Source organism: Mytilus edulis, chromosome 10, assembly GCF_963676685.1.
Source record: "Mytilus edulis chromosome 10, xbMytEdul2.2, whole genome shotgun sequence".
Classification (NCBI taxonomy): domain Eukaryota; kingdom Metazoa; phylum Mollusca; class Bivalvia; order Mytilida; family Mytilidae; genus Mytilus; species Mytilus edulis.
In genome coordinates, this window is record NC_092353.1 from 46,968,801 (window position 1) to 47,033,915 (window position 65,115).

The 65,115-nt window shown below is 31.5% G+C and overlaps 2 protein-coding genes across 2 annotated transcripts; both read right to left on the reverse strand.

Moving 5' to 3' along the window:
- Positions 1-2,972: 2,972 nt before the first annotated feature.
- On the reverse strand, positions 2,973-6,235 carry LOC139491326 (uncharacterized). The gene is made up of 4 exons (XM_071278949.1): positions 6,138-6,235; positions 5,079-5,198; positions 4,203-4,304; positions 2,973-3,125 (listed from the first exon to the last, which is right to left on the reverse strand). The coding sequence occupies exons 1-4, from the start codon at positions 6,174-6,176 to the stop codon at positions 2,991-2,993; spliced, it is 396 nt and encodes a 131-aa protein (XP_071135050.1). The 5' UTR covers positions 6,177-6,235; the 3' UTR covers positions 2,973-2,990.
- An 8,352-nt stretch (positions 6,236-14,587) lies between these two features.
- Positions 14,588-58,848, reverse strand: LOC139491327 (guanine nucleotide exchange protein SMCR8-like). The gene is made up of 27 exons (XM_071278950.1): positions 58,684-58,848; positions 56,803-57,013; positions 52,876-52,967; positions 51,535-51,601; positions 50,802-50,884; positions 50,397-50,442; positions 49,013-49,097; positions 47,965-48,104; positions 46,992-47,124; positions 46,490-46,554; positions 46,108-46,224; positions 45,322-45,379; positions 41,482-41,551; positions 40,767-40,857; positions 39,991-40,106; positions 35,331-36,643; positions 34,934-34,979; positions 34,513-34,589; positions 33,370-33,532; positions 32,955-33,084; positions 32,514-32,570; positions 31,707-31,783; positions 19,645-19,722; positions 18,888-18,990; positions 18,475-18,538; positions 16,265-17,384; positions 14,588-15,429 (listed from the first exon to the last, which is right to left on the reverse strand). Exons 2-26 carry the CDS (start codon positions 56,995-56,997, stop codon positions 17,326-17,328), a joined length of 3,525 nt encoding a protein of 1,174 aa, XP_071135051.1. The 5' UTR covers positions 56,998-57,013; positions 58,684-58,848; the 3' UTR covers positions 14,588-15,429; positions 16,265-17,325.
- Between the last annotated feature and the right edge of the window lie 6,267 nt (positions 58,849-65,115).

Consider the following 65,115-nt stretch of genomic DNA (forward strand, 5'->3'; position numbering starts at 1 on the left):
AGATTTACACTCAGTATATGGGATAAAAGGTTCAACAGTACTGACCTGGTAGATGAAATTCCTTAATATGAACTTTATGAAAAATGTAAATCAAAAAAATACTGAACTCCGAGGAAAATTCAAAAAGGAAAGTTCCTAATCAAATGTCAAAATTAAGAGCTCACGCACATCTAACGAATGGATAACAACTGTCATGTACTTGACTTGGTGCGGGCATTTTCTTATGTAATAAAGGGTGGATCAAACCTAGTTTTAAAGCTAGTTAAACCTCTCACTTGTGTGACACATGTGACAGTCGCATCAAATTCCATTATATTGACAAGGATGTGTCAACAAAACAAACAGACATTATACTTTAAAATGTCAAAAATAGGGATACAACAGTCAACATAGTGTTATGACCTTAATCACCACAGAAATAAAGAAACATGCAACAAAGAAGCACAAAATGGCATATAGACCAAGTTAGTGTCATTGCGTTCGTTTATTTGTACTTCAGATTTGTAACATTTAATGTTTTCACTTTTTAGATCGTTCATAAGTATGTTTACTTAGGGGTTCCACAAAACTATGTATAATTTCATTGTTTATCTTCACGCTAGGAAATATCTATATATCTATATTCATGCATGATACATGATATGTATAATAAAAGTTCTGCTCCTTTGCCAAAAGAAAAAGAATTAACAGTAAACATAAGTCGACTTATAACTCTTAGCAGTTCGGGGCCTATAAACGTTTAAAATATGCCGCACAGCCCTGTATTTGACCATTGAAAAAAATAGTATGCACTTTTCATTCTAGGATGTGAATTTTTTTTTTAAACTTCATAGTAAAAGTGGTACAGTTTTAGCCGTAAAGGGAGTTCCTATGGGAAATGCAATGTCAATATTTAAAGAAATGCAACCTATAGGACGCTCCGTTTTTAATTTTCCATGAAGCTCGGTAATTTTGTTGATTTACTTTTAACTGAAATGGAAAGTAGACAATCACCTTTTAATATTATATTTGCTTATTCCCAAATATATTACTAGTATGTTATTACACATTTTTAACACAATTTGTTTTTTTACTTTCTGACCTTTGACCCCGAAATAACGGAAATTCACTCTACGACTGTTGGAAGAGTAGACCAACGTGCATACTAGATATTATACAATATATATTAAATAGTTTTATGTTAGGAAGGTTCACCAATTCAAAGTCGTTCACGAAGTAGATATAGGAAGATGTGGTATGAGTGCCAACGAGACAAGTCTCCAAGTCACAATTAATAAAAGTAAACCATTATAGGTCAAGGTACGGATTTCAACATGGAGCCGTGGCTCACACCGAACAGCAAGCTATAAAGGGTCCAAAAAACATTTCTATTGTAAAATCAATCAACATGTTTAAATGGGAAAACCAACGGTCTTATCTATATCAAAAAACAGAAACACTTATTAACCACATCAACAAACGACAATTACTGAACATCAGATTCTTTTTGAAAAAAGCCATTTGCCTATAAGCTTATCAAAATATTTGTCGTCATATATGAATTAGATATTCGAAACCGTCAAAATATTCGTGATGGCGTCTTTAAAATTTCCGATGGGGTTTGATTTCAACTTCATATATTCAAATTCTAGATCTATTAATTTTCTTGTGAGCAGCAACCTTATATCAAAAAATGCAAGCAATGTTCAAAGACGTTTCTCGTTTCTCGTTTTGTTTGCATTATTTTACACTATTCATTTTGGGACCTTTTATAGCTTGCTGTTCGAAGTGAGCCAAGGCTATGTGTTGAAGGCCGAACATATAATTGTTTACGTTTTATACAATGTGACTAATATGGAGATTGGACTCATACCACATCTTCTATTTTTAAATCAAATATCGCATCAACTGCGAGATATGTTCTCATTGTGTAAAGCGCTGCTGAAATGTTGCTTCACATAAATGGAAAATGGACGCTAAAATTATATCTTTTGTCGTAAAGTTATGGTCCATACCGACCTTCATGGTCAATTTATGGATGTAAGCCAAGATATGAGACTGACTTAACTATATTTTTTGTATCAAAATAAAGGAATAAATCAGAACGTTTATGAGATTACCTCAGTTTTTAATTGTTATACACTCGAGTTGTTTTCATGGTAAATAAAACTATGTTGGTTAGATCTACAAATGACACACTTCTTCGTAGACAGGAGGTACTTTGTTTTGTAATATATGTTTTAACAAACTATAAATACCCATGTTTGATCGCCAACTATGACCAAACAAGGACAATGGCTCGCTATACTTTACAGAGTTCAAATAAAAACACAGACACATTTACAAATGATGTAGAGTTAAATTTAATTAAGTTTGTATGTGGTCCACAATGCTAATTTGGCTTACTTATTTTTTTAAAGCTTACATCGTTATCAACATATGTATAAAGTTGCAAATTTGATCTACCAGAACTCATGCTATAATAATTTTGTACATATTATATCATATACAATATTTTTGTACATGTTATAACATATACAAAACCGCAACATATACACGACATGTATACTAATAAATCAATCATCGTTCTTCCTTATTTAGAAAATAGAATTATTGAATCGAGCGATATCCTTGTATTAAACATACTAATTTTAAACAAAAAAGTTTTTAGTTACTGTTTTACAAAACTATATACCGAATGCTCAGATTAATTCAAAAAGGTGAAGTCAATAAAAAATTATAGTTTTCCAACCACTCGCTCAACATTGGAATGGAAGTGACGACGCCCCTAATGACGTTCACTAAAACCAGAGTTTTTGACGGAAATACATCGAACTCGAAAGTTGTCTATTGTAACACAGTGTCTGGGTTTTGCAATATAAGTGCAAAGAAACTATAGAACAGCCATGTTTAATCTATAACTATATAGTATAACCAAACAAGGTAATAGAATAGCACGTTGAACTTTAAATAAAAATACAGACATATTTACAAATGATGTAGAGTTAAATTTAATTAAGTTTGTATGTGGTCCATCCAGCCTTGTTACATGTATGGGATAACAATTTACTGATAGCGGTGAGTTCATCGTGTGTCATGGTACTGTAGGTCATAGTTGTGTCGTCTACCATTGTAATAAGTTTTGTCTGAAATAAATACATAAATGGTGTATTAATGATGTTTGCTCTTCTGTTTTAAAATAACAAGCTTTAGGTAACCTGATGTCATTTTGGTCTTTTGTGGTCTTTTGTGGATAGTTGTCTCATTGGCAATCATACCACATCTTCTTTTTTATATGATACAAATTGATAGTATATAACTAATGATTATTATGGTAAGTAGAAAAATGACAGACCAGTGTCCTTGCTGTTTAGGTTTAAAAATGAAATTTGTTGATAAATGATTCTCTTTAGATTTTTAAGACCTTTTTTCTTTAAAAACTATTAAAAACGATATGGATTTTATAAGAGTTTAAGAAATGGCTTTTAGAACTATATATATGTAATGAAATAATAAAAAAAAGAGAATCGTTATGCATGAGAAAATCGTTGAACTACATTGATAAGTTGAGAAGATTTCAAATATCTGACAAAAAGTCAAAAACAAGAAAAAAGAAAATCCTTAAATGTTTAAAGGGATACATCGACTATCACCTTCGAAAAAAAATAGCGGGAGGGACATATTTTGAATCATTTACTTCATCAAAAAGTTTAATCAGAGAAAAGTATGTATTGCTTCACTTAGCCAATGTTCAATTTAATCACATTAACTACCGATTAATAACTTCAAAATCACTCTTACTGAAAGGGGGCCCTTTTCAGGATTAAATAGATTTACAAAAATATGAAACGATTGTGTTTCGTATGCTGTTAGGCATATATAAAGATCCTCAATTTTGATGGGGAAAAATAGTGTGGCAAATAGATGACAAAACCAATATTCCTAATCCAGAGTATCCCCATACATTAATTCTATAAAGTCAAATTTAAAAAAAAAATAGTTGATTGATAGTGTCAAAAAACGGTAGAAAACAACTAAGGGAAGTTATCTATTCAAAAGGGCCAAAGTCATCTGGTGTAAATCATATAAATAAAATACCTATATTCTTGCCATTTCATCTGGAACGTTATTAAATACTGGGTGTATAAGTACTTTGATACTTGAGGAGTTAAAACTAGTAACAAATTGATAATTTGAAAATGAATTATTGCAAATAATCATACCTCAAGTAAATGAAGACCGTGAGTTGTATGTACATCAGCTGACTCTGTGCCAGCCATGGTGTAAAGATAACATTTATGATGGGTCATGGCAGCCATCATATGCTGAAAATATATAAATAATAACATATATAACGGTATCGTTGTCTCATTTTTGTTGTTGTACATTTTTGGGAATTTTCATGATTGCGATAAATGTAATTGTCATACGATAGATTATGTATTTAACAGTCATTTAGTTTTCAATTTGAATCCAGACAACTATGCATCTGTTTTAAACGCTTGTTTGGTATTTTATATTGTATTATATGAGTTCCCTTAGATCGGTGAGGTGTATCTTTTTTTTGGAAATTTTCATTGTAAACTTTGTGTTGATCCGGTAAGCGGATTTTATGCAACTTTTTAATATGTTATTTCCCGTTTCGTATTAATTACAAATAATAAAATTGGTATTTCCGGACAATGTAATAATATTGTGTTATCCTACAATTTAGCCTCGACTCTTCTACGTTATCAGTCGGTGTGTATCAATTGTATGGTTAAACTAATCGATATTGCTTCAACCTCGAATGAGGATCACACAATGTATTGTGTTGTAAACCATTCTAGTTAAGATATAAATCTCTAAATTTGTTATACGAAAGTTATGATATAAAATATTAAATGGTTGTTAACGGAATAGTTTTTTTTAAATTAAACAGTTTTCTAAAAAGAGAGACACGAGACCAGTGGAATCGTTTTGTATACCATGAAAAGAAAAGAAAAGGTTGTATTGCTATGCCTGATGTTTATATAATTATAGTTGGTTGATTGTAGGATAAGAAACAAATATATCCTACCGTTTGTCAGCACATTCTTTAAAATATAAGATTTACTTACAGAATGAGGATCATATTTGAAACCGAAAAGATCTCCCACTGCAGATTCGTGTGTTGGACGTGTTCCATGATGATAATGATGCTTAGTACTATGTGGTGCCATTGTTGTAGCGGCAAGAGACTGAAATTAGATATACAACGAAACTTTTTATGATCATTTTGACCATTAACGTATCGTAAATGGATGTATCGCTAGCTATAATCTATCAGTAGTAAATTGAATCCATGTTCAGACTGGAAATGATCATAACCAAGAATGCTGCTTTGTAGCAGACCGTCACGCTGAGCCGGATTTTTATCATGGTAGTTCACAAGGTAAAAATCGGCTTTAAGAAATGTCACCTATCCGGAATTATTATTGACTCGACCAGTCTTTGCTGTTACTCCTTAATACCGGGTGAACAGCGGAAAATGTGCAGATTTCAATGTTAACACCTTTGGTTTGATCTGGCCGGGGTTAGACCTTCTAAAAGTGATGACATTAGAAAAGGAATACAGTATTTTAAAATGTATTCAAGAATTAGTAAAATACTTTTAAGGATAAAACAAGAAGATGTAACCATAAAATATCATTCCCATCTCAAACTTTTATATTATGTTTTATTACTAATATTAATACATATTAATGTATATTGTTTATGTTAAGCAAACATCAAAATCTAGGTCACAATGCTAATTTGGCTTACTTATTTTTTTTAAGCTTACATCGTTATCAACATATGTATAAAGTTGCAAATTTGATCAACCAGAACTCATGCTATAAAATGTATCAATATACCATATTTTTGTACATGTTATAACATGTACAAAACCGCAACATGTACACGACTTGTATACTAATAAATCAATCATTGTTCTTCCTTATTTAGAAAATAGAATTATTGAAAGTGAGCAATATCCTTGTATTAAACAGACTAATTTTACACAAAGAATGTTTTTAGAAACTGTTATACAAAATCATATACCGAATGCTCAGATTAATTCAAAAAGGTGAAGTCAACAAAAAATTACTAAAACAAAACAAAACTTCCTTGCGAAATTGCCAAACAATTAATCTTACCTGTCCGACAAAGAAACAAATCAACAGTACAAGCATCATTGTGTTATATTTGCAAAACTCAATTACTACATGAAATGATTTGTAAGGACAAGACTTTATATATAGGTTGTTCTAAACTCATATCTTGATCGTGAACAAGATAAATTTAAATACCTTTTCTCACTTGAAAGTTCTATTGACCCCTTTATGTTCAGCCGAATTGCAACGAACTTTGGTACATAACATTCATCCCGTTCGCTGGTATTCAAGTTCATATTTGAAAAAAATAGTTAACTTGAAAAAACCCATTTGATATTGATAACCATGATAATGAAACATAAAAATGGGGGGGGGGGAAATATTAACGCTTTTTTTTCTCTCTCTCATGTCGTTGATATTGTTTAGTGTTAAAAGTCCCAGATATGACAATATGTAAAACGATTCAAATAAGTAAGCAATATTCATGATTAAGCCGTTATCGAAGAAAAAAGTTAGCAGGCAGCAAACCATGGCAACCACATTGTACTGATTTGCAGTTTCTTGACAGAAGTGTTTTTTTATTCAACAATATATTGCACGCCATACATCGAGGGAAAACAAATCCGAGTTCCAAACTAAAATTGAGGGACGCACCTCAACTATAAAACGAAATCAACGAAACAACATAAACACTGAAATGCAACAAAAAAACAAACGACAACGCAACATATACATAAACGAACTATTAGATAACTATTGCGATATTCCTGACTTGATACAGGACATTTTAAGGGGGAAATGTGATTAGCCAAACCTCGCGCGTTATTGCAATGTTAAATTTACCTATAAAATGACAAAATTACATAACAGGAATAGAGTACAAATAAATGCAAGAAAACTCATTACAGAGAAATACAAGATTGAATAAATAATATAATAGTAAAATTTGACATGTAAACCGCAGAATAACAACGAATACCTTAATATAATGTAGGATAGTACACAAAAACAGCACAACAGAATAGTATAATGGGTGAGAAATGGATAAAAAGCATACGATACCGTTTTGGTTCAGTGGTGTTATAAACCAAAATACGAGGCGTTCTGCAAATAAACAGCATGAATCAACACTGTATGTTCTCAAAATGTAATTTAATTGTCCACACAACGGTATACACAGATAAACAGTTCTTACGATGTGTTTAATGTTGTAAATGTTTCACATTGTGTCATGCCGTAAATAAGTGAAGCAGACTATATGTTCATTGTTATTGGCATAATGAACTATGATTGCTTACATTCACCTAATTTGGATTCTGATGGATTATATGTTGTCTAATGCAAGTTTCCGCAAGCAAAATCAATAATGAAATATAACAAAATAAAAATAAAAGAATTTTGAACAATAACACATGTTATAAATAATGTTCACCAATTTAACTTCTTGTTCAAATAACAAAGTGATTTTAATCAAATTGCTTCAATTGTTTACGCTTTTATTAGTTCCCCTTTTTTGTTTGGACTATTTTTCTATTTTTGTATTCTTCATTGAGCATTTGGCTAGGCAAAAAAAATACTATTGGTATGTGAATCTTTTATTCTTTCGGATAGGTTGAATGTGACAGTTTAATTAATGTGAAGGTACACTCTAATCCGCCAGCAAAAAAAACGATAAAATATAACAAAACATAAATATGAAAGAAATTGACTCAAATATGAAGTTTTATAAAATATTTCATGAAGATTGATAGAATCCTTGGTTATATAAGATATGATGATCCAGCATAAATTCACAGTTTACAAGTATGTATAGCTTACTTAAAGTCCTGAATATAAAATTAATTCATAATATTTTAATTTTCACTTATCTTGTCCCGATTACATTTTTATTCGAATGGTTAAAAGACTAAACTAGTGTGATTTTTCTTATAAAATTACAATAATATTGCAAAATAAAAACCACCATTTATGGCAAAGTCGTATGTGAATCGTTTATACTTTTGGACGAATTGATTGTGAAAGTTTAATGAATGTGAAGGTACGCCCTTATTCAGCTTTGATGTTTGTGTCTTCTGTGGCAGATGTACTTAGAGACACATGATTTGGTGACTTCATGTACAAAATATAGATTTAGATATAGAACTAGATTTGGAGATCATAGTTCGTTTAACTGAGAGCATAAGGTGACTTTGTAGTACGTAAATAATCACTTCAGTTCGAGTGACTATAAGGATCTTCAAAAAAGGAAGAAATTAAAACCCCGATTTTTTTTATGCAAGGTTTATAGGTTGCACTTTGTAAATACAGCTGTTTCTCAAACCACGCCTCTTTTGGGGAGATCTAGAGTATTCATAGAAAATTAATTTTGTTTACATACTGGTTCCCAGTTATGCTCTCTGTGTTCCATCTCATAGAGACATAACTTGGGAATGTTACCAGTAAATATACATGTGCATATTGTTTACATTGAAATCTGTGGTAACCCTTCATTCGAGGTAGGGGTAGTTAAGAAAATTAGTGTTAGTTTATCCTCTGAAAAGTTCAGGGCATATACACGTTAGAAATATGCCGCACAGCCCTATAGTTTTACCTTTGAAAAAAATTGTTGTGCATATGAACTTTCAATTCTAGGATAAGATTTTTTTTAAACTTCATAGTAAAAGTGGTACAGTTTTAGCCGTAAAAGTAGTTCCTATGGAAAATTGCATTGTCAATATTTACAGAAATGCAAACTGTAAGACCGAAAACTAGTAAATGTTCGCCCTTAAACTTGTTATATATTGCACTCGAATAGATTTTGAAATATTTTAGGAACGTGTGAAAAAGCATATCGTTATTGACTTAGTAAACAAGCTCTAGTCATCTTCAAAAATATGCATTGCAGGTATATATTGAAGGACAAAGCATGCATATTTATCCGTTTATTTGTTTTGTGTTGCTCTCAAAAGATATTGAAATATGTTAATTAATAAGCTAAAGTCATCTCAAAAACTGTATATTTAATGCATGTATCAAAAGTCAAGTAAACTCACCATAGATGCTGAAAATAATGAACATGTACATTATGGCAATTATGAAATTCTACTAAATCATTGATCAGTCTTTCATCAGATTTGTTATCTGGTCCTAGAGAATGATTTCTATACACTTAGCAATTTCCACGATGATGAAATAAATAATTTGGACATCACTCTCTCTAATGTTTTATTAAGGTTAAATATAAATAATAACTGGATCATATTGGTCTATAAATTTCAGTTTATAATTTTGCTTATCTTATTTTATTTCTTTATTTTATTTTGTCTCAAATTTTCGTTAAAAAACAAAACAAAAGAGGCATATTTTACATTGATCGAGAACATTCAAGAATACAAAACTGTTATATTTAGCTGTTTTATATAGTAGTCCTAATATGTTAAGAACTGTAGAATTAATTGTTTTGTGTATTTTTAAAAGTTTTGGTGTTTACCTGAGAAAATATAAATCATGTATAGAGTGATCTCTTTATACGATTCTTTTTTTTTGTATTTAATTCTTGTGAAAACTTTATACGTTTATTTTATCACTACAGTCATGTGTTCAGGAATTTATAAATCGGTAAGACCCGTACTTCTGCTAATAATAGTTCTATGAACTAAATACCAAAATAGAAAGAAAGAGATGAAATACGAAACAGTCAGAGAGTTCAATGCATCGCTTTCAAGTAGATTGGTACTTTTGGACACACTATGAATTCAAATCTTAAAAGTTTGGCACTCGTCCAAAGATAAGGACAACTTTGACGTATTTGTCTTAAATCACGGACCTTCTTAGCCTCTGGTATGAACTCATACGTTCTCAGTTGTTTTTAATGGTTGATTTGCCCATTATGATATGAATAAACAAAAATACGAGATTCTGCAAATAAACAGCATAAATCAACACTGTGTGTTCTAAAAATATAATTTAATTGTCCATGTTGTCCATACAACGGTAAACACAGATAAACAGCTCTTTCAATGTTTTTAAATGTTGTAATTGTTTCACATTGTGTCATGCCTTTAATTAATGAAGCAGACTATGTGTTCATTGGATATGTTAATTGTTATTGGACTATAATGATCTATGTTTGCTTACATTCGCTTGATTTGGATTATGTTGGATTACAAGTTGTCTAATGCAAGTTCCGCCAGCAAAATCCATAATGAAATAACAAAATATAAAAAAAAAAATTTAATCAATAACACGTTTAAAATTTAACTTCTTGTTCAAATGACAATGTGATTATAATCAAATTGCTTCAATTTTATACGTTATTATTGTTAACCCTTTTTCGTTTGGACTATTCTTCTAATTTTTTTATTCTTCATTGAGCATATAACTATATTTCGTCTTTGTCTAGGCGAAAAAGGACTATTGGTATGTGAATCGTTTATACTTGTGGATAGGTTAAATGTGACAGTTGAATTAATGTGAAGGAACACTCTTGTCCGCCAGCAAAAAAAAACGATGAAATATTACAAAACATAAATTAAAGTGTTTCTAAACTAGTGTGATTTTACTTTAAAAATTGCAATAATATTTCAAAATAAAACCCACCATTTTGGGCAAAGTGGTATGTGAATCTTTTATACTTTTGGACAGGTTGATTGTGAAAGTTTAATGAATGTGAAGGTACGCTCTTATTCTGCTTTGAAGTTTGTTTGTTTCTTCTGTGGCAGATGTACTTAGTGACAAATGATTCGGTGACTTCAAGTACAACATAGATTTATAGTACTAGATTTAGAGATCATAGTTTGTTTATCTAAGAGCATAAGGTGATTTTGTAGTACGTAAATTACATTCTTTTTCAAAAGGTTATCTGTCTAAACAAGTGTGATTTTACTTAAATAAATTCATTAATGTTTTACTTTTTCGGTTCGGACTATAGTTCAAGCTTTTTTATTTTACATTCTGCATATTACTTTAATTTGCCCTTCGTCTTTGGCAGGGACTTTCTATACTAACGGGACTGGTCACTTATAACGATGTCTACACAAATTATCAGACGAGTTCCGTTAGTATAGAAAGTGTCCCTGTCTTTAGGAAATAAAAACCAACATTTTTGGAAGTGATATTGGTATGTGAATCGTATATACTTTAGACAGGTTGAGTGTGGCTGTTTAATGAATGTGAAGGTACACACTTATCTAGCTTTGACGTGGGTTGCTTCTATGTGATACATATTTAGTGTTAAGTGATTTGTTGACTTCAAGTACAAAATATAGATATATAGAACTAGATTACGTGATCAAAGTTTGTTTATCTAAGAGCATTAGGTGAATTCCTAGTACGTAAATAACTGCTTTCGTTCGATTGACTATCAGGATCTTTAAAAAAGGATGAATATTTTTATGCAAGGTTTTAGGCCGAAAACTAGTAAATGTTTGTCCTTAATCATGTTATATATTTCAAAATGTGTAAAAAAGTAAATGTCATGGGTGTACATTGAAGGTATATATCAGACGTCAAAGCATGCTTTTTTTTTTTCTCTCGTTGTACATAATGGCATACAGAAGTCTACCAAATCATTAATCTGTTCGTCATCAGATTTTTGTTTTCTGATCCTAGAGATGTAATTACCATAACATTTGCCAATTTGCATCATGATGACATATATATATACAACTCGTCTAAACATCAACCCAACAATGTTAGATCTGTAAATTTGTAAATATATATATATATATATGTAGGACTCGGAGGTGCGATGGGGACGCTGAAGTGAGATGGTCACGCTGAAGTGCGATGGTCTACGCCGAAGTGCGATTGTCCTTGCGCTGAAGTGCGATGGTTTAGCACGACTTTTAGTTGTTTTGACGTTTTCTAAACAACACGGATTCGCAGGCAGGTGGATAAGATTATTTAGAATTAAAAAAAAAAAAAAACACAAGGTAACGAACAATTCAAGTCCAGAACAGTTTTGAGCATTAGAGGTTGAGGTTACAAAATAATTTATAACTAAGTCATGCTACAAATCATATGGAACAAATCGGCTAAAAGATGATCTTGGTCTGCAGATTGGTTATCTAGCGTTCGGTGTTATGCCGCAAACATTTTGTACGACCAATAAAATGTCTGGGTCTTTGCTTCAAGTATGTTTCACTAATAATTATATGTGATTTTTTTTTAAATAAAATAAAATTTATTAAAAGCAATCTTATTGATCGAGTCGATATAATTTTGCTTTATTATTGAGATGAATTCTGCTTTGTAAGAAAACTCGCACTACATATAAGTCTAATTTTTTATTCTTACAGTATAAATCTTCTGCAACAGGTTAGTCTGAGGAATAGCGGAAAATCAGCTTATTCTAAAGTTTTCATAGAACTCGCGTCACGTTTCGCTATAAGTCAAGCATATATACATGTACTTGATGGCTTTTATTTGTTAAAAACTGTTACGATATTATATAAATGGATGAATGAAGTTCTTATGAGCAATTTCTCGGCTATGATATGACGAGAACAAGTTATATTTGATAAAATGAGATGGACCCTGTGTAGCACTATATAGACCGACACGCTGAACCCTTTTTTTTTGGCGCACTTGACATTTCCTCCAACTCGAATCGCGTATACTAAATTAATGCCATCTAGCCCATTTGTTTTTACTCCATACTTCTCCGTGCTAAGCGGATGATTAGCAAATTAGAATTGTATGTATTTTTTATTAGACCTGACTAAAAATTAAAACCAATCTCCCAAATGCGAAGCTAGAACGCTAACCACTACACCACACCTCATTCAATAGAGTTCTTACTTCAGACCATCGCATTTAGCTGGAATAAACCATCACACAGTTTCATTAAAGTCAACTTTATAGTTAGACCATCTCTGACAGAGCCACCATCGTAATTCAGCGTAACCACCATCGCACTTCAGCGTAGATATAAACAAGTTAACGTCACAATGATACCATCGCACTTCAGCGTGTTAACCATCGCACTTCAGCGTACACCATCGCACTTCAGCGTGATCATCGCGGTTCGGAGTACCATCGCGGTTCCGAGTCCTACATATATATATATATATATATAACATAGTCATCAAATTGTAAGTTCAGGTCACTGAGACATCAATCGTACAAAGCAATGCCATGTATTTTATCATTTTTATTCAGAATATATGATAATAATAATTTGATCATGTTGGTTTGTGAATTTTAGCTCCAAATATGATTACCTTATCAAGGGTAGTTTTAAACTACAAGTAGATTCCTTTATTTCACTATGTAGCAACATTCTAGCAGCCCCTGCATATAGAGTATACATATCCCAGCTGATACGATATTCTAGGGCTTGTATTCCCTGTCATGATTTCCTTTATAGATGGTTGCTGATGCAAGGAAGCTATTAAACCAAGAGGTCCCTGTGGTGATGTTTAAATCATACCTTCGTAAAAAAAAATTGGGACGCCATTATGAGTGGATTGACCGTTATGTAAAATTTGTTAAAAGATGATGACAAATATGTTTTAATTGTCGAAACTTCGAAACCATCTTTTTTTCGACGTATGTGATCAACCAAATTAGATTTATCACCATTTTGTACTTCCATGAGCAACTCGTCAGGGACCATATGTGGAGGAAGATTTGCTGACCCTTCTGCAGTACCTGAGATCACCCCCAGTATTTGTATGGATTAATGTTGCTCAGTCTTTAGTTGTTTATGTTGTGTTATGTGTACTGTTGCTTGTCTTTTGAATTTTTTGTTTGTTTGTTTTCTTTCTTTTCCCTGTATAATTTTATTTTTGCTTATTTTTTTTTTTTTTAATCTGTTTGTTGTCCTTTATTTTCTTTAAAAAAAAAACCCCAGTAACCTTAAAATCAACGAAAAATGGTATTCAATTCAAAGAAGAAAATTTAATATATAGTAGTTACTTTGATTTGAATCCAATTTCAATCGTGCATCTTTCTTCATTGTTCTTTTTGTGTTTGCCTCCATTTGCTATCATGTTGCTTTGGGTGTTCAAAGTCAGGGATTTGAGAGTTTGTTTAGGTTAGGGTTAGATTTATAAGGTTTGCATACGAAAAATGGGTCGAAAAAAAATATTCCCTTGAATGTGACATTTGTATGAAATTAATCCTACATTTCATTGCAGTAAAAAAAAATCGGAATCATAAACATATACCTTGGTGTTTCAAAGCACCATTCTTTTTTTATTTGGGGTTTATATAGAATATTTTGGAAACGTGAGGTTACATGGTTACTAAAGCTTGTACACAGGAAAAAAGGGTTGACAATTTGATTAGTTACCTTACAGTGATGGTATTTATTTTATATGCAATGAAATGTTATGTGCAATTTTGTATGTAGTACTGGACAGGATAGCACTTAACTCATGCTAAGTATCTCTTTATTTGAAACAAAGACAGTTTCTGCACAATTTGTTGAAAACTGTAAATCTGACATAGACTAATAGGGGAAAATTTATACATAGTGAAATTTATTGTAGTAAAGTATGTTGAACATGTGGTTCTGTTAACAGTGTGAATATTTTTTCTGTCACACTGTCTTAAACCGGATATAAGTATACCAGTATTTTAGAGTTCATATGAAGTAGATGTACACAATCATAGTCAACCATATGGCATTGGTGTTAGGTGAAATGGTTGATAACAAACACTGAGGGCATCATAAAAATAAACAGGTTTGCTTGAAAGCTATTGATTGATAACATACAGAGGCTAATAACCACCTTCATTTAACAAGTAAACTGCCAATCTGAGATATTAGTTGTGTATTAACTACCTCAACTTCAGTGTCTTAGAACTACTGCAAGCAAACACTAAATCCCCAAAAGGCATCTGGTATACTTCAGTTCTAAATATTTGTTTCTCATTTACAACTTCAGATATTATAAGGCTTAAAAAAAGCCTCTAGGAAAATAAAAAAATATTCTTTCATTTAATATTATCAACAATTAAAATTGCACATAATTTGATTATAACAATTAATAACAAAATGCTAACAGCATTTTATAAAATAATAATAAATCATATATGCACTTTAAAATTACATTTCAACATAATCAGTAAACATATTGCTGAATATTATGATCATGCAGGCAAATGCATCAATTTGAAAAAATCATATAAAATAATGATCTGATTTTTAAAAAGAATAAAAGAACAGAGTTCCAATGTCCCCCTCATTGCATCTATTCTATACTGCAACTAGTTGTGTTTATTTACTAAAATAGTAACATAGCTATATTTTGTATAATGTCAATTTCATCATGGAACACTTTCTCCGCAATCAGGCGTTCATTAAGGGATCAAAATAAATTTGACAATTGTGTTATGATTAAATAACCTATCAATAAAATTGAGAATGGAAATGGGGAATGTGTCAAAGAGACAACAACCCGACCAAATAAAAAACAACAGCAGAGGGTCACCAACAGGTCTTCAATGTAGCGAGAAATTCCCACACCCGAAGGCGTCCTTCAGCTGGCCCCTAAACAAATACATACTAGTCCAGTGATAATGAACGTCATACTAATTTCCAAATTGTACACAAAAAACTAAAATTAAAATAATACAAGACTAACAAAGGCCAGAGGCTCCTGACTTGGGACAGGCGCAAAAATGCGGCGGGGTTAAACATGTTTGTGAGATCTCAACCCTCTCCCTATACCTCTAACCAATGTAGAAAAGTAAACGCATAACAATACGCACATTAAAATTCAGTTCAAGAGAAGTCCGAGTCTGATGTCAGAAGATGTAACCAAAGAAAATAAACAAAATGACAATAATACATAAATAACAACAGACTACTAGCAGTTAACTGACATGCCAGCTCCAGACTTCAATTAAACTTAAAGATTATGATTTCATCATATGAACATCAGGCACAATCCTTCCCGTTAGGGGTTTAGTATCATACCATCATAACATATATGAGAAGAATATAACCCGTGTCATGCCAACAACTGTTTTTAGAAAAAGTGTGTTTAGTTCCGATGCAAAGACCTTATCAGTGACTCAATATTAACGCCAAAATATGCAATCTTTAATGACTTGACAACCGTATCGTAATTATATCCCTTCTTAATAAGTCTATTCAAAGGTTTTGTAAGTTTCTGAGGTGAATACTGACACCTTTTATTTCCCTCATGGAGAATTGAAAAAAAAGAGTTGTAACATACCAAGAGGAAATCAAATGTATTAGTTTAAGTTGCAGTATAAAAACAATATTAGGTCAAGGTCATAAAAATATAAACTTTTTTTGTACTTGGCGCAACCTTGCCCTTCCCCAGTTTCTCAGCCTCATTCAAAAAAGTTTATATTTTTCTTTCCTTGACCTTATATTGTATATTTATCTATCTAAGGTACAAAGGCAATGACTAAATAAAAAAAATGTAATTTTTTTCTTTAAAACTGTTTATAAATATCTTTTAAAAAAAAGGCTTCAGAGCAAATACAATGTGATTACCATTTAATTAATATTTCCAAGGGGCATAACTTGTTAAAAATATTTGATCCGCACTTATTTTCAAAAGTGTCATAGACATTGATGATAGAAACCTATGAAATAAGTTTCATAAAATTCTGATATGAATTGTAACATGAGTGCTAACAATGCACTTTTCCATATAACCAATATTTCCAAGGGGCATAACTTTTGTAAAAATATTTAATCAGCACTGATTTTCAAATTTGGCCCAGACATTGATCATATAAATCTCATAAAAATCTGGCAAGAATTGTACATATGAAAGCACTAACAATGCAATTTTCCTTCTTATCAAAGTTCCCAAGGAGCTTACATTTTATTTTAATAATTGTTCAGCACTTATTTTTGAACAATGCAATTTTCCATATAATCAATTGCAAATGAGAAAACTATCCACTTCAAATAAATTAGATGTAAGCAATTAAAGACAACTGTATAGAATTCAACAATGAGCAAAAATTTGTAAGACAATTGAAGAGGAGCATTTAGTCCTCTTGTGCTTAAAATCCTTCATAGAGAATTGAAAAAAAAGAGTTGTAACATACCAAGAGGAAATCAAATTAAATCTCTGACACTGGCACAGCTACTTAATCAACACAAAGACTCACTAAATCAACACATATACTAAAAGTTTATCACAGTCAGGAGGTCACTTTGGCACTTATAACTGTATTTTTCTCACTTATCAAAGTTTATAGTCAGTCATGGCATTGATGCCATGCTTCATCTTCTACAATCAGCAGAAATTCATAATTATAATCTGTGTAGCTGGCATGGATGAATGTTTCTGGTAAAAGGTCTTGGTGGAATCCCTGAAATATATAGATGCATAATAAAACTAATTGTCACAGATATAGTCTTTAGAATCATGTCTGTATTTTTCTGTTTACATGTATGTTTCAACTGCATGTACTTTATTTTTATTCAGCGTCAATGATAAGTCTTTTTTGCAGGAAATTTGCATCTGGCTAACAAATTTATAAGTATATATGATAATTTAATTTTTATATATTTTAATAAGGAGATGTGGTATGATTGCCAATGAGACAATTTTACGCGAGAGACCAAATGACACAGAAATTAACCATTATAGGTCACCTTACAGACTTCATCAATGAGCAAAACCCATACTGCAAAGTAAGCTAAAAAAGTTCCTGAAATGACAAATGTGAAACAATTTGAACAAGAAAACATCCTGACTTATATACCACACATGATTTTTATGTAGTTAACAATAGTTTTGGCTAAAATAAATTCACCAAGTAAGGAACATGTACTAAACACTAAAAGTTTAAAAAGAAATTAAATAATTATAACCTTAAAAAAAATTAAAGTGAGATTTATCAATTTTGTCTGCACCATCACAACATGTACATGAAAAACAAATTTTGCTTTATTGATACTACAGATTCATTTCTATACATTTGTTACTCTGGGTTTATTATTACTCACAGGATACTAATTTTTAGTTATTTTTTCTGAGTATAGTTTGCCACAATTTTAAGTACACTGTTAGTTCAGAAGTTATAGTGAGCATTCATTATTTCGATGTTATAAAAAAGACCAACAAGGGATATATAATTCCTTTTTCCCTCAAACCTGCATACAGTTAAATTTATTGGATATTACAATTAAGAGTTTTTTAGTATTGGTCTACTTATGACCCAGTCACATTAATAAAAATCTGCTTTATTTCTAAATTTATTGTAAAACAAAGTACACAACTTCATACAACTTTGTAAGCAAACCCAGTAAATCCAGTATCCATGAAAATACAATCTTTCCTCAATCCATGAAAATTGGAACCCAAAAAAGTAAATGAATCTACATTTTTTTTTTAAATGGAACTGCAATATTAAATCAGATGCTTATTCACAACTCTAATCTAAACTATAAGTATACCAGTTGTGTTTAAACTCTTGTAGTGATCCTCTATGTGCTGATACTTCACCAGTTCTGTAAGATACTGAAAAAAAAATATAGTCATAGTTTATAAGAGAATGCTGAAGATAAGACTATGAACTTAGCTACAAAAATATCTTTTTAAGTTTAAGACCATACGTCTATTTAATATTATCAGATTAACTGAAAATCTGCTTAGACTTAAGACTGTGAAATATGATACTACCCTTTGTCATCTCTCCACACCCTCCAAAAAAAAAATGTAAACAGCATAACCTTTTCGCCATTGGTCTTTTAGATATCATAAGCAAACCAATTAGCTGTATCTTTTATTGTTACAGCCATCTGTCCTAGGACTATACTACATGTACTATTATATATGACCTTGATAAATTGTCTAGCCTTATTATTACCTCCATTATGTCAATATCACAGTCATGTATTCCAAGTTTACTGAGGAAAGCCGTTGCAGTCTTCTTCACAGAATCACTTTCACTTATAATACTTCCTCTATTGCTAAAATTCATATAAAATAAATAATTTTTCCATTAACTGCCACTTTATCAAAAATCATTTTACATCTAATATACACTGCATATGAAAATACCACTGAAAAATTAATATCTGTGGTGTAAACATTAAGACACAAAACCAATTAACACAAATTATATAAAAGAACAGAGTTCACATGTACCCTGCATTGCAAATATTTTATTTGGCCATAAGAAAATAATATGCAATTTCATATACAATACATATTTCCAGGGGCTACTATTTAAGATAATTGATCTGCACTGGCTTTTAGAGGATTGTGCAAAGAAACCAGAGGGACATCCAAACTCATAGATCAAAAACAAACTGACAACGCCATGGCTACAAACGAATAAGACAAACAGACAAACAATAGTACACAAAACACAAAATTGAAAAATAAAGACAAGGCAACACAAACCCCCATCAAAAACTGGAGGTGTTCTCAGGTGCTCTGGAAGGGTAAACAGATCCTGCTCCACATGTCGGACCCGTGGTGTACTTAAACTCCACCAAAGGGGAGAATACAAGTTTTTTAATTGAGTTGATATCCAATATTGGTTTCTGCTAGGTATGGACACCAGTAGTGAGGGTATTTAATAACTCAATATTTGTAAACTAGTTCATACTTGGACCTACCTCGTTAGTGTTCCAACTGTACCAAGACAAAATGAATGGAAAAATATAAATGCTTTTGATGAAAATTCACAAAGTGATCTGAAAAATAGATTTCAGTTATTAGTAATGGCAAGAAATGAAATCACTATAATCAGAGACATATATACACAGAGATTGGCAACTGTAACAGTGGTCAGCGAAATCTAATCCAAACATCGCATCACGCGAGACTTTAACGAGATCGCCATTTTTATTCTATCACGACAAGTACACCACCTCGCTTCGATTTTTATTTTACATCAAGCATTTCAAAACAGCATAATGTAAGTACATATTTCAATTTCGTATATGAATTACCTTGTTTTATTCAGTTTGTAGTAGTTATTAGTTAAAATATTGCGACGATTAACGTTTAATTGCAGTATATAATAAAGGAAGCTTGGCCGACATGCACGTTATGAAATTTTTTAACCCCCTGTCTGTTTACACTTTATAAACTTTTCCGTCTTCAGAGAAATATTGTACCCAGCACATGCATTACTTTCCTATGACATACTGGATTGGTATATAGAGGTTGTTTTTTTCATATTTTCAACCACTTTGATGCAATTTACAATTAAAAATCAGTATTATAGCGGCCATGTTTTTTTTTTGCTTCAATATCAAGACAGGCCCCTGTCTGTTTACACTTTATAAACTTTTCCGTCTTCAGAGAATTATTGTACCCAGCACATGCATTACTTTCCTATGACATACTGGATTGGTATATAGAGGTTGTTTTTTCATATTTTCAACCACTTTGATGCAATTTACAATTAAAAATCAGTATTATAGTGGCCATGTTTTTTTTTTGCTTCAATATCAAGACAGACCCCTGTCTGTTTACACTTTATAAACTTTTTCGTCTTCAGAGAATTATTGTACCCAGCACATGCATTACTTTCCTATGACATACTGGATTGGTATATAGAGGTTGTTTTTTTTCATATTTTCAATCACTTTGATGCAATTTACAGTTAAAAATCAGTATTAAAGCTGTAGGCCATGGTGTTTTGCTTCAATATCAAGACAGACCCCTGTCTGTTTACACTTTATAAACTTTTCCATCTTCAGAGAATTATTGTACCCAGTACTTGCATTACTTTCCTATGACATACTGGATTTGTGTATATAGGTTGTTTTTTCAGATTTTCAACCACTTTGATGCAATTTACAATTAAAAATCAGTACTCAAGCTGTCGGTCATGTTAATTTTCTTCAATATAAAGACAGACCCCTGTCCATGGCTACAGGTTATAAACTTGTCCATCTTTAGAGAAAAATTGTAACCATCACATGATTTAATTTCACAAGACATACTAATACTGGATTTGGGTATAAAAATTGTTTTTTTCATTATTTCCACCACTTTGATGACATTTACAATTTTATATATATATTTACATTCAGTATCTGACAGCTTTTTATACGACCGCAAAATTTGAAAAATTTTTCTTCGTATATTGCTATCACGTTGGCGTTGTCGTCTGCGTCGTCGTCGTCGTCCGAATACTTTTAGTTTTCGCACTCTAACTTTAGTAAAAGTGAATGGAAATCTATGAAATTTTAACACAAGGTTTATGACCACAAAAGGAAGGTTGGTATTGATTTTGGGAGTTTTGGTCCCAACATTTTAGGAATTAGGGGCCAAAAAGGGCCCAAATAAGCATTTTCTTGGTTTTCGCACTATAACTTTAGTTTAAGTTAATAGAAATCTATGAAATTTTGACACAAGGTTTATGACCACAAAAGAACGGTTGGGATTGATTTTGGGAGTTTTGGTTTCAACAGTTTAGGAATTAGGGGCCAAAAAAGGGCCCAAATAAGCATTATTCTTGGTTTTCGCACAATAACTTTAGTTTAAGTAAATAGAAATCAATGAAATTTAAACACAATGTTAATGACTACAAAAGGAAGGTCGGTATTGATTTTGGGAGTTTTGGTCCCAACAGAATAAGGGGCCCAAAGGGTCCAAAATTAAAACTTTGTTTGATTTCATCAAAATTGAATAATTGGGGTTCTTTGATATGCCGAATCTAACTGTCATGACTGTGTATGTAGATTCTTAACTTTTGGTCCCGTTTTCAAATTGGTCTACATTAAGGTCCAAAGGGTCCAAAATTAAACTTAGTTTGATTTTGACAAAAAATGAATCAGTTAGGTTCTTTGATATGCTGAATCTAAAAATGTACTTAGATTCTTGATTATTGGCCCAGTTTTCAAGTTGGTCCAAATCGGGGTCCAAAATTAAACTTTGTTTGATTTCATCAAAAATTGAATAAATGGGGTTCTTTGATATACCAAATCTAACTGTGTATGTAGATTCTTCATTTTTGGTCCTGTTTTCAAATTGGTCTACACTAAAGTCCAAAGGGTCCAAAATTAAACTTAGTCTGATTTTAACAAAAATTGAAATCTTGGGGTTCTTTGATATGCTGAATCCAAAAATGTACTTAGATTTTTTATTATGGGCTCAGTTTTCAAGTTGGTCCAAATCAGGATCTAAAATTATTATATTAAGTATTGTGCAATAGCAAGTCTTTTCAATTGCACAGTATTGCGCAATGGCAAGAAATATCTAATTGCACAATATTGTGAAATAGCAAATTTTTTTTTAATTAGAGTTATCTTTCTTTGTCCAGAATAGTAAGCAAGAAATATCTAATTGCAAAATATTGTGCAATAGCAAGATTTTTTTTTAATTGGAGTTATCTTTCTTTGTCCAGAATCAACTTAAATCTTTGTTATATACAATATACAATGTATATTCACTTTTTACTACCAACTGATAAATTAAAATAATCTTTACCATTCAGTGATAACAAGCAGTTTTTTTACATCTTAATATTTTATGATGTATTTAAATGAGTAGTTATTGTTGCAAACTCCATTAGAAATTTTAATTGAGATTAGTTTTGGAATAAGGGAAAGGGGGATGTGATTAAAAAAATTGGGTTCAATTTTTCTCATTTGAAATTTCATAAATAAAAAAGAAAATTTCTTCAAACATTTTTTTGAGAGGATTAATATTCAACAGCATAGTGAATTGCTCTAAGAGAAAACAAAAATTTTAAGTTCATTAGAACACATTCATTCTGTGTCAGAAACCTATGCTGTGTCAACTATTTAATCACAATCCAAATTTAGAGCTGAATCCAGCTTGAATGTTGTGTCCATACTTACCCCAATCGTTCAGGGTTCAACCTCTGCGGTCGTATAAAGCTACGCCCTGCGGAGCATCTGGTTTTTTTTTAACAGGATCCTGCACGTTATAAAAGAACAAAGATGTTGATCAAATTTACCTAACAGTGCAGCATACAAGAGATAAAATATACATGTGCTGAATGTAGGACTCCCAAGTCTTTCTGATTGAAATTAAGAATCCCTGGCAAACAGGAACAACTATTAGTGATGACTTTATCCAAATGTGACGGCACTGTCATGTAGTGGACTGATTACTACTATCAATGTGATACTTAACAATGGTTTTGTAAGAGAGAAAATTACATGTGCTTATCCTGACTGTAAAAACACCATACTATTGTAGTTCATATGCCAAACTTGATGTACATGTGTATGCGATTTTTGTGCAATTGATGGCGAGACCATATTGAACTAAAAACAAATACAAGCTATTGAATTTGAAGCAGAAGTGATACAGTGGCAGTTGTGCAGATGGATAAAAAAGCAAATAAATATCTTGTGTTCAACTTCATTTGTCTTCTTTATGTTTACAAAGTTTACATGTACATGTATAACAATATGATGATGTAGTATGATTGCTAATGAGACAATGATTTACATGTATGACTATCATTGGAAGGCCACTCTATAATATCTTTGTACATCATGAGAATGGAAAATGCTACCCTTGTAGCATAAAGGTAGCATAATGTAAAAAAAGAGAAACTGTTCATTTATCTTACAACACCCCTGTGATATATCTTGACAGTACTAAATAGCAAAATATTTCGTTTTACAAATTCCTTCCTCTCCATGGAAAGTAACATATTTAATTGTTTACATGAAATGACAAAATGTGTAGAAAAAGAAGCAAGAAATGTCCACTCTACTACTGTACACTAGTCGCTCACATTGGTCACCATCTATGTTTGTTTCAGTCCTTTAACAAATTGTCAATGGTGCTTATTTATATTTATCTGTTTCAGTTTTCTTCTTTATAATATAACATGTTCTCATTCTGTGATCACTATTTCACCTCTCCTGTTTTGAAAAAAATGTTTATGCTAATATTTTCTGCAATAAATTGAAAAGGCACAGATGCTATGACTAAACAGAAATGTGAGGTATATGTCAATGAGACAACAACCCAACGACAACAATATTCTTTGCACATCTATGAATGTTTAAGAATTCGTGTGAAGGTCAAAAGCACATAACACGTACTTATATATCCATAACCTGGTACATGTATGTACCTATTTCTGCATTCCGTCCTAAACATAAGTTGTGTGAAGAGACCAAGCAGTTTATATGCTTATAAAAAAGCTGATATTAAAATGAATAACTGTATAACAAATTCCGGGAATGAGACTATTTTATTTAAAACAGATGACATATGTTTTAAATAAAATATATTGGTGGAAAAGGTTTAAACAGAAGCAGGAGATGTCAAGGGGTAATACAAAAAGTACAAGGTCGTGTAACACAGAGGAAAAAAAATAACAAATGAAAAGAAAATAACTGCACCGAAAATTACCTTGAACAACATAAACTCACAAAAGATCGTGCACAATTTTAAATCTTTCTAATTTCAAACTCAAGTTTCACTACCCGATAGGAAAGAGTAAAGATAAGAATGTTGTAGTACTCCGCTGATCTATGAAACAAAACATTAAAATTCTACAGTTCAGCAGGGCATTTTTATGTACTTATGATACAAATTGTTTTTAATCAGAGTCTGTGATATCAAGTCTTAAAAAAACTACAAATAATGACAGATTCATATTCAATATTTCATGGCAGCAAAAATAGTGATTTCGACAACACTATAATGTACGTGCCTTTAGGAAAATCAAATTCATGCAAAGGTTCCATAAATAATTTTATTCTAGGTCAAATTGACAATTAAAAATTAAAATTAAATTAAAACAGATATAAAATCAGTTTCTCACGATACAAAATTCTACTGGCTACATATTTTTTATATATGAAAAAGTTGCTTCATTTCTTTTTTTGACATGTTAAAAGACTTTTTGTTTTCCTGATTGAATACTAAAGTATTGGCCAGTGCTTCTGTTAAAATAAAGTTCTGGTCATGGTTAAAATAATATGTCAGAATTTGTTAAGTTTTAAAAACAATTACCAAGTAATAATCCATATAGAACTTCACCTCCGGCAAAATTCAGGTGATCGCAGGGCAATAAATTGCGTAATCGCACACCTGTGAATCAACAGTCACAACTCTAAGGGACTAATTACCGAAAAATCGGACACACATAATTTCACTGTGTAATTAAGGAGCAAACTATTGCAAAGATATGCGGTAAAGAAAAGTTTCTTGTAATAACAATTGATCATTACCAGATTTGAATTTTTAAATTATATGAAATGCAGAAAAAAATATTTTTCTCAATAAATACATAAAAATGAATATAACGATTTCAAGTATTTAAAAAAAAAAAGAAATTATAAGATGATCTGAAATAATTTTCCCTTTGCTTTTCTTGATTATCTATCGAGGTTTTTCATCCCTGACTTGATTACATGTTCTAATATTTATCGACGAGAATCTCATCCCGGGCCGCGATCTTTCACGGGATTTCACGGAGTTGCCAATCTCTGTGTATATATGTCTCTGCTATAATTGAGTTGTTCAATTTTTTATTCATCATTCAATTTTCAATTGTTTTGTTTCATGTTATTAGAGTACTTTTCAATGTAAACTAAGAATTATTCATAACATTTCTGTCTCCATGTGGTTTTTGGCAAATTGATGTTGTGTCGAATACTGATTTCATTCCAACTTGCAAATAATGTCTGTACATTGTATTATTTAGTTACACTGCTTTAAAATTATCTTTATTGTACATTAACCAAGAAACCCTTATTTTTCATGCTTTTTGCCCCTAATTCCTAAACGGTTTGAACCATAACCCCCCAAAGCCAATCCTAACCATCCCTTTGTGGTATGGAAACTTGCAATATAATTTCAGAGAGATCTACACACTTAAGGTCAAGTAACAGTAAATGAACGCCGTCTAGCGGATTCCGCGAAATATTGCGACGTTTTGTACGAATTACGTCCCTTTGACCAGATTTTGCAATGTTAAAAATTGCACCCGGCGACTTTTCGATGAGACAACGTCAACGGTAAATTTGACGGAAAGTATGTTACTTCTAGGAGAATGAACTTGTTTTTCTAAAATTAAAAATTGAAAATGAATATGAAAACAGTCTTGAAGACGATCTTCAAAACGAAAATCAGGACGTAGGGTGGTAGAGTTTGTATATCTGCCGACCAGTTAAAGCAAGTCTGAAAACTGTTGCTCACTACTATTTCTACATAATTGTGATGAGAAAAAACAGTGTGGTCTCGGAAGTATTCTATATGTAGTATGTCAAAACTGTCCTTTCAAAAACCCTATATTCACCGGGAAAAGACATCACCTAGCAGAAAATTCGCAGAAGGGGTGCAAGTTTGGGACATTAATTAATACTAAAGTTAAAACTTATAGTATTGTACGGTAAGTGGGTCTCATTGGGGTCTAAGCGTGACGGGATTGCCGATTTTTTGTAAGCGGGTCACGTGAAAGTCAAATTATTGTGGCGTGAACATGGGAAATGAGGTCTAGCGGGACCCGAGAAATGACAAAAAAATGAGAATTGCTTACGTATATAGTGTAAGCGGGATACGGGAATCTGAAAAAACAGTAAGCGGGATCCGGGATCGGAACCCCCCAATGAGACACCCCGGTAAGACTATAACATCTCCCATATTTTGAACATTATCACACCAGTCGGAACAAGTAAAAATATTTTTAAATTAGAGAAAAGGAAATGAACCACATAAACTAATACTGCCATTACTGGTCATAAATTCGTCGCTGCTGTCAGTCAGTCATAGATGGCACTAAACTATAATACACTAGTCCAAATAATTATGACGTCTGGCAAGGCTATTTTAAATTTTTTTCTGGGACGCCTTCCTCGCATAAAAAAAATAAAATAGCCTTGCCAGACGTCATAATTACTTGGACTAATAATACACTTAAATTAATTAACCTTGTTCACGGTTGGAACAACAAGTTTTAAGATTCATACAGTTTTTAGACTATAACAAATTAAAAATAAACAGCTGCGCCATGAGCGCATGATACGCCCGACGTCTTGTGTGGAAGTTTTATGCAATAACCATTTATTGTTTTTGAGACACAGCGGGACATGTGAACCCCCCCCTCCCCACCCTGTTATTTTTTTACAAATATCACTAAAATAAAATTTTGAATGAAACCAAAAAGTATACAGATCTTTAAATTAGTATAACAAAGAAGTGTGTACAGTTTGAAGCAATAATCATAAATTGTTTTTGAGATACGGCGCGACATGTAAAAAAAAAAACCTCCCCTTATTTACAAAATACTCAATAACTCAAAAATAAAATTTTGAGTCATCACCAAAAAGTATACAGATCTTTAGATTAATATAACAAAGAAGTGTGTAAAGTTTTAAGCAATAATCATAAATCGTTTTAGAGATACAGCACGACATGTAAAAAAGACCTCCCCCTTTTTTTACAAAATACTCAATAACTCAAAAATGAAATTTTGAATCATCACCAAAAAGTATACAGATCTTTAGATTAATATAACAAAGAAGTGTGTAAAGTTTTAAGCAATAATCAAAAATCGTTTTTGAGATACGGCGCGACATGTAAAAAAAACCTCCCCCTTTTTTATAAAATACTCATAAACTCAAAAATGAAATTTTGAATCATCACCAAAAAGTATACAGATATTAAGATTAATATAACTAAGAAGTGTGTAAAGTTTTAAGCAATAATCAAGAAACGTTTTTGAGATACGGTGCGACATGTGAAAAAAAACACACCCCTGTTTTAGTTACAAAGTGCCGTAACTCAAAAAGTTTAAATCTTATTTTCACCAAAAAGTATACAGATCATTTGACCATCATAAGAAACAACTTTATTAAGTTTCATGAAATTTGGATAAGTCGTTCTCAAGTTACGGTGCGACATGTTTACGCCGGACAGACGGACAGACGGACGGACGGACGGACGGACAGACGGACGGACGGACACCGGACATTTGTATACCATAATACGTCCCGTCAAAATTTTGACGGGCGTATAATAAGCAAAAATGATGGTTCACGATCATAAATGGATCCATCGCTACATTTTGTAATCTAACGTTGTTTTTTTGTTTTTGTAATGGTGCTTTCTTTCACGTCCGCAATTTCGATGTTAAAAATAGAACACTAATCTTTAAATAGATACATGTATAAATAGTATATGGTTTGAAGATTTATACAAGGCTTAGTATCCTAATAGTATTGATTTGTATGGTTGTCTCCTCAAAGGAAATTGTTATATATATATGGGTAAAAATTAACCGAATAAAAAAAATTGTACCCTAGCTGAGAGTAGCATCTCAAATATACAATAGAACTGTTCTCAATATTCTATTTCCCTCATAAAACTTGAAGGTTGAGAACGAGATTATATCGATCACCTCTACATCATAGTACTACTATATATACCGACTGAAAAATATGCAGTGTCACAGACTTTCAGTACCTAAAGTTAAATGTAAATCCCGTAAGTAGCAGGGGTCCTGATCCCGAAATCCCGGACTTAAAAACATGAAATCCCGAGGTCCCAAATTTATAGAAATTTCAATCCTGCCATACCGAAATTCGAAAAAAGAATAGCCGGATCCATAAAGGATCAATCCCGAAATCCCGTTTAAGGTCCCCCTCATTTGTCTAGATGGACTAAATAACAAAACACAATATAACCAGTCATGTCTCAGCCTGTATGCGATTGTTTTTTCTTGTTTTTTTTCGGTTTGGGGGGGGGGGGATATTTTTGTAGGCATATCAAACATAAATATGTACATCTGTTTTTATGTCATATCTCAACCTCCGTTAATTTGGTTTCCTCGGAAATGTTTTTACACTATGTAATTTCTGGAAAATACACTGTACTACAAATACTACAAATGTCTTGAGAGAAAGCGAAATTCAGAGAGAGAAGCACAATAATTTATTGTCACATATAATTAGATCTCAAAGGGAGTTCCAGAATACGGATACTGACGAATGTCAAAATTGAACAAAAAGGTTTGCAAAATTATAAAGAATAACAACGGAAAATAAAATAATTATTTAATATAATAGTGTAGACCATGTACAGAATTAAGAAATCATGTAATGATAGAAGAATTTTACAAAAACGTTAATTGAAGATTTTACAGAATAAGCGTTATATCTAAAGATAAAGACCATTTAGGTCCACACTTCATATGGACCCTTAAAAATCGTTGGATTATCTCGGTGTTGCTGGTCAGTAATGAATACAAAATCACTGGTCAATTTAAAGGTTGTTGTAAGTGATGCAATATATTATTATTTTCCTGTTCCCCTTATGTAACTTCCAGTTTTATTAAAGTTTACATTCATCAAAGCCTTAATTTAATCTAGTTTCCTGTCATTACTACCCCCCCTTTATATTTCGCATGTTGTGTATCATGTACTGATTCTATATATACTTCGAGCATACATATGTACACTTATGGAACAATAACCATTTAGTAAACTTTTTATAGACTTGTATACAATAAATTTTATACAGAACAAAAAAGATATTAACAAAGATGTCAGTTTGTCTGCGTGTTTTACTTGTTAACTTGAAGATGTATAAATAACCACACGACACTCTTTAAGAATTTGTAGAATCATTGATATAATGTTTGTTTATATATGCGATGTTAAGCAGCAGTATATGGACAGAACACGTCGTGATATAGTACCAAAACACAAGCTTTTACATGTTCCGCTGCTAAAAAAAAAACTTTTTTTCAAAAGTGGCCAAATCATATATCGGAACGGAGAAAAGTGTAAACAGATGACTTATAAGATAGTCTAAGAGATTTATGAATTGGTTACCCAAAAATGACAAAGTTCAACTATCTCTCATTAGAGCAAATATTAATAAAGATCAAAACCCTGACCACATGCAAACAGACAGCAAAGTACGTTCTAGGATTCAAACTGTAGATGTTTTGTGGAATAACTATAAACTATAAAGGGGGACGGACGGACGGAAGGACGGTCGGCCAGACGGAATGACGGATGGACAGACGTACAGGGGTAGTTGAGGGGGATAAAAAAATATAGCTTCAATTACATCTTTTATTGAGTCAACTTGTAGACAGTAACCCTGATGATTTCTATTTTTAAGATTTTACCATTTTTGCGTTCATGTACTTACAACGTATTTTTGTCTGAATTAGTAATTGTTTTAGATATGTATATTGATAAGGAACATACATGTATCACATTTTTTACAACGTATAATTTCTTTTTAAAATGTTCCATAAAAGAGGGTCTGATTGGGGTTTACGGAATACAGAATAATGGGCAAAAATTGCAGAATAAAATGTAAAAAAGAAAAAAAAAGAAAAAGTGTATAATGAGGTGCTAAAATATAAAGAATAAAGAATATTTGTAATACTAAATAAAAATTTATGATAATTATCCAGACTCTTATGATAAAAAGAATCTATTGATACGAAACACATAATCATCGTGCATAATCAACACGAAGAACGTTGGAAATTATTAGCATGATAAATTGACGTTATGTAATAAAAATTACGACGTCACGAATTTTGATGTTTTTTTTTGTCAAAATGTTGGGTTTGCGTCGCTTCTACAGGGAAAACGAAGTCGGTGACCATAATTTTTTTTAAATATCATCTAATTCGTAAGACAAAGAGGAAAAAAATATTACTTTAAAAAAAAATTCTATGGAGCGGTTCTCGTGATTTATACCAGAAACCGAAAATTGTAGAAGAAAGATATAGATTTACCCTATATATTCAATGTAATTGAGTACCCTCTCGGACCATTTTAAAAATGGATTTTTCTTGAAAACGAAGTCGGTGACATATACTTTTTTTTTCATTTTCTGATGTATATTTTCAATATCTAATTGAGTTTTAAGTTTTAAAAAAATCTATGGACTAGTTTATTTACTGATCCTTGACCTTAAACACAAGTTATTGTCTGGTAACTACAAATATGCCTTTTTGGGCCTCTTTATGGCCCATAATTCCTAAACTGTTGGGACCATAATCCCCAAAATCAATCCCAACCTTGCTTTAGTGGTTATAAACCTTGTGTTAAAATTTTATTGATTTCTATTCACTTGTACTAAAGTTATTATCCGAAAACCATCTGTCTTTGGATTTCGCTGACGACGACGACGACGCCGACAATGTGATACCAATATACGACCAAAAATTTTTTTGCAGTCGTATAAAAAATGATTAAAAATGATTTTTTATGAAATATTTCGCATAGACTATATAGGGAAATGTTGACTATAATGCAGCATAACCAAAAAGGTCCACAAAATATGTTTGGCACCTGTTAAAACATTTAAACCTGCTGCATTTGTTTGCACCTGTCCTAAGTCAGAACCCGGTGGTCAGTGGTCGTCCTTTGTTGTTGTGGTTCTTAAGTGTTTCTTGTTTCCTCATTTTATATAGATTAGGCAGTTGGTTTTCCTCTTTGAATGGTTTAACACTAGTAGTCATTTTGGGACCCTTTATAGCTTGCTGTTCAGTGTGAGCCAAGGCTCCTTGTTAGACCTTAATGGTTCACATTTACAAATTGTGACTTAAGTGGAGAGTTGTCTCATCGGCAGTCATACCACATCTTCTTATATTTATAAAAGGAGGAGTTGAACTTTATCAAAATAAACTAAAATATAACCGAACTTGGTCTTACTTTTCAATAAAATATACAAATATATTCTGTATAGTTTGGATACTTACACTTTTATAAACTGGATATAACCTTCTTCTGTCTTAAATGACTTTTTTCTTGATAAAATTGTTGTGATTAAACTTCCCTGAAATAAAAAAAAAAAATGAAACTTCAAATTCTCTCAGACAAAAATGACAGTTCAGTTTCTCCTATTTTAAACAGCAGCTAAGGAAAGTTTATCTCTTGACTGGAATTTTTGCAAATAATCCTCTAGAATTATAGATTATCGTTGATCATCTCAACGAGATTGGTTTTCTCGCTTAAGCCGGTATGGCGAAAGCGAGAAAAGCAATCGAGTTAAGGTGACCAATGATAACCTATTTATCGCTATTTTTCTTAGGACGATGTGTCAATTTCAATTTCATAAGCAACCCCACGTCGTGACTCCTTTGTTTCTAGCAATAATTTTCCATCTAAAGCAAGTAGCATGTTATGAAAAATTATCACAAAATAAGATCAAAGGAAAATTGCACAAAATAGTGCTAACATGATATATTTAGAGATAGTTAAGTTAAAGACTGTCAATTTAATTTCTCTATTATTTACTTAAGAGATGTTAGAAAAAAACTGCTGAACTATTCAAAATATTTTTTTAATATAACCATGATGATCTTTGGATTAAAAGTGTTGAAATTTATTGAAATAGCTTTGCTTAATTGATAAATAATATTACTTTTCAACTTTATCAGCCGCTCGACACAATGTGAAACTTTTTAGCTCGTTCACTGCGCTCACTCGCCAAAAAGGTTCACATTGTGGCTCATAGCTGATATTTTCATTAACAATGTGTAGAAAACCCGATCATCTATACCTACCTGATAAACAGGTGAAATTATTACTCTTCTTTCTACATCCAATAGAGTAATGTATTTCTGAAAAAATAAAAGTAGTTACAAAAGTAATAAAGATGCATCATGTGGTTACAGTAATGAAATACACATTTGTGCTTTTCTTAATGCTTGTTTGTTCATATTTTTTTTATAGTAAAAAAACAGGTTTGCCTTTACAAGTCCTTAGGCTTAGGTGTGCAAAATTCTACTAAAATTGCAGTCTTATCAATACTTTATTTCTTTTTATTATTTATCTCCAATAAAAATTATTTATTAAACTAGACAGTTAAAAGAAAACTGGTAACTGTTCCTGGGAGACCCTCCTGGGTAGATTATGTCACTAAACACACCCTAGAAGTAGAAAACTGGTTAGCAATTGAATGGTTTCTGAGTTACTGAACTGCTTAACAGTCTATTTCGTTTTACCTGAACTGCTTTAGGAACCATTCTGTCTACCGATTTCTTTTCGTGTCTACAAATACCAATCAGTTTTATTTCTATCAGGTCTGTAACTGCTATTGCTTTCGAAGACCACTGGATACAACTAGTCTGACATCTATAAACAAATGGACAATATATAGCATTCTTTAAATGGGCAACAAAAGTATAAAAATGAAAAAGTTGTTTTTATTGCTTCTTGGTTTCATGTTTTTTATAAAAGCTATACACAATCCTATTACAAATATATACTTGGTTGAACAATTAAATTTGAGGTACACCATGCATACAATTGAAGTCTGTGAAAATTTGTATTCAATGAAAAATAAATGAAATAACAGTTCTAACAAATCACTTATTTTATTAACTTGTATGTATATCACAATGAGTCAGAAATATTTACCTGTGACAACCAGGTAGAAATAATTTCAGTGCGGTCACCAGATTTTTGACTTCTTCTTCGTAGTGTGATGAACCAATTATTACCACAGTCCTCCCCGTTAACATACTGTATATCACGTTCTGGATATGGTTATAGCTCTGAAGTACTTTAGTGATTCCAAACCCTACAAGAAATAAGAGATTTTTTAACTTAACTTAAGGTGGTAGATAACACTACAGGGAGATAACTCTGTACAAATCATCTGAATGTTTTATTGATCACATTCTATTGTTAAGGAAAAGTTAAGTTTCTCAATGACCAAATTTAGTGTTTGTCAAACTGCTATATATCTAATAAAGTTTTTCAGATGTGGTGCACATGTACATGAGTGATTCAAGTTTTCTGAAATTCTAATATTTGTGTCAATGGGTTGGAGTAAGTATTTTGTTAAAATTTTATGAAATTAAATGTTTCTATTATTTTCAAATTTGACAAGAAAATGTTTCACAATAATAAAGACTGGCATTTTAAAATTATGTAGCATTATATTTATGCAGCATTTCCTCTAGGCTTAGCAAAATTTCGTCCTTTTATAACATAAAACTCATATACATTTTTTAATTGTGGAATTAGGTTGTGTGGGATGTAAAATTACAGGCACATTCAGCCAAAACAGTGACTTTAAATTTGAAATCTGATGTAGGGAGATTTATGTTTAAGCTCGGGGAGGGGGGGGGGGGGTAACAGTAGGCCTCATGCAAGCTTCAAACAAAATATCTGCCTTAAATGTTAAGTAGCAATACAGTTTAATGTCAAAATTTGGGAACCATTTATTTAAGAATTAAAGATATGAACCAAGTGCACATAAAATTTGGCTGCTAGATTTAATCTTAAATTAAGTAAAGCTTAATAACAGAAATAATAGCTACCAAAATATTATGTATACTACAAATAAGAGGTGAGAAATTTTCTGCAATTCTTGCACTTCTTAATTATTTAAACATTAATATTGTATACAAAGAATTTGCAATAGTTTATGAATTGTTTATACATGCTATATATACATGATATATGTATATATGGCTTTTGTGTGACTTAAAAAAGTTATCAAGCATTCATATATAGATTATCGATAATAAATCAAAAAATTAAAAATAAACATACCTGAAGCTAATGTTTCAATTTGAGTGCTAAATCTAAAAAGATCTGTTTTGCAGCACTGCTCCATTTCTGTCTTGGATCTAAATGTAACATCATGAAAAAAATTACATTGAAAAAAGCTTTTCTTGAAACAGGATAATTTTTCATAAAAGTAAAAAAAAAACTCTAATTATTAGTCAAAATCCACATGCATCAAATGTACCATATAATTGCATGGGTTCTTTTTTTATTTATTCAAAAAATAAATCAGGTTAAATAACTTCTTTTAGTCTTTTCAGCATTAGCCAATTTTGTAATAGTACTTTTTTTCTTCAACACAAGATTTTTTATGGTCCTCTTCTATGTTACAAATTTTAAGATATTTTTGCACATATTTAAAAATCATATATCTTAATTTCATTTAAATGACCAGTGTGCAACCTACCCTCTTCTGTTAATATTCTCCTGTTGCTGTATACTAATTTCATCTTCTGAAACAATTAAACAATCTAAATAAAGTGCTTATGGGATACTTTCATATTTAAATTACCTGCTTAATTCACATCCCCTACCATATCTTTAAACATTTGTTAAATGCCATTTGTAAAAACATTTGAGAAATAAAAGATCAGACACATGAAATTAATAACATGTTGTTTTCTTTTATTGCATAAGGGGGTAAAAACATGAACATGATGAATGGTATATTAATAATTAGAATAATAATTTTTAAAATTTATGCTAGTTTAATCATTTTGTCAATAGCTAAACAAAACCTGAGTTTGGCAATTTTGACAATTATCTAAAAACATAGTACTTTGATAATAATAAAGCCAGCATACCTGACTGTAAAGATTGCGATACTTTTGGCGGACATCCACTACAAGATGACACCCCAGAACTACTATCCACATCACCATGGGGACAATTATCACAGTCTAAGTGACCTTTTGTTATCATTTGACCTAAATTTTCAATAGCATTTGTATCAGAAAATTTTTTGCCAACAACTTTCTTCTCATCTTTATTTCCAACAATTGCAAATTGAGCATTTGCAATTTCTGCTGATTCAGCTAATTCATTTCTTGTTGATTTATCAATTCTATTATTAGTCAATTCCCCATTTCTATTTTTTGTTGATTCATCCATTCCATTATTTACAGATTCAATATATAAATTTTTCATAGATTCAGTATCAATATTATTTACTGATTCATTTTTTCTCATATTTTCTGATAAATTATTTAAATCACTTGCGGTTTCATTTTCTTCATTAATAAAAGTTATATCTCTATCTATCTTCTTGTCTTTTTCCGAATCTTTTGACAAAACAACATCCACATTAGTTAATGTTTTTAACTGATCTCTTGGCACAGACATGCTATAATCACATGAGCAACTACTTTCTCCACTTTGTTGAATTTCATCCGAAGTATCATTATCGTGAGCAGCTTCATTTACAATTGTTGTTGACCTTTCCCTGTGTTCAAAATCATTATCAACAACATTTATAGACGCTTTGTGATTATCAAGCTCTTGCAAAGAATCAGTTAACGTTGTTAGCCTTTCCTGGTCTTCAAAATCAACCTCAACAACATTTATAGAATCTCTGTGATTATCAATTTCATTCAAAGAATCAGTGGTCAAGTTTTTCAAACTTCCATTTCTATCAATGTTTCCAGTATTCTTTATAGAATCTTCTTTATTTTGACAAAGTGTTTCTTCAAGGTCTCCTTTACCCATATCACTTAATGTTTCCTGTGTTGTAGTTTTATTTTCTGTTCCTTGAAATTCATTGGATAATATCTTTTCTAATCCTTGAATTTCATTGGATAAAGTTATTTCTGATCCTTGAATTTCATTAGATAAAGTCTTTTCTAATTCTTGAATTTCATTGGGTAAAGTCTTTTCTAATCCTTGAATTTCATTGGATGAAGTATTTTCTAATTCTTGAATTTCATTGGACAAAGTCTTATCTGATCCTTGAATTTCATTGGATAAAGTCTTTTCTAAAGGATCCTGTGAAGCAGGATGTTCATCCTGTAATGAGGATCTATTACTATCTGGAAGGAAGCCATCCTTTGGAGGCGTCATGGAGTTTCTGAAACTATCAAAGGACCCTACTAACTGGAATGATCCTAAACTGTTGGTCCTCCTAAAACAAATTGAGCATTGCTATTAATTTATTTCTAAACAATTTCACTCTTTATTTTGATGGAATTTCTGTAAATTAAGAAGTGTTTCCCTAATCTGGTTATATAACACTGATTTCGTGATTAAAATAGCTGAAGTACATAATACACTATACAATATAATTACATTTATTTACATGATAACCAATTTTTCGTTGATTGACGGAAAATAGTATTTTCGCTGATATTTGATTGTGGTTTTGCAAAATAAAATTGAGAAAGGAAATGGGGAATATGTCAAAGCGACAACCACCCGACCATAGAGCAAACAACAGCCGAAGGCAACCAATGGGTCTTCAATGCAGCGAGAATTCCCGCACCCGCAGGTGTCCTTCAGCTGGCCCCTAAAATATGCATAATAGTACAGTGATAATGGACGTCATACTAAACTCCGAATTATACACAAGAAACTAAAATTTAAAATCATACAAGACTAACAAAGGCCAGAGGCTCCTGACTTGGGACAGGCGCAAAATTGCGGCGGGGTTAAACATGTTTATGAGATCTCAACCCTCCCCCTATACCTCTAGCCAATGTAGAAAAGTAAAAGAATAACAATACGCACATTAAAATTCAGTTCAAGAGAAGTCCGAGTCTGATGTCAAAAGATGTAACAAAAGAAAATAAATAAAATGACAATAATACATAAATAACAACAGACTACTAGCAGTTAACTGACATGCCAGCTCCAGACCTCAATTAAACTGATTGAAAGATTATGTCTTCATCATATGAATATCAGGTACAATCCCTCCCGTTAGGGGTTTAGTATCATACTATCATAAAATATATGAGAAGAACATAACCCGTGTCATGCCAACAACTGTTTTTTTAGAAATAAATGTGTTTAGTTCCGATGCAAAGACCCTATCAGTGAATCAATGTTAAAGCCAAAATATGCAATCTTTAATGACCTGACAACAGTATCGTAACTATATCCCCTTTTAATAAGTCTATTTAAAGGTTTTGTTAGTTTCTGAGGAGAATACTGACATTTTTGTGCTTTATAAAGAATATTTCCATAAAATTTTGGATGTGAAATACCTGAACGTATAAGATGTCTGCATGTTGAGTTATATTTACGTATTATTTCCTTATACCGGTGATAAAATTTAGTAAATGTTTTGACCAGTTTGTGATATCGAAAACCCTGGTGTAATAATTTTTCAGTAATACATAAATTTCTCTCGCTAAAATCTAATACATTGTTACATACACGAGCGAATCGTACAAGTTGAGATATATAAACACCATAAGATGGTGACAAGGGAACGTCACCATCTAAAAATGGATAATTAACAATAGGAAATGAAAAATCATCTCTTTTATCATAAATTTTTGTATTAAGCTTCCCGTTTATGATATAGATATCAAGATCAAGGAAAGGGCAGTGGTCATTGTTATCATTAGCTTTATTTAAAGTAAGTTCTACAGGATAAATTTCTTTAGTATACATACTGAAGTCGTCATTATTTAGAGCCAATATATCATCCAAATATCTAAAAGTATTGTTAAATTTTTGTATCAAATGTTGTTTTGATGGGTCTTTGCTAATTTTAGTCATAAATTGTAACTCATAACAATACAAAAACAGGTCCGCAATAAGTGGTGCACAGTTAGTCCCCATTGGAATTCCAATAACTTGACGATATACGGAATCTCCAAAGCGAACAAAAATGTTATCAAGTAAAAATTCAAGTGCATAAATAGTATCAAAGCATGTCCAATTGACATAGTTCTTTTGTTTATTGCTACTAAAAAATGATCTAAAAGAGTTTGAACATATGTACTCGCATTCCGACTTTTTAAATGCCCAGTTAATTAGGGATGTGAATTTTTTCTTAATAAGAATATGAGGCAAAGTGGTATATAGGGTAGAAAAATCAAAACTTTGAACAGATTCAAAATCACCAATATATGCATGCAATTTATCAAGTACTTCCAACGAGTTTTTGACACTCCAAAAGTAATTAATTCCACTATTTTCAAAGGCCTTATTTGAACAATTTATTATCAGGTTTTTTATTGTACCAAGTGTACTAGTAAGTAAAACAGACAATTTAGTAGTTGAACAATGGCTGGAAGATGAAATAAATCTATATTTGTAAGGTTTTTTGTGCAGCTTCGGAAGCCAGTACATAGTTGGGACTTTCATTGTGTTTGGTTCTGCTTGTAAAGAAGTAGCTAAAAGTTTATGTTTGTTACAGATGTCGTTTTCTGAAAATGAAGTCATTTGGAATGTTGGTGAATTCGTGATTTCCTTTTGCAGAACCTCTATATAAAATTTACGTCAAACAATAATGATATTATTCGCAGCTTTATCAGCCGGGACAAAAACAAATTCCTTGGCTAGTTCTGTTAGTCTGCATACATGTACATGATGTATACATGCCAATAGATAATTTGTTTTGGTTGAACATTTTTAACTTTGTGGTCAACACACATCAACAAAATCCAAGATGATGATGGACAGCAGCTTAACCTCTTAACCCTGCTTGAACTAAATGCATATACAGTACAAGAACATGCTTATGATATATATATATCTAATATTTTCTAATAACTCCGAATAATTCACAAATAGAATGCAGAATTTTAAATAAATCTCCAAACAAAAGTTTGGAATTCCGAATATATGCGGAGACCAGCTTGGATTTTTTTTTAAAAACCTCTCATTTTGCATGAAAATATTTTTTTGGAGCTCAGAAAAGTCTGAATACTCCGAATATAAATTTCCGAACTAACATTTGGAATTTCCTGCTAGAGGTAATGTAATATGATTTGTACTAAATGGACAGGCTAAGCTGGATTTTTAATATGTTAGTTCACAAGGTGACAGCTTGCAGGAAGACCTACCCAGACCCATTATTCAAACCCTGAGCAATCTAATCTTTGTGCTTACTACTTTATGTTGTGTGCTTAGTGGAGAAGCAGCAAATATCAAATTTTAATAATTGATTTGACCCTTCTAGTGTTTGAACCCATGACCTCCTGCACACAAGGAAAACACTCTACAACAAGACCACAGCGGCAGTGGTATCCTATGAATAACAATAACCCACAATAATATTACACATGTTACAGAGATCTTGAAAAGATCACACATACAGTATAGTTGAAATCAGTTCTTTAATCTATTGTTCTTTTCATGAGTTGTTTGATCATTTCTTTTTTTAAATGAATTCTACATCTCATTTTAATCATAACATACTTTACTGAGTCTGTACAGTTTAGAGATCACTAAAGATTGATTGACAGGTGTTTGATGTTCAGCGGGAAATAGATCATGGATGATAAAGAGATCACTTACTGCAAGTAAAATCCTAGATCACTTGTAGCTGATAACATAGAGTCGGAGTCTGAATCGTCATTAACTACTGATTGGAAAGAACTTGGTACTGACTTGAAACTGGACAGAGTGTCTGTCTGTAAATTGAGAAAGAAACTTTCACATGCAAATAAAGAAACAAAAAGTCTGTAAAACTATTCTTTTATTTTTTTCTACATATTTTTGAATCTCATTCAATACATATTGATGTAAAAGTAAGCTGCAAATAATATACCATGTATACAGTTCTAAAAATTTTAAGTTAATTATCAGAATTTAAACTTAGGCTGTGTAGTTGTGCATCTTGACCACTAGGTCTAACAAGATGTACTGTAACCTATTTCCATACCCTAGGCACAATAAAAAAAAATTGAACAAAATTGCACTACGTGGATTCATTATTAGTTGTAGGTTACCAATTGCAAATTAAGCAGATCATCTTGGGTATAAGTAAACAATGATTTTAAATGGGTTCTCTTTTAAATTGTTTCATGTTTTTCTTGTCTAGGTCTTTTATACCTGGCTGTATACAGCATAAGTTTTTCTCATTGTTGAAGGCTGTAAAGTAATATGTAACTGCTTATATCCAATCTAAGTCATTTAAATTCTTGTGGATAGCTGTTTCTTTGACAATTGTACCACATCTCTTAATTCTTATATACTGTAAATTCATATATTAATGTATCATTGATTAAAGTTAACCCTTAACCTCTAGCAAAATGGTACTGGTTGTCTTCACATTACTAAAATATACCTACTGATGACCAGCTGTGCCCCAACATGTTCCATGTTTCCACATTAGTTCTGGTCCCAGGTACTCTCATAAAACAACATGTACTGATACAGATTCTGTAACAAAAAGTGTAGTGATTTAAGTTTTGGTAATTAAATTTTTAAATGAGTAACAAGTCTTTATATTCCATAACATATAAACAACTAAAATTTAAAAAAAAACAACATACAAGACTAACAGGCCAGAGGCTCCCGACTTGGGACAGATGCAAAAATGTGTTTGGGTTAAATATATTTTTTGAGATCTCAACCCTCCCTCAATACCTTTAGCCAATGTAGAATAAAGAAACACATAGCAATATGCACAGTGAAACTGATTGTTTATTTCATTGATTATAAATGTCTGGAAATGTTCATGGATGGGCATTATAATAAATGCATTATATTTTGTGTATCTCAAAAGTAGTGATAAAACTTGGAAGAATTATATATTAAGTCAGTACAATAGGGTTTCGATAGCATTTCATGCATTTCTTACCCAATAAGCATGAAGAATGTATTTGTTGGAAAAATGGAATTACAGGCAAAGTGAATGCAATATAGTCAAAAGCTTTGGAACAATATGCAATTGTCCTTTAGTCATGCTAGTCTTTTGTAAATATATAGTTGTTTATTTGCCAATCATACCACATGACCTTATTTCTATTTATAGTAATATATACATATATAAATGCAACTTACTTATCAATATTTGTCATGAAATTAGAACCTATGAACTTGTTCCCAAAGGTCACCAAACCAGCTGGTGGATCTGGAAAATTGATGTGTAAAACTTAATACTCATAATACAAATTTCAAGAATAATGATAAGAATTTACTGGACAGGTTATTAATATTCCTTAACTTTTTACAGAAACAGATTTTGAAATTGATGCAAAATAAAATGTGCAAATAGCTCAATATGTATTACTGTAAATTCAGAAATCATTCAGCTTTTATTATTGAAATTTTGAATGAAAGAACAAAAATGTGTAATTAATTATTGTGAGTTTAGTCAAATTTGCCTACAAATATATGTACATTACCATTCAAGAGGACCACCTCTCCCACACCCTACACCAAGGAAAATGTCGGTGTCACTCTGAAAAACTCTTGATATTCTTTCCAAAATGTTGGGAGGAATTTAGGAGTAATCTCTCCCAAAATCGTGTAAATGTTTATTGTGATAGCGAGCTCACTCTCTACACCGAGGAATTAATTGCCCTTATCCTACTTTGATCTATACCGGCACACGACTGATAGGGTTATTGGATTACCTGACAGGTAAAGGTTGATGTAATAAAGAATTATATTTCTGGTCTACTGTACCAGTTTAAGTGTCAAACAATTTTAAACGTCTTTTTATACTGATTAAGTTTAATTTTTGTGGTAATTATAAGTTTAAATATTTTCGTATTTCTTGCTTGCCAATCTAAAAATATCTTTACCTAAATGTACTTGCTTTTAAAAAAAAAAAGGATTATAAAATATAGTGGAAAATGTGAAAAAAACACAATATTCTACTTCAAAGTTAAAGTCTTAATTTGAAATTTTGTGTCTCAAAGTTTTGTATATGCAAGTAAAACGGAATTTATTCACCATTTGTTAGGCATAATAAGTATGTAAGTCTACGGCATTTTCTTTTTATGATTATCTAATTGCTTGAATGAATAAAAGATTTAAAAGCAAAATGTTGTTGTTAATTCTTTCAATTGCATTAAAGTTTTATAAAAAATAAAAACTGTACTTAATTTTGACCTCCATGTTTTCACCAGTAAATTAATATTTTATTTACGAAATAGACATACTTGTGTAAAAATAACCGGAAACTTCCGCTAAATTAATGAAAGCAGTTTAAAGAAAATCATAAAAATTACATGTCACTAAGTTTTGTATATGCAAGTAAAAAAGAAAATGTTATTCACCATTCGTTATTCTTAATGTTTACGGCATTTTCATTTTACGATTTGTTGGCATTACTTTAGGATAATAATACATTTCAGTTACAACAGGAATACTTCCACAGCTGCATTAATTCATCTTTGAATTATATTTATTTTCGCACAATAGATGTAAATTTGTGTATTTTGAACAGTGATCGTAAAAGATTCAAAAACAATTATTTGCCGTGCGAGGACAATTCCACAATACACATGTCACTTATCAGACAAGATTTTTAAAGGGCAGGAAATAATATCACGTACCAGTAAACTCAGGTGACCTTTCTAGACGACAATGGGAAAGTTCATTCGGGTTTTAAAGTTGCAGAACGACATTTTAGTGTGTTCGTATTGAGGCTCTACAAGGTCCTTTTACAATTGATTTACCAGAATCTAAAATATAATTCTTTTCCGAATAAACTAGATATCATTGAGATGGGAGCCATCTCTGTGGGCCCCGCTGTGAATAATGTGCATTAAAAAATTGTATCTTTACCATAGGACATGGGTTTGTCAACTGAAATCAAAGTTTTTGACCTTGACCTTTGACCTAGGAAGTTGTAAATAAATTATGATTCACCCTTTGGTGTTGGTTTATAAACATGTCAAGTATAAACTTTGAAATGATAACGGTTCTCAAGATATAGAGCGGACACGATCTTTACCATAGGACATGGGGTTGTCAACTGAAACCAAAGTTTTTGACCTTGAACTTTGCCCTAGGCAGTCGTTCATAAATTATGACACACCCTCTTGTGTTGGTTCATATACATGTCAAGTATAAACTTTGAAATCATAACGGTTCTCAAGATATAGAGCGGACACGATCTTCACCACAGGACACAGGGTTGTCAACTGAAACCAAAGTTTTTTTACCTTGACCTTTGACCTAGGAAGTTGTACATACATCATGACACGCCCTCTGGTGGTGGTTAATAAACATGTAAAGTATAAAGTATGAAATCATAATGGTTCTCTAGATATGGAGCGGACACAAAGTGTTAAGGACGGACGGACGGACGGACGGACAGACTGATCACTATAGGGCGACCCGCCTGTGGCGGGGCCCTAATGAGAACAAATATTCTCTAGCTATTTCATTTTTTATGTTTTATCAGTCAAAACAGAACGTAAACCTGAACATTAGTTATACCTCCGTGGTCAATAATATAAATTTATGGTTGATGAAATATCGAAATTATGATGGAAATTGTCCGGGGGAACAATTGTGTTCAAATGAAAAAATACGTTAAAGGACTGCCAATTATGGGCGGTTGAGAAATGTTGTAAATGAAATGCTGACTGATTTAACTGGAATAGAATATTGTGATGGGCAATTGAGGTTTAATAATAATAAAAGGATTAGTGACCTATCGGATGGCAATAAGCAGATTACTTATCATCACAACTTTTAACATCTTTTGTAAACGTTAAATGGCTGAGCATCATAAACTTGTCAAAAACATGAAGACAGGTAAAATTATAGCAATTTAATGTGAAAATATTTTTACACTTTCCAAATTTAAATGACGAAATTGATATAAAGTCAATTTGAAAACCGTTTTGTAAAATATGAAATGACATTTTTTTTATTAGCCAGTTGATTTTTAAATAATGAACAATTAATGCACAGATATTGCTTATTGAGTCATAAAAGATTCTAATGGTGGCAAAATCGTCTTTGATGAAAGAACACAATGTATGACCTGACTGGACTGTAATAGAAACACAAAATAACAAATTTGTTCTTCATATTTTTTGTGTTTGTAAAATTATTTCAAAGATAATGGCATGGGACAAAAACATATAAGATAATAGTTATTTTTATTCTAAATGATAATTTCATTATCTGTCAAAGAAAGGAAAACATTTGCTAAAATTTTAATACCGTGATTTTAAAGCACACCTGTGCAATCAAGATCGATTAAATGTACATACTAGGTAAATTATCTGGCTAATCCGATTATGTTGTCACGCGTTGTTAATTTTTAGTACATCCGATGGACAATAAACCAATTAACAGCCAAGCGGTGTTGGGAGAGAATCTTTGGAGGAATTTGGGAGTGAAATCCGCGGTACTCGGTGTGGCTCCGAAAAACACAGAAATTGGAAAAAAACGATATTGAATCAATCCGTTTGAATGGTACTGTATAGGATATATTGTGATACTCACTGAGTCACATTATTTGCATTAAAAAAAAAACTCTCCATGATTTCTAAATTTACATTAACTTGTTATAAGTACTAGTGTAATGAGAATGTTTTATCTGTTCTGGAATAGCAATATCTTACAATACAAACTCTGGTTTTGCATTGATAAATAGTAGTCTATCTGGGGTTAGTGGAACACATGTACAGTATTTGCTTTGTAAATTTGTTATTTAAAATCATTTTTCTTTTTTTTTTTTTTAATTCTGTGGTATTTATTGAGCAGCCCCAAATTTTTGATAATTATTGCTTCTCTTATATTTCATGAAAAACACAATTTGTTTAGTCGGACATTTTTCAGAGAACTTAAATTGTGATTAGAAAAAGGTCACTTTCAAGGACATGTTTTAGAAATTATACAGAAATTACTCTTGAACAGCAATAAAACTCTTACCTAACAAAGACAGGTCTCTTTTTTCCATTTGAAGAGTGGCAATGTCCTGTTTGAAATACTGGAAAAAAGTAGTAAAATTCAAAAAAATAACTGTAATATTTCAAAAACCTTTGTTGGCTGATACAAATAGGTTAATAAGACCCAGACAGACTTGCCCAGTTTTCTTTGTAGTTCTACTACTGTATCACTAGCCTGTCAACACTTAGGTTGTGTGTTCAGAATTTACATGATTCTAGGTGAGTTTCTACTCAAATATTAATTAAATTGGATTGTCAGTTTATCAGCCTAAAGTTGATGGTTCTCCCCAGGGACACTGGCTCCCTCCATATGTCACCAAACAATGTGATTGGCATACACATCATGGACAGTTGGACAACAAACTCTGAGTTTTAAAATGTAAACTTTTTTTCCTAAAAGTTGCGTTTGTTGCAAAATTGTATTAAAAAATAGGTATTTTTAAAAATAGGCATTTTTGCGCCTGTCCCAACTCAGGAGCCTCTGGCCTTTGTTAGTCTTGTATTATTTTTAATTTTAGTTTCTTGTGTACAATTTGTAGTCTAGTATGGCGTTCATTATCACTGAACTAGTATATATATTTGTTTAGGGGCCAGCTGAAGGACGCCTCCGGGTACGGGAATTTCTCGCTGCATTGAAGACCTGTTGAAGACCTTCTGCTGTTGTCTGTTCTATGGTTGGGTTGTTGTCTCTTTGACACATTCCCCATTTCCATTCTCAATTTTATGATACATTTTTGTCCCCAATGCAAATAAAAGTTGTTAAACAAACCTGGTATATGTGTCTAAGCTTCTGAAGTCCTTCTTTGGCTCCCCAAGAACATAATTCGTGTAGTCCTCGTAAATGTAAATCAAATTTCCTTCCTTTTGAGATTTCAACCAATTTAGGCTACAAAAAATAAATTTTCTCAACATAGAATTGTAGGTAAGATACAGAAAAGATATCATTTCTTTAAATTTTAATCCATAAATTGTTTTTATACTGCAGCTAAAAAATGCTACAATCATAGTTATCAAAATGTGAACACAAAAACGAAACGTATTTTCCATCTCAAAACTATGAAAAAAAGTCATGTGACATGAAATTGACCTAAGTCTTTACACTATTTAGAAGATTGACATGAAATGTTTTAGCTACAACAAAATTAATTCACCTTGTAATGATTGGTTTCAAAGAACAACAAGTTATCTGTCTCTGCTACACTACCAAGGGAGAGAACTGAAAAATAATAATTGAAGTGAATGAAAAGTCATAAACATTGAACAAAGTGAATATTTCAACAATCAGGATAGTTAAATGTGTTAGCTAGTTTCCATATAACCTCTCAAATTATTTGTTGGTCTAACTTTTTAGCATGTTTAGAGCAAAACTACATAATTTGTCAAATTTGAGTGTCTGAATTGAAAAGCTAAGATATGTTTATAGATGGGTTTTTTATGAAAGTTTTAATATTTCTAAAAAATTTGTTTAAATATATATTAATATATTGATTCTTGTTTTGATCACATCCAGGGGCAAATATTACAGAGTTATAAATAGAGATTAATACATGGCCTTTCCAATGTCGGCCCAGGTATCAGCCCTCGACCCATATCAGCACCTCGACGAATAACTATTCTACATAATCTTCTTATTAAAGGTATTTATAGTCTTACACTGTATTTGATTTTCTGGCGTTTCAATACTTTCCCAGTCACAGAGACTTAAGTTATCATGCTTTGGTTTTCCTTTATTAGCTTGAGCTCTTTCTTCGATTTTTGAAAATCTCTGTTCCAATCTTTTATCATTCTGCAAAAAAGAATCTCATATATGCATTATGAAGTGCTCCTTTGAAGGAGGGATTTCCTAATACAGATACAGATACATATGGCTGTTATGAAATAATTAATTTTTAATTGTTCTGTTTTTTTCAATTAATTGTATACTAAAAGACATTGATTTGTCTTATCATTTCATTATATTGTTGAGTTATACTTATTCTTTAATTTTCATGTAGGCATGGCTTTAATAAATTTCAAAATATCCTTCTAATCTAAATCATAAATTTTCACAACTATTGCAGATCACTTCAACTAACCTAAAAAATTATATGTATATAAAAAGACCACTAATAATGTTATCAATGAATAAAAGTTTAACAGAAAGAATACAAAAGCATGAAGATAAGTGTAAATTATTCAGTGGATCTCGTTTCTTGATGTGGTTCATAAGTGTTTCTTGTTTTTAAATAGATTAGACTCATGGTTTTCCTGTTTGAATTGTTTTAACACAGGTCATTTTGGGGGCCCTTTAAAGCTTGCTATTTGGTATGAACCAACACTCCCTGTTAAAGGCCATACTTTGATTTTTAATTGTTTACTTTTAACAAATGTAACTTGGATGGCAAGTTGTCTCATTGGCACTCATACCATATCTTCTTATACAGTGAAACCTGGCTAAACCGAATCCTGCTTAAAATGAAAACCTAGTATAAAGTAAACATGTTCTAAAGCACTGTCATATCAAATTGTATGCGTTGTAAACCTGATAAAACAGAACATCGGCAAAAACCAAACAAAATCTTAAGTCCCAAAGAGGTTCGGTTTAAACAGGTTTCACTGTATCTACACACTGCCACAGTACACATACCAAAGTAGGATTAAGTTGACTCAGGACTCCCTGTACTTCTGAGATCTGTGATTCCAGTATTTTAAGAGATTGTAATAGCTTGTTATCCTGGTCAGTCTGTCCTGGTTGTATTGTAGTTCTGTATCTGTTGACCATCTGGTCTGTAAAACATTTAATAATAAAATAATGTAAATTCAGAAATTATTGCATGCATTTATTATTGCCATTTTGTCATTTTAAATTAAAATGCATTTATCTTTTGGCATCTTGATAAAAATTCTGTTTAGTTCAAATTAAAAATTTCTAACCTGAGTTTAAATATTTGTGATTATAACCCTGTTGCATTTTTCACTATAATAAAAACATTGCAATACTTCCTGAATTTACAGCCATGTCAGGGCCTTTTTATAGCTAACTAATATAAACAGAATGCTTTGCTTATTTTGGAAGGCTGTATCATGACCTACTGTTGGAGAGCTGCCTAATTGTCAATGGAACCACATTTTCTTATTTTTCTTGAGAATATGCATAAATCATGTATATGGAAATCTGTTATGGATGTTTACTTATCTTGTTTTTACTTTTTGTCAGATATTCGGAATCATTCAAGTTTTATCTACAAATATAGTGCCAATAAATATTTTACCAGCTTATCTTACTTTACTTTTTTTATTTTTTTACAAAGTTAAAAAAAAAAAAAAGATTTTGAAAGAAAAAAAATGGTGCCAATGTTAAATGTATGAAAAATCTAGAGAGAATAATTTCCTGCCAAATTTGAATTGAATTATATCTCAAAAACAAGAGCACTGACTGTTATTTTTTTCTACTTTTTAAGTTTAGTTAATTATGTACTATCAATTTGTAAGAGTCTTGTTAAAAGCTTGTAATTTTGAAAGAGAGGAGCGAACATTCTTTTAAAGTAACATATGCTTTTTTCAAAGAGAGCACATGATCTAGTGTATTTTTGTGGAAAAATTTTATCACAACATATACATATTTTGTGGGATTTTTTTTCCAGATTCAAACAATTTTTAAATTGAACTGGTTGTATACCAGTTGTAAAGCTTACCTTTAGTGTACTGTAAATCCATCATAAATTTATCTAGGTCATTCTTAAAAACCAATTTGTTACCATACTTCAAATATCTAGCAATCTACAGGTAAAGAACATATCAAATACATATACATCCACAAACAAATTTATAAAACTTTGAATTGTTCAAATACTATGGCCTTTATAACCTAGAAATATATTATCACTGATATATCTGACAGAACCTTCTAAATTTTGGGTCATGTGATTGGGTCATGTGACTGCTCTTTTACTTCTCAATTAATGTTTTATTAAACTTTTTTTATTCAAGTGTCACTGATGAGTTTTTTTGTAGAGGAAATGCAGGTCCAGCATACCAAAATGACAAGCTGGCATTGTTGATGAGTTTTCACTGTTACAAAATGTGTTAAAAAATTGAAAACAACACGTTTAATAATTCTATGCCCTTTTCTGGATTTACCTTCATCAGGAACGCTCAAAGCTAAATATTTGAAATCTGAAGATGTGTAAGTACCGAAACCGTCGAAGAGCTATATGACTAAAATACCTAAAATAAATAGCCAAATTCATCTAAAGTCAACTTTGCCTGAGGGAGTTCAAACCTTAGTTTCTTAATAATTTAAATAATTATAAACGGACAACATATACTTGTCTTTTTCTGTCCAGTTGATAGTTTTCTCAAACAACATGTATTTATTGTCATAAAACCTAATTATTTTTGTTGATATTTTTTTGCCATTTTCAATTTGTCTATTAAGCTTGAGGAGATTAATTTTCACAAATCATTTCTTTGTTGGTGTTTTTATATGTAGTTAGTCAAAATTGTATCATTACATTTACATTTGACTTATTGTTATTTCCCTTCTATAGCAACAGATGTGGATCCAGGAATTTGGGAATGGCGCCTAAAATTAAACATTGTTTGTTTCCCCAATCCCGACCAACCCTGCAAAATTGTGGCAACTGATAAAATTTTATTGTCAAAACTAAGTCAAATATTATTTTATTCATTTTTGATTTTCAGGCTTGCCGGATCCTCCAATAATGTTCAAGCTTTTTGGAAAAGTAAAATTATTTCCCTACCTACCTACCCACACCTGGCTTGGCAGGGTTGGGATTGAGGAAACAAACAATATATTAGTTTAGGTCTAAGGGACAGAATTGCCTACAAGTCAATTAATGTTAGGATTGAGACTTGTATTCCACCTTCAAGGAAATATCTGGGAAAAAAGTCACAAAACGTAGATGGTTTAGAGTATTGTTTCTTACTAAAGATTGAAATGATGAGAGGCAAGATGGTTTATTGAAATAGAAGGAGGGACATACTATATTAATAGACAAACAGTACTATGACAGTGCAACTATATAGATAAAAACTTAAATGTACATATACAAATACCTTTTTAAAATTGCAGCTTAATTCCTCATAAAAGTTCAATAATTTCCTGAAACGAAAATTGATAATTATGTGCCAAGCCCCAAATAGAAAATTCAATTGTCGGTCATTACATAAAATTGCTTTTCAACTTACAAGAGTCTAAATGCTTTATGAAAATATTTAACAGAAGCAATAAAAACTATAATCTTCACTAAATGTACAGGTTTTCTATGCCTTTCTTGTAATGATCAAGTTCAATGAAGATTAACATTTATCAAATATGTGTTTTATATTTATCATATCTCTGTTGGAATAAAATATTATTTGGGGTACACTCCTATGATACAGCTATACCTTACATAATTCAAAAAACACAATGTAAAATATTTAGATCTCTTATATATATAACATTATACAGGTATGTACCTTTGATCTGGAGTGACATAACTGATAGCAAATGGTCTGGAATAACCCCTAGCTTGTTTGTCTAACAGGAAAAAATGATGTACCTGGAGGAAAACAGCTGAGATGTAAACCCATTCATTACTTCCAATTTTGTCAATTCTACATAATTACATTATTCTGATTGGCTAGCTGCACATCATGTGTTATTCCTTTAGTAATTGCATTACTCAATAAAACTTATCATTCATGATAACACGTGGTCCCACAATAAAGTGCACAGGCAATGACAGGTGAATTAAATAAAAAAAATATGTTTTCATGATCAAAGCTAAAAAAATGTAATTATAAGTATTGAATGCTTCTTTTTGTAACTTCATATAGGGATGTAAAAGCATTGACCATGTGCACATTTTTAGAATGAAACACTTCCCCACTTCATACCAAATGTACTTTGGTCAACGCTTTTACACCCCAATGAAGTTACAAAAAGAAGCATTCAATTCTTAATTAAATCCATATGGATTTATATGTGTATATATGTATATGCTCGGACAGGGCCCTTGAATAATTGGATTCAATAAAAGATTATTATTCTTATTTTTATGCAATCTGAAACTTTACAGCAATTTTTGTATGGAATTTTCTTAGTGTGTTGAAGACCCATTGGTGGCCTTGTGTTGTTTTCTGCTCTTTGGTTGGGTAGTTATCTGTTTGACACATTTCCCATTTTCATTCTCGATTTTATGTTACTTACAAATGCATAAACATTCTCTTTTGTATCTGACATCATGACCTGTGAATCCTCTGGCATGTTAAAACCCCTAAAATTATAAACAAGTGAGATGATTTCAATATGTCAAGTAAACTGTGGCTCCTTTATTATTTGTTGGATACCAATTTTTGTGGATCTCTTAGTTACCCTGGAACCATGAATTCCGATGTATAACGAATTACAAATTTTCTACAAGAATGTATCCAAACTTTGTCAAAATCATGAAATCAATTGACAATTATTCTCAAAAAAGCAAGTTTTCCTGAATCCACATAAATAAATGAATCCACAGTATTCTTATTTGTCTAAGCTGAGTGTGCTACCATGAGGCTACCAAGACATTTCAAATTACAAAGTTGTCAAGAATGTTTTCTTCTTTTGTGACTATCTTTTTTCCTCTTAACTTAAATTTCAATTTCCAAAGCTTTTCACAATTTCAGCATATTTTTTGTGTTATGATTCATATCTTCTTAATTTGAATTAACATATGATTTTAAAACCTAACATTATAATCATAATATAGATCAGGTGTACTAAGCTATAGGTTGGTGTGACTAAAACTTTATTCAATATAGATCAACCAAATTAGAGGTAACAGTAAATTACTGTTGTTTAAATTGCGTAAATCAATTATTCAGATACTATCATACATGTCATACCAATCAAATAATCAAAGTGCTTGTAAGCACTGAACGGTAAAGATTGCTTCAATTTATCAGTGGGAAGTAAAATTAAATATTGCATTGGTTGTATTTGATTTAACAGCAATTCTAGACAAAGGAAGATAACTCCAATTTTTAAATTGAGATGACTTTAACAATGACATGTTTTATAATTAAAGAGCAGATATTAGATTCCTGCCCCTTGCAAAATTTATGTAATGTTCTTGACAAGTGTACCATCATGTTGTGCCTTGAATATCTGAACATATATAACATCGATAAATTTCTTGAAATGTTCTTGGAAAGGATGTCTAGAATGTTATCATCAATGCACTATATTTTGTGTATCAAAAAGGTAGTGATAAGTCTTGGAAGATTTAGATATCAAGTCAGTCCCATAAGGTTTTGAATGCATTTCATGCAATCTTTACCTAAAAAAACAAGAACTGTCAGAGGGATTCACATCAACTCCACAAGGAGATTGACTGAAGCATAAAATTAACATAGAGACTAGAGATTAAATGTCTCTTGATTTGCTTAAACAAAAATTCAAACCTGATACAAGATAGATGAATGGTCAGAGGTGCAGACCTTAAAACAAAATGCCCCCTGGCTATTGGTGGCAGGGATTTAAAAATGAAAGTCAAAACATAATACATACTGTTGTCCAGATGACCCAAGATCTACTGACATAATCCTCACTGTAAAATCATTAATGTCAAAATGTATCTCTCTGTCATTTGGAATGGTTATCTGAAATAGAATCGTTAATATATGGTAATGAACTTGACTGAGAGCATTCTATTTATAGGGCTGTTCTATTAAAGCATTTTTGTACCAATGGAAGACATCTTGAAAACATTGTTACTCCCTAAAGAAGTTATTTGGAAACCTGCATACAAATTTAGAATTATATTTCAATTCAAGTAACCTTCCATGTATATTTTTTACCTTGAACGGTCCACAATGAAAGGCTTGTTTTTTTTTACTGCTTCAAAACTGTTTAAAAACTTAACTTTTCCATTTGCATCAAGACTAGCTTAATTACAAACTGTATGAAATTAAAAGGGAGATAACTTTAACAAAAAATCTAGATGACACAAATCAACCAGATGCTCGGCAGGGTGTAGCTTTATACAACCGCAGAGGTCGAATCCTGAACGGTTGGGGCAAGTATACCCACAACATTCAAGCTAGATACAGCTCTGAATTTGGATTGTGATTAAATAGTTGACACAGCATAGGTTTCTGACACAGAATGAATGTGGTCTAATGAACTTAACATTTTTTTTGCATTTGAGCAATTCACTTTCAAAAAAAAAATATTAATTTCTGAAATCTGAAATGAGAAAAATTGAACCCCCCCACCCCAATTTTTTTTTCACATCCCCCTTTCCCTTATTCCAAAACTGATCTCAATTCAAATTTCTAATGAAGTTTGCAACAATAACTACACATCTAAATACATCATAAAATATTAAAATGTAAAAAAAGTGCTTGTCATCACTGAATGGTAAAGATTGTTTTAATTTATCAGTTCGTAGTATATTGTGTATATTGTATAAAACAATGATTTAAATTGATTCAACTACTATTCTGGACAAAGAAAGATAACTCCAATTGAAAATTTCTTGCTATTGCGCAATATTGTGCAATTAGATATTTCTTGCTATTGCGCAATATTGTGCAATTAGATATTTCTTGCTATTGCGCAATATTGTGCAATTAGATATTTCTTTCTATATATATATTGTGCAATACTGTGCAATTGAAAATCCTTGCTATTGCACAATACTGTGCAATTGAAGATTTCTTGCTATTGTGCAATACTGTGCAATTGAAAATTTCTTGCTATTGCACAATACTGTGCAATTGAAGATTTCTTGCTATTGCTGAATACTGTGCAATTGAAAATTTCTTGCTATTGCAAAACACTAAATATAATAATTTTGGATCCTGCTTTGGACCAACTTGAAAACTGGGCCCATTATCAAAAATTTAAGTACATGTTTAGATTCAGCATATCAAAGAAGCCCAAGAATTCAATTTTTGTCAAAATCAAACTTAGTTTAATTTTGGACCCTTTGGACTTTAATGTAGACCAATTTGAAAACGGGACCAAAAATTAAGAATCTACATGCACAGTTAGATTTGGCATATATCAAAGAACCACAATTATTTAATTTTTGATGAAATCAAACAAAGTTTAATTTTGGACCCTGATTTGGACTAACTTGAAAACTGGGCCAATAATCAAAAATCTAAGTACATTTTTAGATTCAACATATCAAAGAACCCAAAGGATTCAATTTTTGTTAAAATCAAACTAAGTTTAATTTTGGACCCTTTGGACCTTAATGTAGACCAATTTGAAAACGGGACCAAAAAATATAGAATCTACATACACAGTTAGATTTGGCATATCAAAGAACCCCAAGTATTCAATTTTTGATGAAATCAACAAAGTTTAATTTTGGACCCTTTGGGCCCTTTATTCCTAAACTGTTGGGACCAAAACTCCCAAAATCAATCCCAACCTTCCTTTTATGGTCTTAAACCTTGTGTTTAAATTTTATAGATTTCTATTTACTTATACTAAAGTTATGGTGCGAAAACCAAGAAAAATGCTTATTTGGGCCAATTTTTGGCCCCTAATTCCTAAAATGTTGGGATCTCAACTCCAAAAATCAATCCCAACCTTCCTTTTGTGTTCATAAACCTTGTGTTTAAATTTCATTGATTTATATTTACTTATACTTAAATTATTGTGCGAAAACCAAGAATAATGCTTATTGGGCCCTTTTTTGACCCCTAATTCCTAAACAGCTGGAACCAAAACTCCCAAAATCAATCCCAAACTTCCTTTTGCGGTCATAAACCTTGTTTTTAAATTTCATAGATTTCTCTTTACTTAAACTAAAGTTATAGTGCGAAAACCAAAAGTCTTCAGACGACGACGATGCCAACGTGATACCAATATACAACCAAAAAATTTTCAATTTTTGCGGTCGTATAGAAATTAATGGGGAATGTGTCAAAAGGGACACAGATGATGCCCCCACTAGCATAAAACGTTATAAAGGGACATAACTCAAGAACTGTAAAAGTGCAGCTGCCAAAAATTGAACTTAAACTGAGTTTAGAGGTAATAAGCATTATATACACATTTCATTAAATTTAGTTTCAGGCAAACTTAAGTTAAGAGAACAGAAACGAAAAAAACTTCAATTTTTTCCACTTGTAAAGGGGCATAACCCTAGAATGGTAATCAAAGTGCTTGTAATCATTGAATGGTAAAGATTGCTTTCATTTATCAGTTGGTAGTAAAAGTGAATATTGCATTATATATTGTATATAGCATTGATTTAAGTTGATTCAAATATTATTCTTGACAAAGAAAGGTTACTCCCATTTTCAAAGAATATTTTATAAAGCATTGGTTTTAGGTGATTCAACAACCATTCTGGACAAAGAAAGATAACTCCAATTTAATGTCTTGAAACTACAAAAATGCTTATTTTGGGCCCCTTTGGACCGCTTATTCCTAAACCTTAGGGACCATAACCCCCAAAATCAATCAATTCCTTTTGTGGTTATAAACATTGTGTTAAAATTTTATTGATTTCTATTTACTTATACTAAAGTTATTATCCAGCAACCATTAGTCTTCGGGCGACGAAGATGCAGACTATGACGTGATACCAATATACAATACAATAGCAAAACCTTTTTGCGGTCGTATAAAAACATTTAATTTTGATAAGCAGAAGAGTTATCTCCCATTAATTATTAAAACCTCTCTTTTGTTATAAAGTAAGTTATCAAAGGTAAATATTCTAAATATGCATAGGACCCTTGCCAAATCTATGCTTCATGCATATTTAAATAAGGCTAGGTGTGGAAACATCCTTGTACCATATTTTCATTGTTTGTTTCTATTGTAATAGTAATGTTGTTTCAGTTTGCTGTATCAATTTATAAAACTATACTTTTAATGACTGGAAAATATTTTTGTAAAAGTTCTATTTTTGCAAGAGATTAAAATTTAAATTCTTCTACTGGTTCTTCAAATGTCAAACCTTTTCAAAAGGTTTTTTTTCCATGTTTGTTTTTGTTTGTCTTTATTTTTATGTTTGTCTTATCTCTATTTCTGAACTGGAAAAAAGATTAAATTTATGTACAGGGTACTGTATTTTAACAAGTTTTCTTATTAAATGAAGAAACTCGCATTGATACTCCCCTTAATAAAAAAATCTCCTGTTTTCAGTATATGCACGATATATTTATGAGGGTCTGGATGAGATTTACAGAATTCAGAGTATGGGACAAAAAGTGAGGAATAAAGGGCAAATAAAAAAAAGTCAAAATCAGATAAAAGAAATATTGACAAAAAAAGTTAAATATAGAAAATAAGGGAGTGTTAAACTATAAAAGATGGAGAATAATGAGCATAATGAATAAAGAATACAGAATAATGGAAATAATGGATAAAGAATATAGAAAATTGGTCTAAAGAATTAAAAAAAAAAGAGATATGAAGGACCCCTCTTCCAGACCATAATAAATGCTTTAAAATAATTTCGTTTACCACTGGTTTTGGTCCCTCTAATTCTGAGAATTCAGCTATGACAACGATATCAGTATCTAGCTGTGTTATATCAGGTTGCTTGTGCCATGGGTTAGGTAATCTGAATGCAGGATAGAGATATTCAGGTAAGTAGGAGTCTGTGAAAGACTCATCTTCCATACAACCCTCCATGTAGGCAATGTCTGCCCCAAACATGGCTGTAGATGGTGATCTGAAAATAGTTTATTTGTTAAACAGTATCATATGTCAAACAGCCCTTATATAGATATTTTTCCATTGTACACTGATCTAGATCTGAAAACAGAGTTTACAGGTATTCATTTTACAGCATCATATGTTATACAGTTCTTATATCATTATATAAATATGTTTTCATTGTACACTTGCACTGAAGAAAGAAAGTGATTCAGTTTATTTTTACAGTGAATTTGTGATTAAAGGGAGAATAATCAATAATTACATGCATATGTATATATTAAGTACAAGTAAAAAAATCTGAATGTCTAAGAGACATAATTAATTAGCAAAAAAAATATTTACCTATACCAGTCAGAGATATAACTCTATCTGTCTATACGGTTATTACAGAACAGTCAGAGATATAACTCTATAGGGTTATTACAGAAAATAACTTGCATGTGTCATTACAGATACTTTCATGAGTTGTCTACTCTAAGTCTTTATTCCTTGTATTTTCTAAATCTGTAATAACATGTGTTTGTTATTTGTAAAATTATTTAATTTATAGTGGGCTCTAGGGATTTCTTGAGACTTTGTGCAGAAACTAAATGCATAGCCTTGATAACTAATGTTTTAATAAGATTAATACAATTTTGATTAAACATGGTAAATCAATGAGACAAGGCTATTAAGAGATAAACTAAGCTGTGATAACAAGGCTAGGTTATTAAAGAAATGTAACTTATTATTTAAGACACTTGGGAGTTACTGAGAAACTTGCGCAGAACCTCATCACATGCTCTGGTAATTATTTCTTACAATAAACTTAAATACATTGTAATTATCATGATGTATGTCTGAGCAAATGCTTTGAAGTGATAATGAAGCTGTGATAACACCCTTTAGTTATTACAGGCATATTTTTGCTGTATTAAACATATAAGTGTACTGTACTATGCATAATTGGCAAACTATGAATTTTTATATCTTTAAATAGTTCAGTATACATGTAGACAAAAGTAATATCAATAGAACTTTTATAAATTTTAATTAAACCTTAGATGTATATTGTCCCTTAGAAACATGTAACATACATATGTTATCGTAAAACTTTCTTTGATTTTTTAGTCCACAATAACAAATGTATGTTATTTTTCTGTAATAACCCTATAGAGTTATATCCCTGACTTGTATACAAGTAATCAAAATACACTTGTACATGTATAATTACCCTTCAAATTTACTTATATAAGTATATTAATATTTACTTCTTCAAGTACATAAAAAAAGTACTTGTACTGATTGTTCGATGCTTAATGTCAAGTGGCAAATATTTCATGTATGTTCAAGAAGATCAATATTTTTTTTTATTTTAAGTATGACAATGGAGTAACACTGTAAATGTTTGTCCAGAGGTTGAAATGGAATATAAATCAAAATCTTGTGACAGTAATCAGAGACATGATAGTATATATGTTTCTGCAGTAATTAACATTGATCAAAAGCTAATATGTGTTTTTGTAAGCATGGGTTTAATTTTATACATTGACTTTGAATAGAGGCAGAATTACATGTACATGTGAGGGATTACATCAAGGTGAAATGTGTGTCATGTGTATACAGTACATGTACATGTATACATAGTGGTTATATTTTAACACTCAATTGAGTTTCTGACTCCTGTAGTAAAAGTACATGTACCACTGTTATAGGATGTAGCAAAGCATTTCATGTGATAGAAAGTATCGTCAGCAGGTTATATCTGAAGCGACAAACTAGCTAAATTATGCTTCTTTACAACATTTCAATATTTATATTTTCCAAAACAAGTCTAAAATATAAACCGGATGTATGACTTTGAAGTGTAAAATTGTAACGTAAACGGACATTGTAAATGCGGATTTCTTATAGAGCTAAACTTTGGTAATTTGCTTGTATTACGGTACCAATGGTATTTCAATTGATCGGGCGGAGCGTACGTTTTAACTTGCATAAGGACAGTTTATTTGAAGATGTGTGTGACAAGAATGATTGCCGTTCTAATTATTACTGATTTTTAATCACCTATCAGTGTCATCAAATGAATTTACAAAAGGATGACAGGACACTTCATTAATGAGTTTATCCTAAAGCACCTTTCTATAGATGGACTTGATTATTATGAGCGAACCGGTTAAACTCCGCCCAGTCAAGTGAAATAAATCAAGTAATAGACCTCTATGTGTTTTATCAATATTCACGAGAAACAGTTTTCATTTTTTTTTACTTATATATCGAGGATTTTTTTCTGCCGTTTCAGTCTTGTTGAAATATTACTGATTTCCAAAAGTTGTGATACAAGTGGAAAATATCAATGATATTAATAAAAGAATAACTCATTTGTATAGTAGTAGTACTAGTACTATACAAATCCATGATGAGAAAAAAATGTATTCCCCATAAGTAGTTTTGGGGGTAATAAAATTTCAAATTTAGTAATCAATCAAGTCAGTTTCCCTAGCCAAAATGTCGAGAAAATTGGTGAGGGCTGGGACTATTATACTAGTCCCAGGTGAGGGTATAATAAAGGATTTTTATACCTGAAACTTGCATGTACATCCCATATTATTTTTTTTTCTTTTCAAAATTCTTAGATATGTATTTTGTTCAATCATTTAGAACAAAGAAGTTGAAATAATTAAAAAAAAAATTGTTTAAAGAAAAAAAGAAGAAACAAATCTCAAATTTACAAAATTGTCAGCATAGAAATTTGACATGAAAAAAAAAACAACACAACTTTATAAAACTTTCTTATATCAACCCATACCTTAAGTTTTTTTACCAGTTAAATCAGAGACATACTAAATGTCTGTGGTAACTAATTCAGATTGGTCCAATGTCTTCAGCTTTAGTGAGAGTTTTTTTTTTCCTGCCAAACTAAAGGACAAAATTACATGATACAATACATGTAGCTTGCAGCACCACTTACGAGTTCTTCAAAAAGTAACTCACCATGCAGAGAAATTCTGCTTGGGACTTACTAATACCAACATATATAATCTATATGTCTTGTATCGTCAATTCTTTTCAATTTCATTTTTTTTTTACTCGAACTGTTCAGCACAATAAGATATAAAAATCAGTCATCATGTGTTCCAGAGAGCTTGACAATATTTCAAATTTGGACACTTTTTATATAAAATTTTTCATATTTAATTAAATAAATTACTTACACCAAATTTTTAACAACTTTATTTGAATTTATATATGTCAGATATACATTCAAATATTAATTTGAGTCTGTGGCCAGAACATAGAACAAACGCCTTTTCAATAGAAATTGTTATCAAATTTGAGTTAGCCAATTTTTTATATGGCTGCCTTCGTCAAATCATTTCAGAACATTTGGTCTGCTGATATCCTTATTGATACGAACATGGGGCATGGATGGACCGCACAATCTCTGCCACTAATGCATGCCCTTTCCCAAGTTTTCAGTCGTCCTAGGGCTGAACAAAAACATGCACAGCAGACGCTTGTCACATGGAGAGTTAAGAAAAGGATGAGAATACGTCGTACGTTTGGGTTAAAGTCCAGATGTGCGTATGTAAGAGGTTCTGAAGGTATTTGGGAACTTATTCCTTATTTGTAAACTTCGTTTTCAATCTCAAGATCTCCTGCTGCCAGTTTTCAGCATGTTCAATGTCTAGCAAATTCGGGTTGTACGCTCCTTTCTATTTCACCTATGCACACATGTATCAGGTAGTCTCGAATGTAAAAACATGAAATTTCGTAGTCCCGAATTAACTATATTAAAGACAAAATCCCGTTTTAAAGGTCAGGCTGTTCCTCAATAATGTCATATGGGGTTTTTTTTCTTCAATTTTTAACGTTAAAGAAACATGGATAAAAAAATTTCCATGCAGGTTTAATATCATTTATATTTTGTTTATCTGTAAAGAGAGTGAATAAAGCTGGTAAAACGGAGAAATAAATACGCAGACAGGACTGCTCCCGTGCGATGCCCCATTACCTAATTATTTTGTCAGTCAGTTTTTCGATTAGTTCAAATGAAGTTATATTCAATACCAATTTTTTCTTAATCCCTGTTCATAAACAACTAGAATTATTCCGTCCTCACCTTCAGTTCGCTTTTCCCTTTTCTGCAAGAGCCTGTTTTACAATCTGTCGATACCTGTAACTTGGGATCGCACAAGGTCATGTATTTCTCTGGCTATCGATGACTTCTTTACACTAAATCCATGGGATGTTGGATGTGTACGGATTGATAGTTTAGTCTTAGTTCCATGATTTTTTTATTAGTTGTTAGTGGCTTTGAACTAGCTGTCAGATAACTGCGAGTACTCTCAGATCTGTTCATTGTGTCTTTTTGTGTCGGGATGTATAAGTACCGGGCCACGTCCACTTGTATATTTGTCCATCTGATGAGTTAAGCCATTTTCAATTGATTTTTATAGTTCGTTCTTATATTGTACTGTTATACCAGGTTAGGGGAGGGTTGGGATCCCGCTAACATGTTTAACCCCGCCACATTATTTATGTATGTGCCTGTCCCAAGTCAGGAGCCTGTAATTCAGTGGTTGTCGTTTGTTTATGTGTTACATATTTGTTTTTCGTTCTTTTTTTACATAAATAAGGCCGTTAGTTTTCTCGTTTGAATTGTTTTACATTGTCTTATCGGGGCCTTTTATAGCTGACTATGCGGTATGGGCTTTGCTCATTGATGAAGGCCGTACGGTGACCTATAGTTGTTAATGTCTGTGTCATTTTGGTCTTTTGTGGATAGTTGTCTCATTGGCAATAATACCACATCTTCTTTTTTATATTTAACCACAAATCCATGATTATTATCGTTACTAGATTAATGTAATTGAAAAACATCATCGGCTGAGATGCTAAGTTATATTCGGGAAGAATAATTTAAAAGGCATGGTCACAAGTTATGGAAATTAAGGTTGAGACAGAACAACAAATGACTATATTTCGTATTAAATTACAATAAACATACAAAAAAATCAGTGTCGAAATTTTAGTGAGGCAATTGCCTCACTTGTCTAAATGGTAGTTACGGCCTTGAGATATTCATGCAAATGTAAGAAGGATGAAAATATGAGGAAAATGTCTAATCATTTCCGAAGCAGTGTCCGTGGATATTTCATTAAGGGTAATTTAGTTTATGTAAATAAGATGGATAAATCGTAGAAAATTGTTCTCGTACTTTTTTTCGTAAAAAGTCTACGTCGTCGGCTACGACAAGCGTAGGGGATGATGCTACGCAGACTCGCGGACATGTTTCATCTGAAATTGAGCCAAGCGGGGCAATGGGTTCTACATCTGACGCAACGTAACTAAGAACTAAACAACCATATTCTGACATCACTTCCTGTACGTGACACTTCAGTTCCTATATTCCGAAGAAAAAGTGCCCCTGTAATGGGTCTGATTTTGAGATGTCAAATATAAGAATGGGTGGGAAACTTTCAGCGAATATTGATGAATTGAATGACGGTACTAGTTTAAAAAAAAACAATAAAATTCTGTTGGAAATATTATATGAATTGGTGGGTATTTTGAAATTAAACAAAAATCTAACCAGTGTCGCATTCTGGGGGAGTACATGTGCTCAAAGGGAAAATAAATATAATTTTCTGCATAAAATGGCTTAATTTATTTTAGCCACCCGCTCGGCGATAGTTTTGCATCCATATCATTTCAACCCTGGCTACGCTACTGACCAGTTTTTAAAACAAAATGACGTTCATTAACTCTTTGAAAATTGCAAACTTTGTCATGGAAATCAGGATATATTTCTTAAGTAATAAAACGCGAACTTCAATTTATAACGATCACCTATTTTGTAGTGAAGTCAATACATATACTATGAAGGTAAGGCTTTGTATAGTTTTAAATTATACAAAGCCTAATCAAGTTCATGCAAAACTCTAAAAAAAAGTGTTGGACGCATGGAATTTATAAAGCCTAAATGTTTGGTTTCATTAAGATTAATTCTTGTTATACCTTTCAAAATATGATATATCTTATTCCCCTCTGAAACTACAGGCAAAAAGGATACCAAACATTCTTTTTCCGAATATTCCTAATGGTATATCGTTTGAAAATTGCATCCGTTGAATTGATCAATCATCAACTATGGCCTATATATTGCTAAAATAAGAACATCGGAGTAAAACAACTTTGTGGCCTATACCTAAAACCAAAAACAGTTATAGCAAATAGTCATTGCGTAGAATGCAGCAGAAAAATGGACAATCCATTTTGGAGTTATTGCTCCTAAAACGTGTTTTTGATTTAAGCAAATTTCACTGTTGTTGGAATTATCTTGAAAAGAGTGAACGTATCTTCGGCAACGTGAAGTCAAAGCACATACGAAAAAGAAGACACGAACTTCATATAGTAATAAGATAATGATCAAAAGTATTCCAACCAAGTATTGGGAAAATGTTTAATAACAAAAGTGATATGCGTTTGAACTATCTGGTTTTGGTATGAATTTCATCTAAACTCTGAAACAGACATTTTTCTAGTTTGTTTTTATGTTGTACTGTTGCGCGCTGTCTCAAATTAAAGGAAGTTGAGTTTAAGCACGTCACATTCTGTATGTGGCTGTCCGAAGTCAGGATCCTGTTATTCAGTGTTTGTCATATGTTGCTGTGTGACATATTTGTTTTACCTTCATTTGTTTGTGCAAAAAGAAGGCTGTTTTCTCGTTTGATTTTTTTTTTACCTATTTATCATTATTTATCATTTTGGGTCCTTTAAAAACTAAATATGCGGTATGGGCTTTACTCAGGCCGTAATATGACCTATAGTGAATAATTTTTATGTCATTTGGTCTCTAGTGTTGAGTTGTCTTATTTGCAATCAAACCACTGATATCTTCTTATTCTTATATAATCAAATATCTGAACAAATTCAGTGTATACTGTTAGACAAAAAAAAGCCATTACTCTATCAAACACGATCCCGTATAGAACCATTTGATGCGACTGTCATACAAGTGAGAGGTCGTTTAGCGCTATAAAACCAGGTTCAATCCACCATTTTCTACATTTGAAAATGACTCTACCAAGTCAGGAATATGACAGTTGTCTATTCGTTTGATGTGTTTTATCATTTGATTTTGCCATTTGATTACGGACTTTCGTTGTGAACTTTCCTCGGAGTTAAGTATTTTTGTGATTTTACTTTTTTCCCTTCATACAAGTAAAATATGAAATGCAAACTTTACGTCTACACTTTACCTTAGATTCACCAAAATAGATGCTCAGCGTCGCATTAAACTTGTAATAGGTTCATAAGATAAAATCATGAGAGTGAAATGGGGATATGTCAAAGAAACCACAGACAAACAGATCAAAGGCTACCAATGGATCTTCAACAGAGCGGTTTTGGTGCTTTCAAACAAGCTTCATAAAAACCCGAATTGCCCACCTGGTGATCATGATAATAATATGCAATTTTCATTTACAAATTTATTACAATCAAGTAGGATTGTTTACTTGTAAATGTTTTTTTTCTATAGTTTTCCTTGACAAAGTCGCACGCTGCATAATGACAATTGTCCATATGTGAACCAAGTCCGAGACATAATCATCATGTTCCTTTTAAAAGTGGTTTATATGTCATAATGTGTTTTGCCACCTTGATTGTTTATCATTTTTTTTTCAATATTAGAAACATGTAGTTTTGTGGAAATAAATGACACCATGATATAAAAAAGTAAAATAACAAAAATACCGAACTCGGGGAAAAAGCTCAGAACGGAAAGTCCCTAATCTTGGAACAGTCAATATACATGTTCCTGTCCTAATCAAATGGGAAAAGCTCAAACACATCAAACGATGGATAACAACTGTCATACTCCTGACTTGGTACAGACATTTTCATATGTAAAAAATGGTTGATCAAACTATTTTCGTAAATTTTAAAACAGAATGCAGCAATACTTTTTGAGACATAAATGAATGCAGTTTTCAACTCCGTACCTTATTTTTGCTTTATTATTATTATTATTATTATTATTATTATTGTAATTTTGTATTACAGTCTTTGATGATTGTTTTGTAGAAAAAACTGACGTCGACTGACAACATTTGAATCCTGACCAAGTGT

What these genes read in the sequence shown, in the direction of transcription:
- LOC139491326 (XM_071278949.1), bottom strand. Translation starts at nt 6,176, where the DNA reads ATGATGCTTGTACTGTTGATTTGTTTCTTTGTCGGACAG. An exon ending in TTTGTTTCTTTGTCGGACAG is followed by an intron (nt 5,199 to 6,137) that starts GTAAGATTAATT and finishes ATCTAATTTCAG; the next exon opens with TCTCTTGCCGCTACAACAAT. An exon ending in TCAAATATGATCCTCATTCT is followed by an intron (nt 4,305 to 5,078) that starts GTAAGTAAATCT and finishes ATATATTTTCAG; the next exon opens with CATATGATGGCTGCCATGAC.
- LOC139491327 (XM_071278950.1), bottom strand. Translation starts at nt 56,997, where the DNA reads ATGTTTGGGGCAGACATTGCCTACATGGAGGGTTGTATGGAAGATGAG. An exon ending in TAGAGGGACCAAAACCAGTG is followed by an intron (nt 52,968 to 56,802) that starts GTAAACGAAATT and finishes ATTCTATTTCAG; the next exon opens with ATAACCATTCCAAATGACAG. An exon ending in TATGTCACTCCAGATCAAAG is followed by an intron (nt 50,443 to 50,801) that starts GTACATACCTGT and finishes TTTTCGTTTCAG; the next exon opens with GAAATTATTGAACTTTTATG.